The 72,089-nt window shown below is 41.6% G+C and overlaps 1 protein-coding gene across 1 annotated transcript; it reads right to left on the bottom strand.

The window, feature by feature from the left end:
• Positions 1–1,334: 1,334 nt before the first annotated feature.
• Positions 1,335–49,396, bottom strand: LOC124787899 (BTB/POZ domain-containing protein KCTD9). Its single transcript, XM_047254880.1, has 8 exons — positions 49,236–49,396; positions 49,040–49,161; positions 48,584–48,805; positions 41,716–41,873; positions 41,289–41,512; positions 18,577–18,772; positions 18,298–18,431; positions 1,335–2,521 (listed from the first exon to the last, which is right to left on the bottom strand). The coding sequence occupies exons 1-8, from the start codon at positions 49,281–49,283 to the stop codon at positions 2,405–2,407; spliced, it is 1,221 nt and encodes a 406-aa protein (XP_047110836.1). The 5' UTR covers positions 49,284–49,396; the 3' UTR covers positions 1,335–2,404.
• Positions 49,397–72,089: the final 22,693 nt, after the last annotated feature.

The raw sequence follows: 72,089 nt of genomic DNA on the forward strand, positions 1-72,089 counted from the left end.
ACAAAAAATTGTAGCAGATTTCAGATGTTCATGGCTTAACCAAAAAAACTGTCATCCAAAATTACTTCCCCCCCTCCCCCCTCTCCCAACCAGCAGTTTAGTTAAACAACGTTGTAATGTAGTGTATACCTAAATGGATCTACTTGTGGTGGTTCATTTTCTATTGTTGTATTTTCTGCAACTGTTAGGAATTATTCATTTAATTTAATACCCAATTATTTGAATTTAAGGCCACATGTCTCATCAGTCACCAGGGAGATGAATATAAGGTTTTTTTCCTGACAGACTGCATTTATATAATGTCTAATAACGCTCCAAACAGCATATACTTTGCTCTTCAATTTTTTATAGGCGTAGTACACAATTTTTTCCTTTTTTATAATTCAGAAGACTTTTGCAGCACTTTTAGCAGTGTATTTAAGTCTTGACTAGAGCTAGTCTTCTCTCTTCCTGCCAAAAGATACTTTCAATCTGGGCATTGGAAACCCTCTCTCAGTTTCAACTGTACAATATTTGAGTATCCACAGCACTTTTACCTCTTGCTATCTTACTTCTCTGTCTTTATCTTGTATCCCCTAATATCGTAACAGATGGGTCCCCCCCTCATCCTGGGGTCCAAGTGACCTCCCTTCTACTCCAGCCTTTGCCAATTCATCACTCTTTCCTTCCTGAGGAAGGAGATAATTGTTTCAAAAGGTAGAAATTTTTTCCCCCTAGCTTTGTGTTTGGCCATCATCAGTACCCTATATTTTGCCCTTTAAAGTTAAGTTACTGGCGAACCATTTGTTTCATAACTTTAGTTTCCTCAAGAGAGTTTTCCTTTTTGTGATACAAACTTGAGTTATGGAAGAGAGTGTACCGACTAACAACTGACCGATGAAGAAAAGGGAGCACATGACCCACAGTCAAAAGTGGGCCTATTATTATACTATAAAAAACTGAAAGCAGTGAAAGAATTCCCGTTCAAATACTTATGGTGAAGAATGTCAGGAAAGGTGCTACCAACAAAGATTTGTCCACATGGCAAATGACATTTATTTGCTCTATCAAACATAACTAAACATAACTACTTCACCTAAATTGCAGTCCTGATGTACTGAATCATGTATATATTAACACTGTGGCATAGGAACAGATATGTCACGTACAAATGAGGGGCTCAGTCACGTAGATCTTCAGCAGTTAGCCTGATATTTTGACCAAATTCACTTGCAAACAAATTACTGAGTAAAATATAAACAAGAGGAACTCTTGTTTTTAAATATGCACCAAATTATACCGCTGCCACTTACGAAAATTGTTTAACAAGGTTTGTGTTATTAAAAACAGCCTACTGAAAGAACAATCTCAGTATTGTTATATTTGCAACAAAACATATGCACAGAATTTTCTATTGACATTTTTGAAAAGCAGGCGCCATTAATCTTACATCAGGGATTTCAGATTAGTCTTCAAAGTCCTATTTTCGTTAACAGAATCTGGATGTCAACTATTGAGGGATGCATAGTCACACTCATTTCACACGCATACCTAATAAGATTCTGATATGCTACGAAGTATCTTTCAATATTTTTCCTACTTTGAAGCTGTTATTACAATAGTTATTTAGATGGCTTTGGCTTTTAAACAGTAATAATTTAATCAAAATACAAAAATCAGATTCTGTAAGATATACACTATATTGCACTGAACATATATAAGAAAGCATATACAAAACAGCATATTCAGAAGACGGAAACAACTGGAGTATTCAGTGTGACAGTATTAAAAATAAGTGACTGGGGATTATTAAGATACCATAATTGTGTCACTTATTCACAGCCACCAGTATAATCAGACCCGCAAAACTATCACATTAGATAGGGAAGAATTAACTGTAAGTAACTGCATATTTGTATATGCTTCTTACATAATGAGATCATGCTCTTATTAGCATGATATATGAACACATGTTTCAGTATATAACAAGAAATCAAATTCCTTGTATATTCAGACTCTAAAAATAATATTATATATCAGCTTGTACTATTTAATAATGCATTTGCAGTTAGTTGTAAAAATGGTAACAAAATTTGGTGACACTTCCTTCATAATGCATACTCTGCATTACAGTTACACTGTACAATTTTCTTTCACTCTGAGGCCACTAAATATTAAAATATTTACAAATAAATATCTCCAGTGATAACATTAAAATGTTTCTGCTGTACAAAGGTTGCAATTTCAAAAGTAAATACACACCATCTATTAACATCTTTCAACAAATATACAATTATACCAAAAAAAAACTTAACAAAGATGCTCATGCCTCTGGAAAAGTAATCATATTATACAACTGACTGCACACTTGTTTCCACTGTTACACGTTAATATTTTTCCACTACAATAGCAGCACAGTGATGCTCTAGCGTATAGTTTGTGACATATGTAATGGTGTTAACATAAGCTCAAAGGCTGCATCCTTCAAATTTGCTCCCCGCAAATTAGCTTCATGGAGATCACTTCCAGAGAGGTCACAGTTCTGTATGGACAAAGAAAAACAATGTTTACAACATTTTCATACCCTTGAATACTCAAACTGCATAAAGAATGTGTACTCAGTGTACACATTCATCGGAAACTCTCTACAATATGCAATGAGTGTCAGAAAATATGAACTTCCAAGAACCATTTATTGCAGTCCTTTCAAAGGGTTAAGGTACATTGGACTGTCATGTTTTATTTGTAAGTAGATGGTGGGAGGACTAAATGATCATCTGTTCACAATAAAAATCATTAAATTTTAACTATTGGCAGCCACCTGAAGTGAAGTTTTAATTGTAACTGTCTGATGTTAGGATGAGTGGGCTTATCACAGATGACTACATGAACTATGGTTCTTAACATTACAATAATATTCAGCATTTGCAGTTACTCACCACGTTTGTTCAGACTCTCTGGTAAACAAAAACAAACTGTTCTACATTTTCTACAAAGCAACACTAGTTTTTTTTTCCCTACTTCATACAAATGACCATGCCCTTTAACTTACTACTAGTCTATTTCCCCCCAAATAGTGACATACTATTGAATGAGAATTTCCTCCTTGCTTTGTTTCTCTGTAATAAGACAAATATCCTGATTTTTAATTCTATTTTCTCTTCATTTTTTCACCACACACATGATAAACTACTGATGTAACTCTTCTTCCAACTCCACTAACCTATCTTTGAATCTTAAAGATTTGTAACTTACTATGTCCAAATAAGAAGTAGTGGAGGTAGTTGAGATTCTAAAAACAAATTACTTCACGTAGTAGGGAGGTGTAGGTTCAGAAACAACTGTGCACCACCACCGCCCTAATCGCAGCACCCAAATTACCCTAGCCCACAACTATCAATATTCTTTCACCTAAGCCTGATTAATGATTTTCAGGAACTCTCATATGTCAGTAGGGACCCTGACCGCCCTACTCTCAATTTATTAGCCTGCCACAGTTCTATTGTTTTAAGAGAAAATTTCTAGTCTCATTAGAATAAATAAAAGCTACTTATTCTACTTCCAATAAACTGTATTTACTGATTACCAGGAGCCTATGCAAAACTTTCACACTTTTATAGTTTTAAATGACAGTATTTGGAATAAGTGTGGTAGTTGAGATAAGGGTAGTTGTGTGAATGAGAACATCTTTGAAAATGACCGTAGTATTTACACCAACCTGTTGTTGATAAAAGTTGACAATTAATGAGCATATAAAAAAACAAAATGAAAGAATTAAAGAAATATAATTTACTGCTTATGACAATATTTGACTGTCTTCAATTGCTTGTAATTTCTAACTTTTGATGATAACATTTACATTTACATGTTGCTGAAGAGAAGTTTAATGAGAAATACAAATAAGTAAATAGATGTGAAATGTATTGGTTAGAACGTAGTGTTCAGTTTTTACATGGTGTATCACCACGACCACAATAACCTCTAATTATTTTGAGTTTTTAATTACACTTCGTATCTGTTATATGCACATTAGGCCTTAGTCGCAATAGGTAAATCATAATTCAAGGCAACAGTGATCAATGAGTGTCATTCTGGAAAACATTCATTTAGGAAGGTTAACTTGTACAATGGGCAGAGATAATGGGCTACTGCAAGTGGTCAAGGTTATCTACGACAATGCTGTATACAAATTATCCAGTTAATAAGTACTTTAAATATAAAAATGGTATATGTAATAAGATAATATGAAAAGGGAGCCTCTTATTCGTGATTAATAAGGTAGTAACACACAGGTATGAAGTTGAGCATTTATGATGCCCTCTTGCCTGTGACAGTTAAAAGTATCTTATGAAAAATTTTTCCACAAATAGTAAGTTTTGGCGCAAAGTCGGTATGCAATGTCAAAAGCTTGTTTAAAAACCTTTCTAAAGATACATCACACATCCCCATATTATTAGCGTGTGTTGAGAAAAAGGTATGTTGACTTGAGAAATTACATATGTAACTTTTGTGACTGATTTCAAAGTACAAAACTTCATCGTCAGGCAAATAGCATGGTAACTGATATTTTATACATTTGTTTGTGTATTAAGTCATCAAAATGTAGCATAATCTGGTACGGCTAAAAATGTAGTGTAATGTTGTGCAGCCACACCACACATCAACACAGTCCTACCCCTGTGCGATATCAACTCTCTCATCCTACTTCTGCATTGAAATCTCTTAGTCAGATTTTAATACGTCACGCAGATGTTTGATATCATTTTGCTGAACAGCTTCCCAAGGTTTTCCATTTCTTCTCTACCCTTTCAGTTTTTATCAATGCATATGTTTTGTTCTTTTTTTGTTTTATGAAGCCGTCACACTAACAGTCTGAGGTGAAGTCCACTACTGAATCTACTATGTTATTATGGACGAGGAATACCATTCTGAATTAAGAGATAATCTTCATTACTCTTTTTCCAGGAAGTATTTTGCAATGACAATGTCCTCCTAATTCAACTGGAACCAGATGAGTATTCTAAAGTTCTTGAAAAGCTGTTATTAAGATTTTATTTAAGGTTTTTCCTTGATCTGAAGTGGCTAAGGTATAAACTGAGGGTGGTAACTAATAAACTGAAATTGATAGCTCAAGAAACTGCTCCTATCAAACAGAGAAGAAACATGCCTCGTGGCACCAAGATTGTGTGTCAAGGCAATTGAAACAATGCACAAAGCAGGGTTAAATGATGAACAGAGGAAAATGGAAAAATCCAGCGAATAACTAACAAATAGCAGCCAAACAAATAAGAATTAGATGGAATCAACAACATCAAATTCTCATATGGGCAGCTGTATGACACCATCCTATGCCAACCAATTCATGGGACATCTATAAGAATCTTGCCAAAACACCCAGAACCCTAAAACCCTCACCTGGTTCAGATTCACTGATGACACCTTTGCAATCTGCATCGATGGTGAGGACACCCTATCTACAATCCTCCAGAACATCAACAACTTCTCCCCCATTTGCTTCACCTGTTCCTACTCAACCCAACAAGCCACCTTCCTAGATGCTGACCACCACGTCAAAGATGGCTACATCAGTACCTCTGTCCATATCAAACCTACTAACCACCAGCGATACCTCCACTTCGACAGCTACCACCCATTCCATACCAAGAAGTCCTTTCCATACAGCATAGCCACCCATCATCATCGCATCTGCAGTGTTGAGTGGTCCCTCTTGAAATATACCTAGGGTCTCACTGAAGCCTTCACAGACCATAATTATCCTCCCAACCTTGTACAAAAAGAAATCTCCTGTGTCTTATTTTTTCAGTTTCCCACCACCTCCCAAAGTCTCACCGTACAGCCACAGGAGCATCCCCTCGTAACTCAGTACCATCCAACTGGACCAACTGAATTACGTTCTCCGCAGGGATTCGACTACCTTTCCAGCCCACTACCCTTCCCATCCCTCCCACAGTGGAATTCTGCCATCCGCCAAACCTACACACCATCCACCAAACCTACACAAAATACTTGTCCATCCTTACGCAACCCCTGCTCCCAAACCCTTACCTCATGGCCGATACACATGTAATAGACCTAGATGCAAGACCTGTCCTATACATCCTCCCACCATCACCTACTCTAGTCCAGTTACAATCATCACCTATCCCATCAAAGGCAGGGCTACCTGTGAAACCAGTCATGATCTAAAAGTTAAGGTGAAACCACTGTGCTGCATTCCTGTGGGCATGACAACCAGCAAACTGTGTAACCGCCTAAATGGCCACCGACAAACTGTGTCCAAAAAAACAAGTAGAGCACCCTGTTGCTGAGCACACTGCCCAACAAGACATCGTTCATTTCAATAACTGTTTCACAGCTTGTACCATATGGATCCTTCCCACCAACACCAGCTTTTCTGAATTGTGCAGATGGGAACTTGGCCTGCAATATATGCTACATTTCCGTAACCCTCCTGGCTTCAACCTTCGTTAGTATTTGTCCTCACCCATCCAGCCCCTTCCCTGTTCTCATTCTAGCCCTACACAGCCCTCATTCCACCATTGTACCAAGTCTTTTTAGTTCTTTCAACTAATTCACACCCCACCACCCCCTCCCCACCTCTCTCTTGCCCTCCATCTAACCTGCAGCACTTCACTGTCTGCCCCTCCCCCCCCCCCCCCCTACCCTACTATCCCACCCCCTCCCTGCCCCATCCTCCTCCTTAACCACACCCAGTCGCCACTCCCAAACGTGCACTAGTGCTGTGGATCACAGTGTGGCCTTAGTTGCCCGAGATGACAGTCATGTTGTGTGTGTGTGTGTGTGTGTGTGTGTGTGTGTGTGTGTGTGTGTGTGTGTGTGTCGCCTATTTTTGACGAAGGTCTTATTGGCCAAAAGCTTTATTTGTGACAGTCTTTTTGCTGTGCCTATCTGCAACCCAGCATCTCCGCTATATGCTGAGCAGCAATTTTCCTTTTCATAACTTTGTTACACTCCATCCTAGATTTTCCATTGTCAAATTCTCATAGTTTTAGACTAAGCACTGAATCAGCATAAAACAAGAGACTATCACAAAAATTTACATATTATAAGTCTCAAACTCCATCTATGCCTGTGATGAGAAGTGAAAATTGCTAAATGCTTCAAAATATTACTCAACTGCAAACAGTATCTACAGTCTGACCCTAAGCCAAGAAACGAAGACACCACTATACACTAGTCTCACTAATCCAGCCATTCCTTGTACACATGGGTGCCAGATTATTAAGTGTCTGAATATGTTTTAAACACAGGGGATATACTTTATTAAATTGAAAGATACATGACACCCATTTGTGTTACAACACACCAATAATGTTACATGCTGTTTCTGTTGCTTGTACCCACAAGCTCCCTTCTCATTTTGGCAGCTAGTGTTTCTGAAGGCAGCACCTTGTCTGGTTTCATCAGCATTGTACAAAACATCAGCAGTTCAATCTTGTGTCTGTATTATCTTCTGGACCTTGTTCACAAAATCACCTGCATCTTTTTCAGTAACTGGGTTACATTCCCCAGTAACTGTCAGTTGCTGAACATCATATTGTCTTTTCCATTTTGACAGCCAAGCCTTGCTCGTTGAAACACATTACTACTGCTAAATGCAGCTGCTTTTTTTTCCTTTATGGCTGGGCCACTGATTGCAATTGCTTTACTGCTTTGTTGTATCAACCATCTCAAAACAACTATGTCTAGTTCTTCATCTTCACTCCTTCCCATAACCTTTCCATCATTATCCATTTGGGTTGCATTTTATCTGACATCGTCTTTCTTTTATGTGTCATAAATAGTTACTTGTCGAACACTGTACTTGGCAGTAATGACTTTCTGTGAAGAAGACATGATACTGAACTGTAAAGAATTTCCACAATTTCAAATATGTATAGCATTGTTTAACCCTTTCCACTCCAATGTCGAGTGCTACTCCACATCGCGAAATTTGTTTTCCGCTCCGATGTCGAGCCTCATTCGACGCGACTTTTCGAAGGTCTCAGACGTAATTTGAGTCTACTAGGCGTTATTGCTGCAGTGTGCTGCCATCTAGGAGAACCAGTGTTAACTCAGTGTCGAACAGTGGCAGCTGTGTTAAGTCAAAGATTGTAATTATTACATTCAAGTCCATGTGCTCGAAATGGCTAGTTCTTCACGTACAGTCCTGTCTGAGGAAGAGATTTTAGATCTTTTAGAACAATCTCTAAGTGAAAACGAGAGTGAAAATGATTTTGATTATGATAGTGATTCATTTCAAAACAATTCGAGTGACAATGATGAAGAAAACAGTGACAATGTGCATGTTTCTGGTGATTCAGCAGAGGATTCGTGGCGAATGTGGAACAACACGGACACTGACTTTACAGATTTTCCTTTTGACGAATCAAAGTGTGGTGTTATAACAGAAAGTAGTTCTGTTCCATCATCGCCCGTCGGATTCTTTCAATTAATTTTTACAGATAACCTATTTCAACAAACAACAGATGAAACGAATAGGTATGCTACATCAAAAATACGTAAAGTGACACCACTTCCACAACATTCTGCATTCCCCCCCCAAGAGAAGGGTTACAATCATCCAACTTCTTTCCAGACTGTTCTAGTCGCCGACGATTTATGCAAATTTTCTGGGCACTTCATGTTTCTAATCCGACAAGTGCTACACATGTCAACAGTCACGTCTGAGTAAAGTGACAAATGTACTGAATTACTTGTCTGGCACATTTCTCGAAATTTATCGACCATATCGGTATTTAGCTGCTGATGAATCTACAGTATCGTTCAAGGGTTGTATATTATTCAAAATGTACAATCCTCAAACACCAACAAAATGGAGACTCAGAGTTTATGTAATTTTGGATTCATCTAATGGTTATTCTGCAGTTTGATACCCTATTTTGGCGCTGTAACAACTGAGTCATTGATTTGTCCACACTTGAATTTTTCTGAAAGAATAGTTCTTCAGCTGCTAGCTAATATCATAAATGCGACAGGGTAATCAGGGTATCGTTTGTATACTGACCGTTTTTATACAAGTGTTGCATTAGCTGATGAGCTGTTGAAGCAGAACATGCATCTCACAGGAACGATTCAGGCCAATCGCAAAAACCTTCCAGCTGCGTTCAAGAAAGGAGCTCTGCGTCTAAGGAAGCATGAAATAAAATGCCTCCACAACAACAAAATGATGGTTCTGGCATGGCAAGATAAACAAACGGTTCTCATGCTTTCTACAAAAGCCAATAACTCAGTGTCACTTATAGAAAGGAGAAACAGAAAGGAAGGGAAGAAATAAAGAAACCAAATGTGATTATTGATTATACTTCAAAGATGGGTGGAGTTGATCGATCTGACCGTTTTATTTCCAGTTACGGTTTTCTAATGAAAAGTCTCAAGTGGTGGCGAAAACTATATTTCTGGCTGTTGGAGGTAGGACTTGTAAACAGCTATTTACTACACAAGAACCACTGTGAGAAAAACAACTTGACAATGCTGTCTCACAAAGCATTCCGTAAAAGTGTTATAAGAGTATTAGTTGCCGAAGAAAGAACTCAAGGACAGAAACGAGGACGTCGTTCAACTTCTGATGACGAGGTACACTTGAATGGAAAGTTGCACATTATCAACAAGCTTCCTGAGAACAAGCATAAGGATTGAGCAGTGTGCTCAGACAGAAAAAAAGAAAGGTGGCAAGCGTGAAACTGTGTATTACTGCGAAACATGCTAGTGATACCCAGCTCTCCACCCTGAAGAGTGTTTCAAAAAATACCACACAATGGAATGTAAAAGCTTACATAAATATATGAATGAAAGCACAAATTTTGTTTTAATGTATACCCCAATTGTTTCCACAAAGAGATCCGTGCAAATCTCTGCAGTGCACTGCCGTCCAGGCGGCAGCAATTTGAATAAGAGCGCGCGGAGCCGCCCTGTGTCTGCCTTACAGAGTGCAAAGGGTTAATACTGTAATTCTCTAAAAACATATTTGCACATGATAAATGCTCATTGAATGCCATTTCGGATGTAGGTCAGTTTTTTGGGAGGTCAGACTACTGAAGGCTGGAATGAGTTTAGTGTATATAATAACACTAACATCAATTTACAATAAAGTAATCAAAGCAGTTCACTTGCTCACTGATCGGATCCAAATAATTATCAGAGGCTATCCCTACATTCTATCTGATCCAATGTTATTCACAGAATTCAGGAACAAATTTATCTGGATCAGTACTGTTTCAGAATAACAAGAGTGGGTTTCATCAACTTGCATCAAATTTTCTGTCTTCACAATCACGAAATACCAGAGTTCAAAACAAGCACCTAGTAATAAGTTTTGTTGATTTCAAAAAAGCATTTGGCAGTACCAATGGGAATCATTACTGAAAGCCCTTCAGGAGTTTGGTGTGTACGAAAAACCTGTAAATCTCATTGGAATCACACCGAAGATTATTATACCAGGAATTAAATTTACAGGTCAATTGTCTGAATCATTTCCTTTCCAAACTGAACTTCATCCGGGCGATGGACAAACGGTTGTACTATGTATTGGAAAAAGACGTGGAGGAATGGAAAAACTTGTCAACCAAACATCAAGATTAGTAGAAGTATAATATATAAGCACCTTGCATTTGCAGATGATTTTGCATTACTTACAAGTAAAGTGGAAGATGCAAATCACTAGACTGAACAACTAGAAAACATAAAAGCACAACTAAGACCCAATTTCTTTCACAAAGATGTAAATGATGCCAACAATGAAGTTTGAAACTTCTGTCATCCGACTAAATAATAAAAAAATCAATGTTATAAGTAAGTTCATCTTTTTCCTTGCCTTGTCTCATATCATCTCTGAGTTGCCATGTTAATCTGGGTTTAGCAACGTTAGTGATAAGTGACTGAATACCCTTCCTTCAGTATGTAAGTAAGTTTAAATGCCTTGGGGAACTCTTGAGTGACCTCAAATGAGATAGCATCAATAAAATTAAGAACAATCAAATCGAAATAATCACAACAAATCACTTCACCAACATATACAAAGAAATCTCTTGATGCAATTTATGCTAGTGTAAAACTAAAGTGAATATCAAAGCAGTAACAGGTAAACTGCAGAAACTAGACAGAAGAATTATCAATAACAATTATGAAACAGATGTACTCTACAATAGTTGCCTAACACAGTTAACTACTGAGTAAATGAATCATAACACACACAATGTATTATCAGAATCCAGACTACTCAAATAGCAACTCCGTTACTTCGTAAAAATAAAATCAAGGACAACTGGTTCAAAGTAGTCCATGAAGACTGAAAATAGTTAAACATGACAATGCAACAAATCAAAGACAAAAGGGGATTCCAAAGAGCAAAAATGAGAGACAAGTTAAAGTGGTTTTAACAAAATCAATACTCCACTACAGATAAAGAAATGACAGCTAGGTAAGAAAGAATGAGAAAGTTTTGAGAACAGGGTACATGCAGACAAAATAAGCAAATCTAGAAGACAGGGTGTATCAAAAGGTATGTTACCAGGCATGGTAGCTGCTATATAGATTGTTACAGTGTGGGCAGATTGTGCTAATGGACTTACATACTAAAAACATTTCATTTGCATGTTACCACCTCAAAGCAGAGGAGGCAATAGGTAGTTTGGACGACACAAGCTGTGCAAGGAGTAAAGGAGACAATGTTCATAAATTAAACTCTAATGGTGTCAATGTCCAGTGAGCAAGCAGGTCATGCTATTGGAACCCCACATCTGATCAATCTGTTGTCAAAGGTGTCACTGAAGTGGCCACATTTTCTAAGTTTATTGGAGCCATTTAAATTTCCTTCTTTATTCCTTGCCTAAATTGTTTTGTTAGGACTGCCTACATCCTCTCCCATATTTCAGATACGCTAGCACGCAAACGTAACATTTTCAAATATATGTATATTAGCAGAATATGTGCACACGGTACTTATCTATCAGTCATCACACCTTGCAACGTACCTTTTGATATATTCTGTGTATGTAGAGATTAAAGTGCTCCACTGTAACTATACTATACAAATAGCAAGGCTAAAATAATTTATCAACAACACATTGAAAAGAAAATTAGCAGTATTAACAGCAAATACATAGCATCAGTTGGGTTTTTGTTAAGTAAGTTAGTAGAATACACTGACTGGATGGACAGTATAATAAACAAAAGAATCAAAAGATCTAAAATGCTTTTGGAAAACTTGTATATCTGCCTAATATTGTGTAGGGCCCCTGCGAGCACCATTAGTGCCGCAACACGATATGACATGGACTCTACAAATGTATGGAGTAGTGCTGGAGGGAATTAACACCACAAATCCTGCAGGGCTGTCCATAAATCCCTAAGCATATGAGGGGGTGGTGATCCCTTCTGAACAGCACACTGCAAGGCATCCCAGATATGCTCTATTATGTTCATGGCTGGGGAGTTTGGTGGCCAGAGGAAGTGTTTAAACTCAAAATAGTGTTCTCGGAACAACTCTGTAGCAATTCTGGATGTTTGGAGTGACGCATTGTCCTGCTGGAATTGCCGAAGTCCATCTAAATGCACAATGGACATGAATGGATGCAGGTGACCAGACAGGGTACTTATGCATGTATCACCTGTCAGAGTCATTTCTAGATGTATCAGGGGTCCCATATCACTCCAACTGCACACCACTACACCATTACGGAGCCCCCACCAGCTAGAGTGGTCCCCTGCTGACATGCACGGTTCACTTTTCATAAGGTTGTGACTCCACACCCATACACATCCATCCGATTGATACAATCTGAAACGGCACTCATCCAACCAGGCAACATGTTTCCAGTCATCAACAGTCCATGTAAGTGTTGAAGGGCCCAGATGAGATGTGAAGCTTCATGCCGTGCAGTAATCATGGGTACACAAGTGGGCCTTAGGCTTCGAAAGCCCATATAGATGATGTACCATTAAATGGTTTGCATGCTGACACTTGTTGATGGCCTAGCACTGAAATTAGCAGCAATTTGCAGAAGGGTTGCACTTCTGTCTTGTTGAACTATTCTCTTCACACGTCGTCAGTCCCATTCTTGCAGGATCTTTTTCCGGCCACAGTGATTTTGGCGATTTGATGTTTTACCAGACTCCTGATAACGCTCATGCACCGACTTTAAAACCATGTTTAAACTCACTTAAATCTTGATAACCTGCCATTACAGCACCAGTAACTGATCTAACAAATGCGTCAAACTCGTATTCTTAAATTGGCATTGCCGACCGCATTGCTGTATTCTGCCTGTTTACATATCTTTGTATTTGACACTTCAGTGTATATATCTTCAAAAGGAAGTCAAAGCAACTTACATGCAAAACAAATTTAAAGAGTTTGAAGTGTCCCTGAACTACTATATGTGTTAAGTGGGGTAAATCACTTTTTAATGTATTTTGTGAGCAGGGAAGCAGTTCTGGAAAGCAACAGTGCTTAATTAATACTAGCTATGGAAAGCTGCTTAAAGCCCAAAACACGGCAATTACATTTTCGCGATAATCTAAGTGTATACCAAAATGATTGGCTATGGGAAATGGTGGGAGATATTTGTCACAATAGGTAAGAAACACAAAATTACCAAGATATGTGAAATAAGGAAAATGCAACCATTCGCCTAAAGCAGACATATGTGGAGCACAGAAACACGTAAAAGAAAACTGTACTCACTCTAGCTTTAGACTTCTTGCTCTCTTTCTATATAAGCACAAGGTGTGACAAAGTAACGAGACCGATGAGAAAAAAAATGTTGCTTACCGTTTTAGTTAAGTTTAGTGTTTTCTCCTTCAAAGTAGTTCCCTTCTGACTGCACACACTTTTTCCAGCACTTCTGCCACTGATGGAAACATTTCTGGAACTCATCTTCTGTAATATCCTCCAAGACCCTCGTCACAGTTTTTTGAACATCTTGTGTTGTTTGAAAATGGTGTCATTTGACTGCCGTTTTGACTCTTGGGAATAGAAAAAAGTCTCACGAAGCGATATCTGATGAATAAGGTGCATGTGGTAGTACTGAAATTTGTTTTGAGGTTAAAAATTGCTGTACTGACAGCAGTATGGGATGGTGCACTATCGTGATGCAGAATCCAATTATCAGCAATGTTGACATGAACCCGAAGAACTCTTTTACGAAGTCTTTCTAAAATTTCTTTGTAGTAATATTGGTTAACTGTTTGTCCAGGAGGCACCCACTCTTTATGAACAATTCCCTTGGAGTCAAAGAAACACACAAGCGTGCATTTCACTTTTGACTTTGACATCCGAGCTTTTTATGGTCTGGGTGATCCCTTTGAGTGCCATTGTGAACTTTGGCGTTTTCTCTGGATTGTACTGAAAAAACCAACTTTCATCACCAGTGATAACACGGCTCAACAACTCTGGAATGATTTCCGTTTGCTCTAGCAGATAAGCTGCCATATTTTTCCATGTTTCTCGTTGTTGTTGTGCGAGATTTTTGGGGACCATTTTTGCGCAAATCTTTCTCATACCAAGATCTTCAGTTTCTTGATTGATGCTCAGTTCTTCTGCAATCATTTTCACAGATAATCTTCGATCAGATCATATGAGTTCACGCAAACTGTCCAAGTTGACATCCGTCCATGAGGTTAATGGTCGTCCACTGCCGTCTTCATCTTCAACATTCGTTCTGCCTTCACTAAACATTTTATGCCAACGAAAAACTTGAGCTCTTGACATAACCTCCTCTCCAAAAGCCTTCTGAAGCTAACCATAAGTTGTCGTCGTGTTTTCACCCGATTTAATGCAAAAAGAAATGGCATACTGTTGTGCAATATTATGCAGTTCCATTTCCGTGACGAGAGACACAAACATGTGTTAACTTATTACAGCACAACTCATGACTGAGCAGTTGCATCAATGTGCCGCTTGGACTAGAAGCAGCTTCTAGACCAAGGTCAAAGATATTGGGCCTACGCAAGCCTGCAGGGTTGCCACATCTTGCAAAGAAAATCACTCATTACTTTATTGTTGCACCTCGTATACACAACACCACACACACCTGAAAGCTCATTCCCACACTCCAGCTGATTTTCAATTATTGAAAGTGGTTGCTTGGGCTGATGGTGATGGGGAGGGGGAGGGCAGGAGAGACAAAGCAAGGTGGGGGTAGCTGAATAGGGTGAGGCTGATCTTTCAACAGATGCATAGCGAGACAAAAGGAGTTCAGACAATAGAGCATATAAAGGGTATACGGACAGGGGGAGAGAGGGAGGGGAGTGAGGGGGTAAAGAAGAGGAAGGGGAGATGATGGTGACTGGGAGGGGGAGAAAAAGAGAGAATAGTGAAGAAATGGGAGGGGGGAGAGATTTGCCCACTTGGGAGGGCAGGGGGGGGGGGGGGGGGGTGTAGATGATGAGTGGTGGGAAAAGGAGGCATACAATTTGTACAGGGACATTGTACAAAAGAGGGAAGGGAACCGGCATGATAAGGCAGTGGGAAACAGGTTAGCGGAAGTTCAGGCCAGGGGGTTGTGAGGGCACACAGATTATACTGGAAAGTCAATGTCCACCTGTGTAGTTCAGAGAAACTATTGCTGGAGGGGAGTATCCAAATGACTTGCATAGTGAAAAAGCTGTTGCAGTCATCAATGCTGTTATGCAGAGCAGGTTCAGCAACTGGATGGTCAAGTTTGCGGTCTGCCACTGTTTGGCAGTGGCCAATCATGTGAGGAGACAGTTGTTTATCATGCCCACACAGGATGCTGCACAGTAACTTTTGTTAATTGGTATATCACATGGCTGCTTTCACGAATGATCCTGCCTTTTGTGCGGTAGGAAATGCCTGTCACTGGATGGTTGTAGGAGGTGGTGGGTGTGTATATGGGACAAGTACCTGGGCCAACTGCAAGAGAGTGAATGACTCATGGAATGCATGATTGGAAAAGGGATGGACAAGGATACTCTGAAGCTGGGTGGGAGGTGAAACACTACTTCAGGTGATGGGGGTCAGATTCTAGGTACAATTTCCCTCATCTCAGGTCACAACAAGAGGTAATTGAAGCTCTGATGGAGGATATGTTTGAGCTTTTCAAGGCCAGGGTAATAATACTTTCTGATCGGAGAAGGTTTACTGGTATCAGAGGAGGAGATAGCATGGGTGATATGTTTATGAATGAGCTGAATATATAATGTCTGTCAAATAGGATGTCAGTCAAATGCCTTGGTAAGGTTATTGGTATATTTCAACACCACCTGCTTTCCACTGCAGATGCGGCATCCACAAGTGGCAATGCTGTAAAGGTGAAACTTTTTGGCATGGAATGGGTGACAACTGTCAAAGTGGAAGTCCTGTCAGTGCCTGGTGTGTTTGATATCAACACTCTATCCACGAAACCACCTGAAAGGTGGAGATCAGAATCTAGGAAGTGCTGCTGATTGAGCTTGTTGAGTTAAGAAGGGCCAGATGAAGTGGATTTGGGATTAAGTGTTGAGATTATGGAGGAAAAAGCAAAGATTGTCCTTGCCATGAATACAGATCTTGAAAATGTCAACAATGAATCTGAACCCAACAAGAGGTTTTAGCTGTTGACTGGACAGGTAGGATTTCTCCAAACGGCTCGTAATTAAGTTTGGCTAGGATGATGCCATGTGGGTACTCATATAGTGTTCTACCATCCATCTTATCTGATGTCCAACCATATTCTACTGTTCACTCACATGAACATCCATTGCCAAACTGAAAACTGCACAAACTGACAAACTGCAATTTGACTATTATGCTGAGCACCACAACATTAATGAGTTCTAACAGCAGCTTCACTACGTGAGCCATTTGGATACTCCCTTCCAGCAACAGTTTCTCTGAACTACACAGGCGGGACTTTTCTTTCAACATATCCTGTGGTCCCACAATCTCCCTTGCCTAAACCTCTGTTAACCCGTTTCCTACTGCCTCATTTGAGCTATTCCCTTTTCTCCTCTGTCCGCAGTGCTCCTTCCTGCGAGATCGTGTGCTGCCTTCTCACAAAATTCTAACTCACACCCCTCTCCAAGCCTCCCCCCCCCTCCTCATGTGAGCGCTCTCCCCCCCCCCCCTCTCTCTCTCTCTCTCTCTCTCTCTCTCTCTCTCTCTCTCTCTCTCTCTCTCTTTCTTTCTCTGTCTGTCTCTGTATACAACCCCCTTCTCTCTCACACCCCCCATCTCCCTCTATCTCCTCCTGGTCTTCCCCTCGAGCCCTTCTCTCTATTTCTCTTGTATGGTCTACCCTCTGAACTCCTTTCATCTTGCTGTGCAGCTGCTGAGTCATCAGTTGAAAGACATGCCTCACTCTATCCAACTACTCCTTCCTTACCTCATGCAGCCATCCATATCCCCTTCACACCTCCATCAGCCCAACCAACAACTTTCAATAATCAATCAGTCAGTCTCACCAAAGCCATCAGCATGGAAGTTTGGGTGTATGTGATTGTGTGTGTGAATGTGCATACTTCTACTAGAGAAAGAGCAAGAATTCGAAAGCTAGTGTGAATGTTTTCTGTGCTCCACATGTCAGTATGTTGTGAGAGTGGTTGCCTTTCACTTACATTATGCATTATTATGGCCAGGAATTTTATTGATCTGCCAACACACACACACACACACACACACACACACACACACACAAATCTTCTATTGACCACCTTATTGAATCCCTGTCATATTCTAGAGAAGTTGCACCTGAGTTACCTCCTCCCTTAATCATCATACACAAGAGATTCTAAAAAAATAAAAAAAGGTGGCTAGTGTATAGTGCCATACATCTTCAAAAGGTTAGTAAAAGTGAGTCACGAAACTACCATACCATATCATTGATATATGTGGAATCTCAAAACATATTCTGCACTCAAATATAATTAGGCATTTTGGAAATAATGACCTCTGACATTCCAACCACAATGGATTTCAGAAATCAGTTGTGCAAAGCCCAGCAAACTCTCATTTTTCTCACACAACATCCTGAAAACTTTTGTCCAATGCAATCACTTGAACTCAGTATTTCTTGCCATTTTTATTTTATATTAGCAACTCGTTACAGCTTAGCACAGGTAGCACTGCGTAGCTACAGCTGGGTGCTACAGCTTTCTCATGAATCAGTCTAGCTACCAGTGAAAACCACATCAAAATCCCTACAGTAGTTCCTTAAATTGGCCTGAACACAGAGACAGGAACTGTGGTGGGGGCTTCGATTTGTGTGTGTATATTACTGTGTGTGCATACATGTGCCAAAGTGACGGTGCATATCATAATGTCTATTGTGTACCAACCTCTAGATCAGCTCCAGCAAGCACAGCAGCTCGTAAGTCACAGTTTTGTAGATTGGCATTTTTTAAGGTGGCCACTCTCAGGTTTACACCAGCCATATTACTACCCTCTAGGATGGCTCCTTTTAGATTGACTCCTGGAAAGATTGAAAAAATGAAGAAAACAAAATATATCAATTACCTCAGCAGAAAGATGGTGTGTCACTAATTGTCAAAGTTATGTTGCTGTGATTAAAGGAAACTGGAATTTATATTCATAGGCAATATGTGAACATGACTTGCCCTCCATGTTGGCTCTGCTTCCAGCAGGGTCCTCAAAATTACATCCACGAAGACTTGCTCCCTCCAAATGGGCACACAGCATTTTGACACCAAGCAACTGAGCACCATCTAACTGAGCATGGCTGAGGTCTGCCCTCTCCATGCTACACCAGCTCAAATTTGCACCCAGCATCCGACAACCATGGAGGCATGCATACTATGGATGTAAAAACATTAAAATTACACTGATTATAAACATTTCTTTAAATAAGCTATAGGAATGATTAAAGTCTTCGGAAACACTTTTCCTTTCCCAGACAAAGTATTTTAACTACGAAGCCATCGATCACACTTCGCAAATTTAGAAAGTCACATGCCAACAACATTTGGCATTGTGCTATTATAGACTTTCCCCAACTCTCATTTACAACTTTTAAGTTTCTATTGATCTTATAGCTACATGCTATTCTGATAATATATATTCTAACAACAACCAAATAAATTAACTCATTTCTTAAAATTCTGTGAAGATATAATATTACAGCACAAAAATGTTCAGGATTATTTTATTATGACAATTACTATGTAAACATCTCTATTCATTATTATGTAAACATCTTTTTTCATTATGTAAGTCCATATTCTCACTCAGTTTCGTGCACTGCTGCGATTGAGCAATTGAAAGCATTAGATGTCCTTTTCCTAGCTCTTTTTTCAATTATCTCGTTAACAAAATTATTCAATCTGGGAACTGGTATACATGAATTTCATGCTTTCCTGTAGTTTCTTTCATAAAAAGTTAATTCCAACAGCAGCAAGGCAAAATCAATAATTTTAGTGCCCATCTGAACACATACTAATCTAGTTTCATCATGCAAAGTCTCAGCTGGTGATAAACTCTGTTACAAAGAACACATCATCAGCTCAAGTTTGCACACACAAATACAACTGAAAAAGTACCACTTCTAATGATAGTGGATGATGTTCCAAAAGGCAACAACGCTGTAGTCACAAAACATGCATGCAGCACTTACATCACATCCCTGTAGTATAGGGCGCAGTAATAATCTACACAGTAGAATCCAAAACTTACTCTCATTTGTTTTCTTTCTCTGTCATTTATGCTTCCTGTATATGCATTACTCACACAGTGCTGTACAATTTAAAGTTCTGCTGTCTCGACAACCAAACACGCTAAAGTCACTTACGTATGATGAATGAAAATGTCAATAGTTCGAAGTGCCATTCTTACACAAAATACATTTTCAGTGTTATTGTGTTCTGGTGCTCTGTTTCATGTCTATAGACTTGTTCCATCTGTCAGATCACAAAGAACATTTTTAAAACATTCACTGTCAGAGTGCACATGCTCTTTGTGCCCAGTAGCAAGTTCCAAGAGTTATATGTTAAGGTCTCCTACGTTTAGTTTTGGGGTAATCAGAAAGCATGTATGCTTTTGTTTGTATCAACGAAACATCTTTGAAATGGAAACAGAAAATTTGAGAAGCACAAACAATAAAGAAGTTGGAGAAGTTAAATGAGAAAACAACGTGAGTCTGGAAAATATTATAAAAGACAGTTCTTCCTCAACAGTATAGGGAGTCCTGCTGTAAATTTTTCAACATCTGATCCGAAGAATGGAATGACATCCACAATCCCAACAGGTGACGCCGGAAGTACAGCGGGACGACATATGGCTGAACTTCCAGCACTTATAGCACCACATCAGGGAAGGGATATGGCTTTACATCGCAGCAGTAGACCATCACCTTGACCTTCTCGGGTAGTGTGTCACCCTCAAAGGCCAAGATGAAGGCACCGGTGGCAACCTGATTATCTCTCAGAACATGGTGGACGCGCCAGATGAAATGGACACCTCGCCGCTCTAAACTGGCGCACAGCTCATCGTCAGACTGCAAAAAAAGGTCCCTGTGAATATGATACCCTGGATCATATTTAAGCTCTTATGGGGTGTGATGGAAACAAGAAACATCCCCAGCTTGTCACAGCAAGTAGTGCCTGTGTCTGGGCAAAGGCTGCTGTTTTGATCAAGAGTGACCCTGACCACATTTTGGACATACCCTCCACCTCCTCAAACTTGTCCTCTGAATGCTCCACAAAAAACTGAGGTTTCATTGACAAGAAAGATTCCCCATCAACTCTTGTACATACGAGGTACCGAGGTGAATAAGCTTCGCTGCCATCCTTAGCCTGGCGTTCCTCCCATGGTGTGGCCAGGGGGAGAATGATTTGGGGTCGTATTTCTTAGCATTGAAGTTAGACCTTGACTGCTTAGAGACTGCTGGTGTTTGACAACCAGCAAGAGATGACGTACTACATTTCATGGCATGTCATCCGCCCTGATGCCACCCACTCCGACCAGGGGCCCTCCACACAGGTGCCACCCTGCTGCAGCAAAGGCCACCTGGCAGGATGACCATTGCCTGGAGGTTGGTTGGTTGTTTGAGGTTAAAGGGACCAAACAGCAAGGTCATCAGTCCCTTGTTTCAAACAGACTCCATTCTGCTAACGGGACATCTCAGAAAAGTCAGAACAATAAAACGGAAAAAGGGGAAACGTAAAAGGGCAGTCACGTTGTCAATAGGAAAAACAAATGAGGGAAGTTGGCAAGAGAACGAACCCAACACTATGCTGAAGCAGCATAGGCAAGACCACCTGTGACTTAAAAGGTACAACTGCTATAATGCAGAAAGTACGTATGGGAATAGAAAAACTAACCAAGCCTTAAAAAGAAGAGGTAAAAACAGAGTAAAAGGGAAAGAAAAGAGGATTCCGGTCAGGGAGGTGAATCGGGAATCTCTGAACACTGCCTACAGTGGGAGACACCCAAACACTCACCGCCCTGCCCCAACACCAGAGGGAGATTAAAAACTTTAAAACTGAGAATAAAAACCACTCTCCCGGAGGAAACCTAGAACCAGAGAGACCATCCGGGAATCGTCAGCCAACATCAAAGGTAAAGTGTGGGGGAGTCTGTACTTAGCACGCAGAGCCAAAAGAAGGGGGCATTCAACCAAAATGTGGGCCACTGACTGGAAGGCTCCACAACCACATAGCGGGGGTGGCTCATCACGCAAAAGGAAACCATGGGTCAGCCTGGTATGGCCAATGCGGAGGCGACACAGTGTGGTCGAGTCCTTGCGGGAGAGGCGAAAGGAAGAATGCCATGGGCCTGGATTCACCTTAATGGCACGAAGTTTATTAGACAGTGGAGTAGCCTCCCAAGAATTGGCCCATGACTGTGCAAAGTGGGATTTGATGTGAAGCCGTAAATCCGCTGCAGGAGGGGTTACAGAAAACGGGGGGTAAGTAACTGCTCCCCCAGCCAAACGATCAGCGAGCTCATTACCCGGGATACCCACATGGCCCGGGACCCATAGGAAGTCAATGGAACAAGCAGCACGGTGAAGATCAGCGAGATGGTCATGGATGGCAGAGACCAAGGGGTGGCGCGAAAAACACCGGTCAATAGCAAGAAGGCCACTCATCGAGTCCGTACATAACAAAACGCGGTTTTGTTGGGATTGTTTAATAAAGGTAAGGGCCCGGGAAATTGCCATCAATTCCGCAGTAAACACCCCACATGAGGGTGGCAGTAGATGATTTTCCGTTCCAACAAAGGACGTGAAGGCATACCCAACATGATCAGCAGATTTAGAGCCATCAGTGTAAAAAACAACAGCATCCCGAAACTCCCATAAAATTTGGCAGAAAAAGGAACGGAACACCACCAGGGGGATGGAATCTTTCGGACCGCGGCGGAGATCCATCCGAATTCGAGGCCGAGGAACTAACCAAGGAGGGGTGGAGGGGAGGGAGCGAGGAAGACAGGACAAAGAAGGAAGCCGAAAATCACGGTTAAGAGACGCAAGGCGCAGTCCAACTGGTAAACCCGCCCGAGGGCGGGAGTCAGGCGGGCGACGTCCATGGTCTGGGAATAGGATAGAATAGGAAGGATGAGCGGGAGAAGAACGGATAGTAAGGGCATAAGACACCAGAAGCTGGGACCGCCGAACAGAAAGGGGGGGGATCCCAGCTTCAACCAGGAGACTATCAACAGGGCTAGTAGGGAAGGCACCGGTGGCCAAACGGATACCACGATGGTGGACCGGATCCAGCACGTGCAGCGTGGAAGGAGCAGCTGAACCATAAACTTGACAACCATAGTCCAAACGTGACAGAACTAGAGCACGATAAAGACGGAGGAGGAGGGAACGGTCCGCACCCCAAGAGGAGTGGGCAAGGAAGCAAAGGACATTGAGTTTACGGAAACATCCTACCTTCAGGAGTCTGATATGGGGCAGCCAAGTGAGCTTGTTGTCGAAAAGAAGACCTAGGAAACGAAACTGTGGAACCACAGGTAATCTTTGTGCAGCGAGATAGAGCTCTGGATCAGGGTGGACCGTAGTACGGCGACAGAAGTGGACCACCCGCGATTTTAAAGGAGAGAATTGAAACCCGTGTGAGAGGGTCCATGCAGAGGCACGCCGTATAGCCACCTGGAGCTGCCGTTCTGCAGATGGCATCGAGGAGGAACTAACCCAAATGCAGAAATCATCCACATACAGGGCAGGGGCGACCAAGGGACCGACAGAGGCCACAAGTCCATCGATAGCAATGAGGAAAAGAAGGACACTCAAGACAGAACCCTGTGGGATGCCCGTCTCCTGGGTCCGTGGAGAACTAAAAGCAGTACCAACTCGAACTCTGAATGACCGATGGATCAGGAACTGGCGGATAAAAATCGGGAGTGGGCCCCGAAGACCCCACTGATGAAGGGTTAGTAAGATGTGATGGCGCCAGGCCGTGTCATAGGCCTTGCGAAGGTCAAAAAACACTGCAACCAAATGGCGGCGCTGGGAAAAAGCCTGCCGAACTGCGGATTCCAAGCGAAGTAAATGATCGATTGGAGACCGTCCCTCTCGAAAGCCACACTGGTAAGGGGACAATAGATCCCGAGATTCAAGGACCCAAGTGAGCCGACGGGCTACCAGCCGTTCAAGTAACTTACAACCAACATTGGTCAAACTAATTGGCCGATAGCTGTCAACAGATAGGGGGTTCTGACCAGGCTTAAGGACAGGAACCACAATGCTATCCCTCCACTGAGAAGGGAAGTCACCCTGGAGCCAGATACGGTTGAACACCCGAAGAAGATGGTGCCGTTGTGGAGCACTGAGATGTTGAAGCAGCTGGTTATGAATGGAATCTGGGCCAGGGGCTGTATCGTGAGAAGAAGATAGAGCAGAAAGAAATTCCCATTCAGTGAAAGGTTTGTTGTAAGATTCTGACTCACAAGTGGTGAAACATAAGGTGACAGCTTCAGCCTGCTGTTTTTGATGAAGGAAAGCAGCTGGATAGGAGGCCGACGCTGATGCCACTGCAAAATGGGTCGCAAGATGTTCTGCGAGAACTAATGGGTCCGTACAAATGCCATCTGGGAGGTGAAGGCCTGGGAGGGTGGACTGCCGATGGCAACCTTGGAGAGAGCGAAGTGTAGCCCATACCCGTGACAGAGGGACAGTGGAACCAAGGGAAGAAACGAATCGTTCCCAACATATCCGCTTGCTCTGTTTGATTAAATAACGGGCTTTAGCGCGAAGGCGCTTAAAGGTAGAAAGGCTGGCTACAGATGGGTGCCTCTTAAAGTGTTGCAAAGCTCGACGGCGATCACGGATGGCAATGGCAATGGCCGTACTCCACCACGGGACTTGCCGACGACAAAATTGTCCAGATGAGCGCGGGACAGCAAGGTTAGCAGCGCGAACAATCGCGTCAGACACGTTACGTAGGACGTCATCAATACAACCCGACAAAGAGGGAGAAAACTCGACCTGTGCAGTATATAGAGGCCAATCGGCGCGGTGGAAAGACCAACGAGGTAACCTCTCCATCGGGGAGCTGGAAGGGAGCGTGATAATCAACGGGAAATGGTCACTATCACAAAGGTCGTCATGTGGCGACCAGTGTAATGAAGGGAGGAGAGAGGGAGAAGAAAGAGAAAGATCAATGGCAGAAAAGGTACCATGACCAGCACTGAAATGAGTAGGGGAGCCATCATTAAGAAGGCACAGGTCGTGGTCTGCAATAAATTGGTCTATAAGAAGACCTCGTCTAGATGGAAAGGCACTGCCCCACAAAAGATGATGAGCATTAAAATCCCCAAGGAGGAGGAAGGGAGGAGGAAGTTGCTGAAGAAGGGTGGTTAAGGCAGCAGGTGTAAGAGTCTTGTCAGGAGGGAGATAAAGATTGCATACTGTGACTGCAGAGTCTAAGTGGACCCTAACAGCAACCGCTTCCAATGTAGTTTGGAGAGGAATCCACGTGCTAGCAATGTCTGTACGGACCAACGTACAAACGCCACCAGAAGCCCGCAAGGGTCCGACCCGATTTCGACAGAAAACACGGAACCCACGGAGGGTCGGTGAGTGAGCATCAGTAAAATGAGATTCCTGGAGAACCACACAAGCTGCTGAGTAGGACGAAAGAAGGGATTTCAATTCCGGAAGGTGACGATAGTAGCCATTACAATTCCATTGGAGAACCACAGAACGATGGTTTAAATGAGGGCTGAACACGCTAAATCCAGTCATACCGCCGGGTCCCCACCCGTCACCGACAAGGAGGGGGCGACATCCATAAACGACAGGTCAGAATCCGGTTGTGAAGTCGGGGAAGGGACCTCCGGTGACACCAGAGGCTCTTTGTCCCGGGACTTATGTTTCTTCTTCTTTTCAGGCTGAGATCGAGGAGGGCTGTGTGGCATAATGGAGCCAGCTGCAGCAAGATCAGGAACAGAAAGAGACCGGGCGACCTGGGGGCCGATAGACCGCGGCTCTCGCAGTCGCCGCGCTGCAGCAGACCTTTGACCTGGAAGGTGCCGGGAAGGGGCATCCCGGGAGAGGCGCCCTTGACCGGCAGACGCCGAAGGAGTGGGACACTTCTCCGGCTGGGGAGGGGGAGCAGCGCCCAGAGGAGAAGGTGTGGGGGCCGCAGGGGAGGGGGGAAGGAGAGGGGTCCGGGATGGGGGTAAGGAAGGGGGAGGAAGGGATGAAGATGTAACCAAGGCATAACTAGATGTCATGGACACAGGGTGCAATCGTGCATATTTCTTACGGGCCTCTGTGTAGCTTAAACGATCAAGGGACTTATACTCCTGTATCTTTTTTTCTTTCTTATAGACTGGGCAATCTGCTGAACGTGGAGAATGACTACCATGACAATTTACACATACAGGAGGGGGAACACAGGGACTCCCCTCATGGAGTGGACGTCCACAGTCACCACAGAGAGGGTCCTGGGAACAGCGAGAAGACATGTGGCCAAAACGCAAGCACTTAAAACACCGCATAGGAGGTGGGATGTACGGCTTCACATCACAGCGATAGACCATAATCTTAACTTTCTCAGGAAGGGTATCCCCTTCAAAGGCCAGGATAAAGGCACCAGTATCAATACGATTATCTTTAGGACCCTTCTGAACACGCCGAACAAAGTGAACACCCCGCCGTCCGAGATTGTCCCGAAGTTCCTCATCAGTTTGAAGGATGAGGTCTCTGTGAAAAATCACACCTTGTACCATATTTAGAGACTGGTGAGGGGTAATGGACACGGGTATTGTGCCAAGATGGGTACAGGCACGAAGGGCCGCAGATTGGGCAGCCGAAGCAGTTTTTATCAGCAACGAACCTGACCGCATCTTGCTCAGGGAGTCCACTTCGCCGAACTTGTCTTCAATGTGTCCCACAAAGAATAAAGGTTTGACACTGGTGAAAGTATCTCCATCAGTCCTGGTGCAAACTAGATAACGGGGGAAAGGTTTTGCCCCTAGACGACGGGCCTGACCCTCCTCCCAGGGGGTAGCCACGGAAGGGAAGGCCGAAGGGGCAAGAGAAGCAGCACTTGAGGAATCAGTACCACGCAGAGAGACGGCCGCAGAAGAGCGGCCAGAGTTTTGGACCCGTATGCGTTTCATCTGCATAGCGTCCGCCCTGATACCACCCACTCCGATCAGGGGCTCTCCTCACGGGCGCCACCCAGCCACAGCAAGGGCCGTCTGGCACGGCGGCCATTGCCGGGAGTTCCGATGCTCCAGGATGACGAGCAACCACTCTAAGGCATGCATGAGGAGGTCACAGCTCAGGTATCAGAAGTGTGATCCCTGTGTGTTCAGGGGGCTCAACCAAAAGGGTACATAGCGACCCCACCACACGGGCTGGCTACCGTGCTGGCTATGCACCCTAGCATCAGACAACGACGTAAAAGAAAAGGTGGAATGTACTAGGAGGGCACACGTCAGAGACACTAGGTAAGGTGCTCTTCCCCAAATGGCTCACACTACGGAAGAGAAATTTTGGAATGGAGGTCAAACCCCAGAGGGGACCAAGGAATGCCAAAAGGAGGAGATGATTACGCAACAAAGCCGGAGTGTAAAACCAACAGAACCAGGAGGATAGCGGGGGCCAACATAAGCAAGGACACCAATAGAGGGAGAGGAGAGGGCGAGGGGAAAGGGGTATGGAGGGGAAAGGAGGGGAAGGGAAAGGAAATGCAGCCCGGGAGAGAAAGAAGGCTGCAATGGCTCGGGGCCCCGTGCTCGCCACGCACGTATCCACAAAAGAGTTGTGGACCCCCTGGGGGGCATTGCCTGGAGGCCCGATGCCCCAGGGTGACAGCCATCTTCTCCTCGGCATACGTGGGGAGTTAATGGCACAAGCGTCAGCAGAGCAATCTGTATGTGGTCATGGGGTACAACCAACAGGGTACATGGCGGCCTCACCACAATGGACTGGCTACCGTACTGGATATCAGGTGCAAACAAGCTAAGAAGTCCATTATCATTGCCAGCATGAAAGCGATACTGCACAGAGGGAGGAGGAAAAGGCACCCAGGAGAGTGACATTGCCCAACAGCTGGAGAATAAGCAGAAGTGCAGATCCACGTCGACAAAGGATGCGAGAGGTCTCAGCGCATGATGGACACTATGCACCATGTAAGGCACCCTTCCCCAATTGCCTCACTCTTCAGGAAAATTTTGAAAAATGGAGGTCAAACCCTACAGGGGATCATCACATTAAGGCTGAAATGCTGAAATGTGTGAGACACCTTTTAGTGGCCTCTTACAACAAGCGGGAATACCTCGGGCCTATTCTAACACCCAGACCCAAAGAGGACAACTGTATAAGAAACGGAAGCAAATACTGAATATTTTTTCCTTGAATTAAATTTTATTTTCACTAGTAAAGATTTAGAAGAGATGAGAAACTGTTTTGCAAAAATAAAAATTAGTGTCTCAGTATTAATGGCACTTAAAATGAAAGTTCTCTTATTGGCATTAGAACCCGTCACTTCCCTGGTGAGGCACATAGAATGTTTTTAACAAATTATTTATTTTCTAGGTAGTCTCATTAAGAGTTATGAAATGACCAGTATAATTCTGTCATATCAGAATGCTTTCTCAATTATTTTTTTTGGAAACAAGTAAGTTATGTACAGACACACTGTTATCTTGATTCTCATGACGTGTGTGAGATTTTAAGTACTTTAGGATTCAAGGAGACCACTCACTGAAATGCAGACCTGTTTTTGTCATCAATAGGCACACAAGGAGGCGGCTTTCAGAGTTATCCATTAACAAGCTAGAGTAAAATGTGTGCGCAGTCATGCTCCTGCCCCAACGTGGTGCCTGCTAGACCAACAATGCCATCGATATTTTGCAGGAAGTGGACTGATTGTGGTGGGAGTAGTGTCAGACGGGATGGACAGGGGGAGGGGGAGGCAGGGAAAGTGAACAGGGCATGGGTGGCTCAGAGGGAGGGGAGGTGGTCCGTTTGCCTTCTACAAATGCAGGAGGGAGCGGTGGCAGGTATACAGGTTGATACAATTGCAGCAGCCAGTGGGACGTGGCACACGCTGAAGGCGATGAAAATTGGAAGGGGGTGACAGAACAAAGGAAGAGCAAATTGTTGGGTGGAGGATGCGGGACAGTGGGTTACCTGAGACTGAGGCGAGGACGACTATGGGAGCCGAGTGTACGTTGTAAGAACAACTTCCATCTGCGTAGTTCAGAAGAGCTGGTGGTGGTCCTGGGTTGTGAAGCAGCCTTTGAAATTGAACATGTTGTGCTCAGCTGCATGTTGTGTCACCAAGTGGTCAACTTTGTTCTTGACAACAGTTTGGCAGTGGTCATGCCATCCTGGTGCACAGCTGATTGGTAACCTACGCCAACCAAAATAAAGGCTGTGCAGTGGTTGCAGCAGTGTTGGTATATGACATAGCTGCTTACGCAGGTGGCCTGGCCTCTGTTGGGGTAGGATAAACCTGTGATACGACTGGACTAGGAGGTGCTGGGTTGGTGGATTGGGGAGTCTTGCACCTTGGTCTGCCACAGGGATCATATCCCTGTGGCAAGGGGTTGATTGGTTGGTTTTGGGGTTGATGGGGGCTAAACATTAAGGTCATCAGTCCCCAGTTCCAAACAGGCATACTTGTAAAAGGCCTATACAGTAAAAGCGTAGCCTCTGCACCCAGAGGGAGGGAACACCAAGGGGTACAGAGCTAAAATGAACACCGCAGTAACACAAAATAGAGGACACTTAAAAGGAGCAGAGCAAATAGTTGACTTGAGTAAAACAGACTACAGTGGTTGATGGATCAGGTAAACGGTCAACCTCTCAACTACAAATGCAGAACCTCCAGCTGGAAAGCACTGATAGAGGTACCAACACAACTTGTTACCATAAAAGACACTATTTTGGTAGCCATGTCACAATTAAAAGTCGCTGGAGTGGGTGTAGCCTGAGAAATCATGTGAGAGCACCCACACTAGAGCAAGTGATAAAACCCAGCTGCACGGATAAAACGTAAAACTGAGTCAGCTATAGAGGCATCATCACCTAGAATTAAAGGAAGTGCAGCTGGTAAATTAAAGGACTGCTGCAAGGGGCCTAAAAGAGGGCAGTCCATCAGAAGATGGACCACTGTCAGCCCTGCATCACAGAGACACTGGGGCGGGTTCTCACTACAAAGGAGATAGCTGTGGTCAACCGCATATGTCGAATTTGGAGACGGCAGAGAACAACTGAGTCCCTATGCGTGCCCCTCAAGGATGAGTTCCATACGGTCGTGGACGACTTGACCATGCGGAGCTTATTTGGCATGTTCAAGACAGACCATTCAGAGCTCCAAACATCGCGGACCTTGCAATGTAGGGCTGACTGGAGGTCTCTTTCCACGAGATCAAGCTCCAAGGGTAGCGAAGTGGTGGCCTACTTGGCCAACCGATCGACACGTTCGTTTCCTGGAATGCCGATGTGGCCCGGGGTCCACACAAACGCTGCTGAACAACCACACTCGGCGAGAGCAAACACAGCATCTTGAATGCTGTGCACCAAAGAGTCCTGAGAAAAACACTGGTCGAGTGCTTGCAGTCCACTCAGGGAGTCACTGCATATGACAAATGACTCCTCAGGGCAGGAGGAAAGGTGAGCGAGTGCACGATAAAGAGCAACCAGCTCCGCAGTGAAAACACTGCTCCCGCAAGGCAGGGAATGCTGCTCAATGTAGTCGCCGTGCATGAAAGCAAACCCAGTGCGTCCATCGACCACAGAACCATCGGTGTAGACTACATCTGCATCACAAAACGAGGCAAGAAGAGCCAGGAATTGTTGACTTGATGAAGACTGGCAGGTGGAACGGAGGACTGGGGTTGCAGGACAAATCCAAGCAAAGCCGCAAGCGAGGGAGGGACCAAGGAGGGGTAGAAGAAGAAGGCCGGAAGGATGGAGGAATGGGAAAGGACTCGAGTGACGAGAGAAGGGAACGAATGTGGACCGCGATCAGGAGACCCGACCTAGGCCGCCGTCGTGGGAAGGTAAGTGCAGAAGATGGAAAAATAAGCCTGCGATTTGGGTGGTCGGGCGAGACATGGACGCGGGCAATATAGGACACAAGCAGCTGTTGTCTTTGGAATCTTAGGGGAGGGATTCCAGCTTCTACTAGAAGGCTAGTCACTGGACTAGTGCAGAAGGCACCTGTCGCCAGTCTGACACCACAGTGGAGAATCAGGTCGAGGATCTGCAATGTTGAAGGTGCTGCTGAGTCGTACACCACGCTCCCATAGTCGAGACGGGACTGAACTAAGGCCTTATAGAGCTGTAGGAGGGTTGTTCGTACAGCCCCCAAACGATGTGGCTGAGGCAGCGAAGGATGTTGAGGTGCCGCCAGCACCGTTGTTTAAGCTCGCGAAGCTGAGGTGTCCAAGTGAGCTGAGCATCAAACAGCATGCCAAGGAAGCAATGCGTCTCCGCAATAAGAAGGAGTTCATTGGTAAGGTAGAGCTCTGGATGGAGGTGGACCGTGCGACACCGACAGAAATGCATCACTCGGGTCTTGGAGGCTGAGAACTGAAAACCATGGTTGGATGCCCAAAAATGTGCCTTACAGATAGCTCCCTGCAGCTGCCGTTCAGTAACAATGATGCTTGGGGAACTGTAATAAAGACAAAAGTCACTGGCATATAGAGAGGAACAGACCAAGCCGCAGCCGCAAGACCATTAATCGCCACCAAAAAGAGGGGAACACTGAGAACCGAGCCCTGCGGGACACCGTTCTCCTGAATATGAGCAGAGCTAAAATATGTGCCAACTCGAAACCGAAAGGAGTGATTCGAGAGAAAATTCCGTAGAAAAATCGGAAGTGGACCCCATAAGCCCCATTCATGCAACGTAGCAAGGATATGATGGCACCAGGTGGTATCGTACACCTTCCGAAGATCAAAGAAAACAGCAACTAGACGTTCTCGCTGAGTGAAAGCTGTACGAACAGCCGACTCTAGCGAGACTAAATTGTCGATCACTGAGCGGTCCTGACGGAAGCGCCCCTGTTGCTGGGCTAGGAGGCCCCGAGCTTCGAGGATCCACATGAGCCGCCGACTTACCACCCGTTCCAGGAGTTTGCACATAACGTTGGTAAGGCAGATAGGGTGATAGCTATCAACCACCAGCAGATCTGCACCACGTTGCAGCACCGGAATGGTAACGCTATCCTGCCAACAAGTTGGGGAAACGCCCTCCGTCCAGATGCGGTTGAACAGGACGAGTAATGCACCCTGACAGTGTGCCGAGAGATGGTGAAGAAACTGGTTGTGAATTCGGTCTGGAACTGGAAAGGTATCAGGGAAGCTGTATGGGCACTTTGGAACTCCCAATCACTAAATGGGGCGTTGTATCGTTCCCAACGGTGCGTGCGAAACGACAACTACGTACGCTCAGTCTGCTCTTTAATGGCACGGAATTCTGTGCTGTAGCCTGCTGTCGCTGAAATACGAGCGAAGTACTCTGCCAGATGTTCGGCGATGGCGATTGGGTCAGTACAAAGTGTACCCTGAAGAGAAAGGCAAGGGACAGACGCATGAGGGCGAAAGCCAAAGATGCGCAGAACCCGTGACCACACCTGAGATGGGGAGGTGCGAGAACCTATGGTGGCAACATATCATTCCCAGCAGTCCTGTTTGCTCCGCCGGATTAACCATCGAGCCTGGGCCCACAGCCATTTAAAGGCAACCAGATTCTTTAGGGAAGGATGACACCGGTGTCGTTGCAGGGCTCGCCGGCGGTCCCAGGTAGCTTCTGCAATCTCTGGTGTCCACCAAGGGACTGACTTACTCCTTAGGGTATTAGGGTACTTGAAGAGCAGGGGACAGTTGCCTCAGCAACAGAAACAATAGCCATAGTGATCTTGTCCAATGCCAAATCAATGTCACCAGGAAGCGAAGCAATGGCCATAGAAGCTGAGGTGTAGGCTGCCCAGTCAGCTCCACGAAGAGACCATCGTGGCAGCTGGTCAGGGGGTTGGGATTGAAGAAGAAAAACCAGGATAGGAAAGTGGTCGCTACCACAGAGGTCGTCGTGGACCCTCCAACTGAGGTATGGAAGAAGACCTGGGCTACTAAGAGAGAGGTCAATAGCCGAGTATGTGCCATGAGTCAAGCTAAAATATGTGGGAGCACCAGTGTTAAGGAGGCAAATATCCTGCTGTGCCAAGAGAGCCTCAATGCTCCTACCCTGGCCAGAGATCTGGGCCCCACCCCATAAAGGGTGGTGGGCATTAAAGTTCCCAAAAGGAGAAATGGCAGGGGAGCTGGGTAAACAAGGCAGCTAGGTCAGCAAGAGGGACAACCTCATCTGGGGAAAGGTAGAGGGAGCAGATGGTAAGCTCCATTCCTGCCTGGATTCTAACAGCCGCAGCCTCGAGAGCCGTGTGAAGTGGCACCGGGGCACTAGGAACAGTAACAAGAACATAAACACAGACACCGCCAGACACCCTGTCGTATTCTATGCGGTTCTTATAGTAACCCTGGTAGTCACAGAGGGAGGGGGTCCGCCGAACAGGAAACCAGGTTTCCTGTAGTGCCAGACAAGTGGCAGGGAAGCAGCACAAAAGCTGTTTCAACTCAGTAAGGTGGTGGAAAAAACCATGGCAATTCCATTGAAGGATAATGGCATCTGGCTGTGAAGACATGAAAGAACTTGGGGGGGGGGGGGGGGGGGGATAGGTTATGCCTCACAAGCGCTCGCCGCCACCGATAGCAAAGTAGCCTGATCGACTTCCATAGGAGCTGCGGGTCGAGCAACATCTAGCTCCTGAGGGGACGCTAGATGCTCCACATCTTCAGGTGCAGTGGTGAACTCCTTTTCTGTCTCTATGTCCTTCTCCTTTTGCTTTTTCTTCTTTTTGGTAGGGTCTCATTTGCTCATCGGTTTATCAGGCTGGATGGGCTTTTCCAATCCAGCCTCATGGACCGAGGAAGACCTGGAAGCCCTACGGCCCTCAGGTGGTGGCTTTTTCAGCCACTGGCTGACACATGGAGGGGCAGTAACCGTGGAAGGGAGGGCACCAAGCGATCCCTTCTGAACAAGGGGAGCTGGAGGAGGTGGGCACTTCTCCGCCGCAGAGGAGGGGACTGAAGTCCCCAAAGAAGGAGGGGTTGTTACTCCCGATGTTGATAACAGGGGAGCAAAGGAAGAGGGTGTTCCACCAACTACCTGGGGCGCAGGAATAGACGACTGGGCTGGAGGGCCCACAAGAAGCGGCTGAGCTTGGGGACTCATCGCCAGGGATGGCAACATCGAAGCTGCTGCAGCAAACGTTGATGAAATGCGCACAGGGTGAAGTCGGACATACTTGCGTTTAGCCTCTGTGTAAGTGAGCCTGTCCAAGGTCTTATACTCCATAATCTTCCGTTCTTTTTGATAAACCGCACAGTCTGACGAGCAAGGTGAATGTATCTGTCCGCAGTTGACACAAACACGGGGTGACAAACATGGGATGTTGGGGTGGAAAGCACGTCCGCAATCCCGACAGGTAGGGTTGGCGTCACATCTCGATGACATATGCCCAAACCTCCAGCACTTGAAGCAGCGTATGGGAGGAGGGACGTAAGGCTTAACATCACATCGATATATCACCACCTTGACCTTCTCGGGCAGGGTGTCTCCCTCGAAGGCCAAGATGAAGGAGCCGGTGGCGACCCTGCTATCTTTAGGTCCCCTGAAGATATATCGTACAAAGTGGACACTGTGGAGTTCCAGATTTGCACAAACCTCGTCGTCAGACTGCAACAACAGGTCATGATGAAAAATAAGTCCCTGAACCATATTGAGGCTCTTATGAGGCGTAATGGAGACTGCAACATCACCGAGCTTGTCACAAGCAAGCAATGCCCGTGACTGTGCTGGGGATGCTGTCTGTATGAGGACTGCTCCAGACCTCATTTTACACAGGCCCTCAACTTCTCCGAACTTGTCCTCTAAATTTTCGACAAAAAACTGAGGCTTTGTGGTCAGAAATGAGTCCCCATCTGTTCGGCTGCAAACCAGAAATTGAGGAGGATAAGTCTCACCAGGTAATTTAGACCGCCATTCCTCCCCTGGTGTGGACAGGTAAGGGAACGATTGGGAGTCATACTGTAAAGCATTGAACTTCCCTTTCTTGGAGACTCGTGCTTGCGCACTATTCGTATTTTGTTTCATGGTGGCCCCACGAGCAGCTAAGGGAAGGAATGTCCACCCAGACGGAGCCCCGCTTGCCTGGATAAGCCTAATACAACCGGGAGGCGGCAGGTTCCCCAGAGGTCGCCCGCTAGCAACTGTTCTACCTCAACAGCCATGCGTCTCCTCAGTGCGCAACGCACCTTGAGATTGAGGTGTTTTTATAGAGTTATAGAGGTTTATACCATCCTTGTAACCCAGGCAGTTAAGCCAAGATCCCTGGGCTCTGTACCGTACAGTGTTCCACTGTCACGCCTTACGGTGGTTGTTGAAGCACGCTCAGAGCTTATGGTATTGAGGACTGGTGGCGCTTCCCAGTCCCCAGCTCAGGGACCCTGGGGTCGCCAAGCCCGTACCCAGCAACTAAATGCTGAGTCCCCTGAGGGGGGACAAGGGGTTGGGAGTGGTATACGGATCATACCTCTGTGGCTGCCCAATCCAGCAGCTCCTTCTCCAGTCCTGTCACAGACTTATCCTGCCCTATCAGAGACCAGGCCACCTGCTGCAAGCATTGCACAGCCTTTTTTGTTGGTATGACAAGCAACCAGCTTTCCAGCAGATTGAACTGCCACCATCAAACTGTTGTCGATAACAATGTTGACCACCGGGTGGCACAATATGCAGCTGAGCACAACATGCTCAATTTCAAAGTCTGCTTTACAACCCAAGCCTTCTAGATCCTTCCCTCACCACCAGCTTTTCTAAACTATCCAGGTGGGAGTTACCCTTACAATACAGAGATGTGAAAATTATTAGACTCAAGGGTTTTTTGAACACATTTACAGTTTATAAGCATTTATTCATCAAATGAGAATACAATAGTATTTTGTGTGCATGCCTTTATTATTTATCAGAAATTCAACATGTCTTGGCAGTGTTTCTATGAAACCTAAGCATGAATTTTTGACATCTTCAGCATTACGCCATATTTGGATTAGTTTCTCGATGAGTTGCAACCTTGTTGTAATGCTGATCTTCCTCAACTTCTGCCTAACAATTGCCTACAAATTCTCTACAGGATTCTTGTCTGGACTATTTCCAGGCCATGGCAAAGTTTTTACATTGTTTGCAGCTAAGCACTGTGCTCCTGACTTAGCTTTATGGCAAGTGCACCACTGTGCGTGAACACAGTCACTGTTGGAAAACCATTCCTTCGTCTGAGGTAAAAGCCTTTTTTTCCAGGACTTTCCTATATCAAGTTTGATTCACAGTGCCTTCCACAATGTAATGGCAGCCAGTACCCTTTGCTGACATGACACAAAGCACCATAACAAACAGAGCACGTTTTATGGTTTGCGCTATACAGAACTCGTAGAACTCTTCAACTGTTCTTCGGACACACTTTTTTCTTCACATTTGGACAACACAGACTCATGAGAAAAGCAAATCTGAAAGGAAGCATGATTTCCGATGTTATATGCTGACTCGAAAAGAAAATAAAGAAGAAAATTTCTCCATGTCTCTTTTCTATATTTTGTTAATAACAAATATTCATTTTTCAAAATAAATTTTCACATACAGATTCTCATTTGGTTTATTTAAAGTTTATTTACCTTTCTCCAGTCCTCCCCAAACTGATTTCTAACTTCACAAGCCCTTTTAAGTCTCTTTGCTCTTATTGCAGGGGTAAGTTTTGCTTTCTTGTATGGATGATGAGCTGCACTAATAAGCTTTCTGTGGACTGTAAAGGTACAAACAACAACTTCAAAGTTCTCCAGAGCCTTTTTCAACTACTGACTGGTAGCTGTTTTTCGTCATCTGGACAAGTTTGTGTTGGGTTCTGGGGGATGTTTTATTCTTGCGTCCACATTTCTCTCAACGTGCAGGACTGACAGTAGGGGCATCTTTTGCTGTCTGGCAAATGCGGCTTACACATTTTTGGAAATTTGTAACCTGTTTCCCATTTCCCACTGTAAATATTGTCCTCCTTCGAATAACAGTTTTATAGAAGCAAGGTTTGTTGGCAACGGATCACTTTTCTGACCCACAATCAACATATATCTGACACCTAAAATAATTATTGATAATAATGAAAGTATTTATGTTCTGACTACAATGTAAGTAGAGATACTTAAAAAAATAACTGTTTAATGTTACATTAAACATAAAATGCACCTTAGGTATGTTCCAGCTGAATCAAACTGTCTACAAAATGGCTGCAGCCGTGCAATCTCTGCCTCGATAATAACAATTGACTGCTTACGGAGAGCTGCCAACATTGCAATTGGCACTGTACTCCCAATAGCAAAGGTAAATGTTGCGTATAGAGGTAACTGAGTGATATCACATGACTGAATAATTCCAGAGCAAGAGAAACTAGAAAATATCAAACTATTCATCTAAATTTTCACACTTTTGTACATCCCTTGCTCCCATAATCACCCTGGCCTCATTCTCAGGTAACCCACTGCCCTCATCCCCCACCCAACAGTTTCTTCTCCCTCTGTCCTCACAATTCATGTCCTCTTTGGCTTGTGCCACTTCCCACTGGCTGTTACAATCATGGTAGCCCATATACCTGCCACCCCTCCCTCCCACGTTTGTAGCAGGCAAAACAGCGGCCTCCCTCTGAGTGACCCAACCCCTGCTCTCTCTCTCTCTCTCTCTCTCTCTCTCTCTCTCTCTCTCTCTCTCTCTATCTATCTATCTAGCTATATCTACCCACCCACCTCGCACTATTGTGTGTGTGTGTGTGTGTGTGTGTGTGTGTGTGTGTGTGTGTTTTACTCTAGCTCATCACTGAAAGCTAGCAAGCTTTTTCTTTCTTTTGTGTGTACCTATCGACAACTCAATGCTTCCGCTTTTCGGTGGTCGCCTTTAATCCCAAAGTATATTCTCTTTCTACAAGAGCACTCCTAAAACATTTAAATGTGAGACTGGGCATTTAGAATGTCTGACATTTTAAGGATTTATGTGTAATGTGTCCAATATGTAATTTTTTTTAAAAAAAAAAAAAACAACCTTCTGTTCATAAAATCTACCTGAATTCATTAATCTTAGATTTATATGTCAAAGTGCAACCTCTTAGACTGAATCAAATCACTTCTTTTGAGTGGCAAAATTATGAACATATTACTCTTGTTTGCATAGGACATTCTATCTCTGGGAAATGGGTCACAGCAGCATACAAAGCAATGTACGTCATCCTCCTCCCATGAATTATGTGAACTGTCTCATGACATTATAGGATGTCAAGCATAAACTGTCTTGCATTTAGGGATCAAAGGCAACCGGAAGCTGAAGGGTATGTTGCCCTGAAATACACAAAACGTAAAAATGCATAGAAACTAAGTTCCACATCATCTTTATACTCAACTGCGAAAAAGGCTGTACAAAAATCACTGTGTCCATGCACAGGCAAAGAGCATCAATGCATCATCTCAAATATGCACATGTAGATACATATAGTTAAGTACGCTCACAAATCCCCCTCATTCCAAATCAATGGCAGCAGTTATTACAGTGACTTTAGTTTCTAAATAATGTAGAGATCTGGAGAAAACTGCATTCAAACTTTGTGTGTCACTATGCAGAAGTACAATTCCTTACTCACTAAAGCAAAACCCTATGGGAAATTTAACAAAGGAAAAATGTTCTTAAGGCCGGCATTACACTATCAAATTTCTTTGTCCAATATCTTTGTCAAAGATATTTGATGGTGTAATAGGGACTTTGTCAAATGTCGTCCAATATTTGATCAAATCTAGGCCCTCACTGTAGATTTGATCAAAGAAATCGCTTGTCTTCTGTTCACTGCAATGTGACATGTTACCACATGGAGCGCTAGCATCGCTGCAGCGTTCTGTCGTCTGTAGTGTTTTTATAAACATTGCCGGTAAATACAATTGGTGTGTGTCGACAACTACAAAATTAATAGAGATGTCTGAAGCTGATGAGGCGCTTTGCAACGTGAGGCACCCTGAATACAAAAACAGATTAAGAAGATTGGAGACCTGACCTGACCTGACCTGACCTGACCTGACCTGACCTAACATAACCCTCTCCTGTAGCAAGGAATCGGAGTGTTACAGTGATCCTGTCTTCTGAAGATGTAGCAGTTCTTAAGTGAATATTGTGCTTTGTGATATGAGGATACACTTAACTGACCACATACAGAAATGTATACTCATCCATTCTTAAGTAATTGATGTACGACTTGACGTCTTCCACTGTAAGCTCACGCAACAAGTTTTGTTGAATGCTTTTATCGTGTCGCCGTAAAACCCATGGCTTCACCCAGATTAGATTAGTTTTTCGTTCCATAAATCCGTGCTGAGGAGATCCTCGTGGATGTGGAACATGTCAATTTTTTTTTAAGCTGAAATAACAATACTAATAGTATGAATAAATACATCATTTGTTTCTATTAAAAATTTCGTCAGTGGAGTAGGAGTTGGCCACTATTAAGTCTTTCAGGCTCCTTTTAAACTGATCTTTATTTTAACTAAATTTTTTATGTTTGCTGGCAAATTATTGAGGACGAGTGTACCTGAGCAGTGGACCCCTTTTTGAACTAAAGTAAGTGCTTTTAAGTCCTTGTGCAGATCATTTTTGTTCCTGGTATTGTATGTATGAACTGAGTTGTTTGTTGGAAAAAGAGATATATTATTTAGGACAAATGTCATTAGGAGTAAATATACTGAGAGGCAGTAGTTAGTATACCCAGTTCTTTGAAGAGGTTTCTGCCAGACGTCCGTGAATTTAGTCCACAAATAATACGTATTACACGCTTTTGGACTCTGAAAACTTTTGTTTGACTTGAAGATTACCCCAAAATATTATCCCATATGACATTATGGAATGAAAGTAGGCAAAGTATGCAAGCTTTTTCATTTTTATGTTGCCTATGTCTGCTAAAACTCGAATTGCAAATACAGATTTGTTAAGGCGTTTCTGCAGTTCTGTGGTGTGCTTCTCCCAACTGAATTTATTATCAAGTTGTAATCCCAGGAATTTAAGACTGTCAACCTCGTATTTATGGTTACTTTTTTTCCCCCACTTCTTTTCTGCATGTGCACACAATGCAATTGCGGTACGTGCGACTGCTGTGGTTAATAACAAGTTGTTGTCAGCCATCTTGAACTTTGACGAAAAATTTGATGACAGTGTAATACCCCTTCTAGCGCTACGTCAAAGATCTTTGTCAAATATATTTGACGGGATATTTGATCACATCTTTGATCAAATCTTTGACAAAGAAATTTGATAGTGTAATACCGGCCTAAGCAAATACCAGGTAATCAAAAGGTCAGTATAAATTTGAAAACTGAATAAATCACGGAATAATGTAGATAGAGAGGTACAAATTGACACACATGCTTGGAATGACATGGGGTTTTATTAGAACCAAAAAAATACAAAAGTTCAAAAAATGTCCGACAGATGGCGCTTCATCTGATCAGAATAGCAATAATTAGCATAACAAAGTAAGACAAAGCGAAGATGATGTTCTTTACAGGAAATGCTCAATATGTCCACCATGATTCCTCAACAATAGCTGTACTCGAGGAATAATGTTGTGAACAGCACTGTAAATCATGTCCGGAGTTATGGTGAGGCACTGGCGTCTGATGTTGTCTTTCAGCATCCCTAGAGATGTCGGTCGATCACGATACACTTGCGACTTCAGGTAACCCCAAAGCCAATAATCGCACGGACTGAGGTCTAGGGACCTGGGACGCCAAGCATGACTAAAGTGGCAGCTGAGCACACGATCATCACCAAACTACACGCGCAAGAGATCTTTCACGCGTCTAGCAATACTTTTTTTTTGTTCTAATAAAACCCCATGTCTTCCAAGCATGTCTGTCAATTTTTTGCCTCTCTATTTACATTATTCCATGGTTTATTAAGTTTTCAAATTTATACTGACTTTTTGATCACCCGGTAGATAGCAACTTTGTTTCTACCTGACTGGCAATGCAACCATGAATGTTTATTTCTGTCAAAAAATGAAACAGTCATTCACCAGCTTCCAAACTAGTGCAGGCTCCGCAAATAATGATAGGAAGACAACTTATCATTAAATGACTCCCTCACTGTAGTGGAATACAACGTGTGCAGGATGACGGGAGGTCTGAGAGACTTTCCCATTTGTCTGCAAAGAGAGTCATTTTAAAGAATGACATATTATGGAAAGGGTAGTTTCTACTCACCATATAGTGAGGATGTTGAGTCAGACAGGTAGAACAAAAAGACTGACGCTCGCTCGCTCATGCTCGCGCACACACACACAATCAAATGCTACTCATACATTCATGACCACAGTCTCTTGCTACTAAGGCCACATTGGCCTTTTTGGTCAAAAGCTTACTTGTTTGACAGTCTTTTTGTTGTGCCTATTTGTGACTTGGCATCTCCACTATATGATGAGTGGCAACTATCCCTTTCATAACATTGTCATTATTCCGTCCTGGATTTCCCACTGTTTCACTTTAAAGAATTATTGATCTATCAACACCAAATCATAGCCTCCACAAAAAACCATGACCATGAAGAGAGGTGAGACTAACAATTGGTCAATTGTCATTTACACCACTAAAATGTTTCGCATACTGACCAATAACACACTGTATTTTTTAAACAAGCCACTTCTGAACAATACGTAGATGTATAAAACTGAAATTATTGTATCTGGTATCTACACCAATAAACTCTCCATACCTTGAAATTGATGTAGCGTAAATCTAAGCGGGATAAGTCTGCACCAGCTAAATTAACCCCCTGGAAACGCAGTTCAGCGGTGAATGGTGTGACAATGATGGCATTAACAACATCACGCCGAGTAAGAGGAGCATTATCTCTAGAACGTTGACCAGCTTGTATTAATGATTCCAACTGAGGAATCAATGATTCAATGCCAAAGAAGCGTGCCTCCTCCAATATTCCTGAACATAATCAGAAACACACATAAATGAGGCATACAAACAAATTACTTCATTGTGATATAAAATATTTACTACATTAGATTGATGCAAATCAACTTGTCAGATGACAAATTACATACACCGTCATAAAATACCGTGTGAACTAGCAGAAGAAGAAACAGAAATAAAAAGATCAAAGAATAACTACAGGACTGGATAAATACCTTCTGGATTCACATTATTATCAAAAATTAGTTGTCCATTTCGCAGGTAGTTGAGAAGTGGTTCAAAGTATGTTGGACTTCTATCAATAAGATAAGCACCATTTTTGTCGACATTGCTAGGAGTCATTAAAAATCCATTGTCCCCCTCTGCAAACATTCTGTAATAAATCATATAACAAAACATCAAAAAGGCTCTTAATGTCTCTATAGAATAGAATTGGGGAGAAGAGGAGTTTGTGGCACAACTTGACAAGAAGAAGGGACTGGTTGGTAGGACATGTTCAGAGGCATCAAGGGATCACAAATTTAGCATTGGAGGGCAGCATGGAGGGTAAAAATCGCAGAGGGAGACCAAGAGATAAATACACTAAGCAGATTCAGAAGGATGTAGGTTGCAGTGCTGGGAGATGAAGAAGCTTGCACAGGATAGAATGGCATGGAGAGCTGCATCAAACCGGTCTCTGGACTGAAAACAACAACAACAACATCTCAACTGATTTGCAATATTAAAGATGACAGAGTAAAAAATATACGTAATATTCGTATCTACAACATGCTTTTGATCACAACTTTATTGCACTGGAAAACAATACAAAATCTCCAACATACGAAACTAATGCAACAGAACAGGCAAACCTTATTGATGTTCTGGATGACCATGCCAGTAGCTACAGTACCGCCGGTATAGCTCTCAACTTCATTGAGGCATGCAAACCCTCCCGCCCGGCACTGAAGGTGCCTACGATAAAGTTGTGCCCCTGGGAGGGGCTGCGCAATCTGGAGGCCTCAAAAAGCCTGTCCTCTTAGTATGGGACCAGTTTCGTTCTTGCACAACACTAGACGTTAAAAATAGACTGAATCGACTGAAGACTCAGTTTGCTGTAATTTCAGGTGGGCCAACTAGTTTACTTGAACCAATTGCCTTTATATATCAACAGACCACTTATGGGATTTATGAAGGAAAGGTTGAAAAATACAGATGCAATCTACATATTTTGAAACAACATTGTCAGGAAATAGAAGATACCTAGCAGTTCTCAGGTTTGCGAGTTAGTCAAAGCTCCATGGGGCTCTATAAAAATTGAAACAGGTGATTCAATCATTTAAGTGCGAAATCAGGAATGCACTGGTCAGTACCAAGGATAGTTTATTGTATGGGAATTCAGATTCTGACACAGTGGCTTCAAATGTTTCTTCCTTCTACTCTGAGGATGAAAATTAAAAGTTGAGCTCTCTTTCCTGCATCGTCTACATATTTGATGTATGAATGGCTCTGAGCACTATGGGACTTAACATCTATGGTCATCTGTCGATGTATGAATATATATATGTTATAACTGTTTTGTAGTAGATGCATTAAGTGAGAAATTGTTTTTCTATAAACAGGTCTTAAGCAGTGGAGTGCCTCTTGTATACCAGTGCACCTTAAAACCGCCAAATATGGTTAAGTGGAAGACACTCCCATCAGAAAGTACTACTGAGCTCATGATGTGACTGTGTTCTCTGAGCAGCATTAACAGTCTGGCAAACACTGCCCCCCCCCCCCCCCTTATAGTGATTGCTGGTAGTTGCAAGCAAGAACATGCAAATGTAAAAAAAATTATAGTGTTTCTGTAACCTTTGGAGAGTGTGCTGTTCAGGTCAGCTCATATTCTCCACTAACAATAAGTACTGAAGTACAACATGAATCAATTTTGTTTGCATATGTGGAATGGTCCATAGTAATACTCCTACCCACATTCAGACAATAGCAAATTGGTGTTTCCTTCATTCTCGTTTCATATAGTTTCCCATGCTAGTTCATGTATTGCTTGGAGCCAATCTTGTATTCTGAAAATGGATGACATTAAATGAAGACTTACAAAGAATTCACGGCCCTACAATGTCTGTCTGACACAGAAGATGGGTTATATTTTGAAGAATTGGATGAAGATCCCACTGTAACTTTAAATGATATGGAATCTGCAAATAATGGTAGTGAGCCTGATACTGTAGTGACAGTGATGATAATGAACTTGATGCTGATATATCCAGCACAACAAGCTTCTGGAAACATCTAAAGAGACAGAGAAATCAAATCATTTGGAAAAATACAAAGTGCTCCATTTATATATAAAGTGACATTTTTAGATCCAAAGAAAATAGTGCACTGCCACAATCAATACAACAGCTGACTACACCATATCAGTCTTCTAAGTATTTTATTACTGACAAATTAATGGAAAAAATTTTAGATGAAATTAATCTTTGCAGCACACACAAAAACCCAAACAAAACATTTAATTTCAATGTTACTGGAATTATGATATTCATGTTGAGCTAGTAAAACAGAATGTCTCAGAGATACTTTTAAAGTCTGATGACAACTTTGCATTTCAAAGACAATATGAAGCTATCAGACCCTGAGAGTCGAGATCATGACAAACTGTACAAGTGCTATAATTGATCACGTGAATAAAAAATGTCCTTCGGTGGCAATGATTGAGAAGCTGTCACTAACCAAAGCAAGGCACCACATGAGCTGTATATGAAAGAAACTGAATAAATGGGGGTACTTTTAATTCTGTATGGCGAAATGGGGTTGGCACACGAAACTGAAATACACGGCAATCAAGAAAATAAGTCAAAATTCACATTAAAAAATGAAACAGATATTGGAGCATCTTGAAACATTATGATTGGTCTCTTAAGGCAAACTGCATGGGACCAGACCTACAAGATCTACTTTGACAGATATTGTACCTCTACAGATCTACTTTTCAATAGAACCACTAACTCTATTGTAACTGTTGTTCATTTGGTGTTTAAAACTATGTCTTTATACTTAACAAATGTTTATTAATGATGCAAATTTCACACAGTTTTGCATAATTGCAAAGCATAAAAACATTTTTACCCATAATTAAGAATGTACTTTTTTTCCCTTCAACATTTTTCCTGACATCCTTGAACATGTATGTTCTACTACGTTTTGTACAGCATATCTCCATTTATCAAGTATTTTGCTAGTTTGTCCAGTTTCTTTATAATGAGTGACCACCTGTCCTATCCTTACAGAGCATACCTAAGTATTTTGTGTACATCTATATTTTTAGCTATTCATGATCCCTGGATGAAATAAATAATAAGGGCAGTCTGGTCTAATACATAATGAGTCATCAATAAATTCCTGGAAGTGTGACATACGTTAAGGAGACAGCATCTCTCATGTTTCAGCTATATATGTCAGTCACATGTTTTATCAAAAATGTGTCATTTATTGTGCGTGGTAGCTTACACTGTATTGTTTACTAGATTTACATAGCTCTAGTGGGGCTGAGGGAAAAAAATGTTTTGTTCTGTGTATGTACTTTTTTTATATGATGTTGCAGCAACAAACTGCAGTGAAGTTTAACTCAAGATCTATGTTAAGTTGGAAAGTGACAGTTTCATTGCTAGTTGATGAAGCCAATGAATGTGCCATGACACTTTATTTTGTACTACATCCTGTTTTCCCAATGTGGTCAGATGTTTTCAATTTCTTAATATGCGTGAAGACATTAATAACAAGAACATTCTCAGTCCACAATCCACTATTGCTATGGAGGACCTGTTGGTTTGTCATACATCATTGTTTTGAAGTGATGAAAACCACAACATCTGTATCAAAATGATTAACTATCACGACTAGTTTCATGACACTGTAGTCACATCTTCAAGTAACGAACTACTGACCTAATGAAGACACAAAAATTGTAATTAGACTGTAAAACAGGAATTACCGAATTATTATAATGTTGATTAGCAAGTGAGGTAAATAGACCTTTCAATACGTGACGTGTAAAAAAACTTCCGTAAGAGTAAATAACAGAAGTCTCGTACATTCCTTCTTTTTTAAACAAGCCACTTCTGAACAATACGTAGATGTATAAAACTGTCATAAAGCATGCAACCGTCACAAACAAGATAACTAATGGAACTTGAGAGAAAGATAACTCTAAAAACAAAAATTGCTGAGTAAGAAACAGCATCATACAACATGGCAGAGAAACCCAAACCTAAATGAGCGCACTGAACATATTGAACCCCGACAAACAGTGACAACTGAAAAATACGATACTTGAAAAAACTTTACTTAAAGAATTAATTCTATAAAATTTACATTGAGATAGTATAAGCTGCCCTTATATTTCAAGTAATTATTGTTGGCAGTAAATTCCACTATATTTTTCATGTGTGTTGGGGCACTTCACTCATCTTTTCCAGTGACAATCTAAAGATGCCACTTTTTTAACTTGTGTCACTTTTCTTGCCGGGATGCAATATGTAGTATATCTTCTCAGGTAGAGTGGTCAATACAACTAGTACAAACGAGACTGAATCAGCATGATCCATCTTAAGAATAATGCACAGCAGCACATACACAGAACCTGGGGAATCGACATGGCAGACCAGAGGTTTAATTTATATTATGGAGAATTTATGGATATTATATGCTGAAAAGTGCACATCCCTTAACATTTTAATAAGTTGGCACTTTAGATTCTGGTACTGTAGTTTCTGTTTTAAGATATAATTACAATTTGGTATCTTTAGGTCAACAGTTTGTTACCTGATGATCTCACCATGTCATGAACGTAGTCGTGATTAATAAATCCCTGTAAGACAGATGATGTGCTTTCATAATTTGAAATTCATTGTCAGGGTTTAGTTGTCACTCATACTAAGTAACTTATATCTCATATTATTAATGTTTTTATTTGTTAGTGACAACAACTGTTTCTTATTTCATAAGACTTTCATATCACCTACTTCAATAACTGTACAAATGCATTATCACATTATCCCAGTTACTCTTACAGTTTTCCGTTATTTATGCTTCAGTCATTTCATTAATTTATCATCAAAATTATTAATAGGGGATAAAATGGTTCTTTTTCTGTCTACCTTCTTAATAGCCACTACTACACTATAAAACTTTTCCTGCATCTGTCCAATTCCTAGTCACATATCTTTGCCTTGAAAATCAATATTTTATAACGAAACACAGTTTCTCCAATACTTCACTTCGTTATGCAGTCCTGGGAAACCACAAGAGCAGATAGGAATGTTCCACAACAGCACAAGATTTCAAGTTTTTACTGAAAAGAATAATGAGCACATGTCCCAAAAACACTACCCATTTCTCCTAAAATATCCTGGTTGTAGTGCACCAACAGAACAATTCTTTAACTACATTTAATAAGACAACAGAATATTTCCGAATAAAAGCATCTGAGTACTCATATAAAACACTGGAAACTCTGTGTACGAGTATCAACAATTTAGGGAAAGACAGATTGGCAATTACTGTAAAGAAGACATGCTAAGTTGTAGACAGGCACAATTAAAAGACACTCACACAAAACTTTCGCTCACAGCCTTCAAAAGACAAACAACAGTCATACATACAAGCAAGCAAGCACATGACCGCCACCTCCAGTAGCCTGAGCCACAATGCCCTTCTGTGTGCAACTTAAAGTGTCTTCTTTACAGTAGGTGGTCAATGGAAGTGTGATTCCACCAGTCTGCTTTGACCTGTAATGTAATGGTGTTTTGGTGTGTGACATCAGTACAGTGCAGAATTTTGAGTTGGTCGTGTTTGCAGATGTAGTATTTGTTCATGCCCTCTGATGGTGGATGTGGACATGCTGAGTTTAACATGTGCTATTGGCTTCATTTGAGTTTTGGTTGTCATTGTGCTAATGTGGTTTCAAATTTGGTAGTTCGTGTAGTAACATGGGTTGTGGAAGGGTTTTCAATGAGTTATTAAGGCTGTTTTTTGTTGTTTATGTACCTGGTGTTTTTGTCAGGTCCAATTAGTTTTGTTTTTGTTGAGCACAAAGAAGTCTAATTTTTTAATTGCTTTTTTGTTACGTACATATATGACAGTGAAATTCACAAGAATTCTGAGATGAATGACGATCTGCAGATGTATTTTGAATATGTTGTGCATCATGTTTGTGGTGACAGCACGAGGTTGGGTTTGGTGAACAACCTAGGTGGTGGTATTGATGGAGGCTTTTGTTGGTAAGCAACTTTTGTTTTGGATTTATCCTATAGTAACTGCGATATTTTGTGTGTTGTACATTTATGGTATGTCAGTTGTGTTTTAACTGATGTAGTAAATGTGGGATATTTGGATTTTGAGTTCTACTTTTCTGAGCTTTAGGTACTAGTCTTTTGGTATCGATAGCTGCGGCTGAGCTATATAGGTCTCAGGAAATTTCTGATTCCTGTGGTGGGTTTGTTGGTGTAGCAGAATGTTTTAACTTAATTTCTTTTTTATATTATATGTTTTGCGATGATATGGTGGTTTTTTTTTTTATTGTTGTATATTCAGCTTGCCCCACCCTAAACCCCCAACTTTCTGCAGTTGTCCTGTTAGTTTCATTTTATTTTTGGAGTGAGAAGTTATTGTGTCATTTTTATTTATTTTTGTTCATGTCTGTTCTCATGAGTGGGTAGCGACATTGTTGCCATTTTGTATGCACTGGAAGTAGTCGTTTCTGTCATGGTTCGAAGCAGACATGTGGAATTGGACACTTCTGTAATGTCATGGTAAGTATTAACTCACATATTTCCTCAGTAATTCTGTGTGTTTAGAGTGCTTACACTACCCCTGTTCAGGGAAAACTTTACTCACATGCTTACTCTGGTTTATTTTTAACTGCATGAAATTATTCTTTTGAAGAAATTACCAAAAAAAAATTGTCACCTGTACACCTGTATGTGTTTACTATAAGATAATAAATTTGTTACCCTGATATTGAGGGCATGTTTCAATACATAACCAATTTCAATATGTCGCGTAATAACTATTATTACACACATCTTAAGAGATTCTTACCTTGCTAGCATGCTCATGGGTTCCTTTGTTACCAATGTGCTCCTTGACGTGGTGAAGTATTTTCCACCTACATTTAATGTCACCCACTCTGTGTTTGACTTGCTGCATGACGGCGTTTCAGTTCCAGAACTAACAGGAACGACCTGACTTGTTGCTGAAGTAGTGGCTGGTTTCACAGGAATAAAACCTTCCTCTTCAGAAACGTATAATATATCATCATCTCTGTAACAGAATAACATTATCCAGAAAAAAGATTAATCAGCATGTAGAGGTTTTCCAAGTTTAAGCTAGTTGGCTTAATCGTACAAACTAGTCCACAACAAAAGTCACCCACGCTCCTTGCACAGATATTTAAACAGTATACATCTACAATGGTTGTTAAGTTAGTGACATTTGTTTATTTTTCTGTGGGAACAAGACACAAGAAAATTCTCTGCACGTTATTCAGGCACTTACCTAATAAGCTTAAGATCATCAATTTCGCCACCCTGAGATGTGAACAATCGTTTAGCTGTTAATCCAAATTTCTGACTCGCTGCTGTCAGCAGTTCGTCCAGCGAATGTGTCACTAAAAAGACCTTAAAATAGAAAAAAATATTTTAAAACACTTTACGTAAGACAAAAATATACGCAAATACAACAATATGCTGACCTTTCCGTCTACATCTGTTCCGTTTTTGAACAATATTACTCTCTTCATGCTTTTCTATCGACAATTTTTTGTAACTGTACCTGTCAAATTTCTCGGCATAGAAGCTTGCAAAGATCATACATCTCGCGAGCACAGAGAGATCCGCCAGAACCATGACCAGAACCAAGTCACGATAGTCTGTGTTGCTAAATTTGTTATCGTTAAGGCCCGTACACACGCAACGATTTGTCTGCGCAAATGTCTGCGCACAACACATCTGCGCAGACATATCGTAGCAGGTGGACAGAAGATTTGCACCAACCTGAGGTGTGTGCAAACATGGAAGTCGGAGTTGGAGGTTTGAGCGAAACCTCTCAAATTTGTGGGTTCAAACCACATCTGCGCAAAGTTGGAGCGTGTGGACAGGAGATCGCTGCAAATCTGGCGCGAAACAGCTGTTTGCTCAGTCAAGTGTTTGTATATGTGCGCACAGGGCATTAAAATGGCGGATACTCGTCAGTGTTTTCGAGAGTTTGTAAGTGAATTCATTGAAATATATAGAAACCACCCATGTTTGTGGAAGATTAACAGTAAAAAATATAGTGACAGAGGCAAAAAGACATCAGCATACAATGCTCTAATTGAAAAATTGCGGGCAGTTGACGACTCGGCAAACAGAGAAACGTTAATAAAAAAAATAATTTCGTTGCGAACTGGTGAACTTATTTACGGATGGATGTCGAAACTTATAATTATCTCTTAAAGCTTGTAACCCCTCATATTATGAGAAAAAATCTTGTATGAGAAGGGCAATTTCTCCTCATGAACGGCTGGCGGTAACATTAAGATTCCTAGCAACAGGAAGGAGCCCCAAGGATTTGGAATTTTCAACTGCAATATCGAAACAAGCGTTGAGTGAAATAATACCCAACACATGTGAAGCTATTTACGCTGTCTTCAAGGATGAGTTCATGGAGGCAAGTCAAGTAAATTAAGTCTGTCAGCGAACTGTTTACCGAAAAGAATTATCCAAAGTTCAGAAATCTAGAAGATCTGGTGTAGGAGTAGATCAAGTATACCAACCAACTTTATGTTATTTTGATCTGCTTGGCTTTCTTAGTGATCAAGAAACGCCAAGACCAAGCAGGAGTACAACTGAAGATGAAATTGGAGTGTCAATGTGCGAGGAAATGGAACACGAGGTAATGTAAAACAAAACAGGTTCGCCCTGCAACTCTCAAAGTAAATTTACATGAGAAAACAGCTTTCGCTTTAGCAGCCACTGTCTACACTATTTTTACCGCTTTCTCTGTTTCCTGCGGTTGCTCTGAATGTTTTTTGCAACACAAGTTGCGAACACAGACCACAACAGAACTTCCTCCATTTCTATACTTCAAAATAACTGATTTAAATTTTTGACGTTTACGAGGAGCGTAGTCGCTTGCCACTGATATTTCATTTCTACACCGACAGATGGCGAGCGAGTAGTAGATTGAGGTTTGTGTCGTGTGAACACATCACATTTGCAGCGATCTATTGCATGTACAGACATCTGCGCCGATGTCTGCGCAGACAGATCGTTGCGTGTGGACCGGGCTTTAGACAGCTGGAGCGAAACTAGCGCTCCAAGCGGCGAGAAAGCGGATAGTCACATGTGTCGTAAGGACATTGTTTGTCTTAACTACTCTCTAAATAGTTACCGAAATGGTTGTAATACTTTTGTGTTCCATGCGTCAGTAAATTACAAAGAGACATGAATTATTTTGAAATACATGTAAACACAGCCGAATCGCACCGATTCAATGACATAAGCTACAACTTATTCGTGAAGAAATACTTTTGAATATATTGATATTTGCAGCTTACCCCTCTGAAAGCAAGAGAATTTAAACACATTTTTCAATAAAAACACATATTTCATGAATGACAGCATATATTTCTGCCCTCTGATGTTATTATCATAGGCACTTTCCTTGATACTTAAAGAAAATTTTATGGAGTCTCATGACAATCTTGCACTTCACTCAACTTTCTAATACATAGTATTTTTGTTAACGTAATTACTTTTTCTCCGAAAACAAATGTCTTGAATATTCTTGCCATTTGCAGCTCAGATTTAGCAACAATTGTGGCATTGGTTTCCTCTGTGCTGGGAAAGAGTTTTATTGCTTTGGACGATTTATTATCATGCCTGTGCGATTTTGCGTTAAGCGAGAAGTGTAGTCGCTAATTTCGTACAGTGAGTAATGTGGGTACTACATTCCATATAGGTTTCCTATGATCCACATTCACTGATTCGTATGAAAGTGTAGTGAACAAAACCCCGCTTTGTTGGGTAGATACACAATGCCTTTCTGCAAAAGCTCAGGTCTTCTGCTATTTACTAGCAATTTTCTGTTATCAAAGAAAAACAGCGGTATTCAGTAGATACATGTACGCTACAAGAGAATAATAAATAAACTATCCTGTAATGTTAAACTTTTAAACTTGGCTGTGTGGTCAGCGACCATTTGCAAAGTAAAATTAAAGCAGTAACAGCCCTCAGTCGCGAAGGGCTGTTATTGCTTTAATTTTATACTGTAATGTACTGTCTTATACATTTGAGGATCCTTAGGAAACTAAAGAATGATAAATGTGATCTCATTTTTTAGTTATTGTAGATTTTTATGGCACTATATACACTCCCTATTGTAAAAACCAAGTTAAAATCGATATAAACGTTAGCATTCACACTCATCCGATATTGTAGTCCGAAGTGTCGCTGCTTGGAATGCTGCTATCACTGTGGATAACAAAAACGAGACGGAGTGTAGCGACTGTTACGTTAGACTGTGGATCCGCTCAGAATTAAAATCAAAAACGTTGAGCTACGAGCAACAAATTTGAAAGCGATATGAGCAAAAAGTAATCGCTGTGTCGTTGCATCGCCTCACAATCGGTAAATGAACCTACACACCTGGACACGCCCGTGAACTAGGGATTCCTATCTACAGTTATTATTAAGACCAGTTCACACTATCCGTAACAGCACAGTAACGTCATGACACCACCATGTCAAGGGCTATTCACACTGTCCCTCACGTCATGGGGCGTCAAGTAAATTCAAGTCACGTGATCTCAACTAGCATGGCTGTAATTAGATGGTTTTTTTTCGCGGGAATTGCGGCATTCGCAAGATGATTTTCTACTGTTTGTACACTCAAAGTGCACATACACAGCGTGGTAGCTTTTATGTACATGGATATCTGAGTCCACGTTTGTATGAAAATCATATTTATTGGACTCAAATGGTCTGCAGCGTGAAGGAATAGCTTGAATATTACAGAAAAAAGATAGAAGTGCAAGACTACACAAAAAAGACCGTGGATCCGAAAAATAGGGCATTTCAGACACTATACAAGGAGTTCAAGGAAGAGGAATTTTCATTTTATATTTTAGAAAGCCGAAGCATCAGTTTTTTTATTTGTTATATCAAACTGCACCCAGAATTACTAAAACAAACGCAGTGTTACGAGCTGCCATCACATCCCATGAAAAATTGGTTTCTTTAAGCTTAAGTTTCATTATGAGGCCAGTGCAAATTTTTTTGCAATAGTCATATCTCCCTCAATACCTTTCCCTTCAAAATATATATATATATATATATATATATATATATATATATATATATATACACAGGGCGGTCCATCGATCGTGACTTGGCCAAATATCTCACGAAATAAGCGTCAAACGAAAAAACTATAAAGAACGAAACTTGTCTAGCTTGAAGGAGGAAACCAGATGGCACTATGGTTGGCCCGCTAGATGGCGCTGCCATAGGTCAAACGGATATCAACTGCGTTTTTTAAATAGGAACCCCCATTTTTATTACATATTCATGTAGTTTTTTGCTTTGTGATAGATGGCGCTGTAATAGTCACAAACATTGCTCACAATTATAGACAAACAGTTGGTAACAGGTAGGTTTTTTAAATTAAAACACGGAACATAGGTACGTTTGAACATTTTATTTCGGTTGTTCCAGTGTGATACATGTACCTTTGTGAACTTATCATTTCTGAGAAGGCATATTGTTACAGCGTGTGAAAGGGTACAGTACCGCCCGACACTGCAAATAGGTACAACATACTTCATTATTTTGTCAGAACAACACATTTTTTTCTAAAAATAACTCAATTTCAATTAATACAGCGAAGCCGGATACCAGAAAGAATGACAATTTATTTATTTAATTGATCACATGTGCACTCCCACAAAATAAATCCCTACATCGAGTTTGGTGAGATCTGTGAAATGAATGAATGTATGGTCGTCTGCTAACCGCAGATAGTGAATGTGAATATATGATCATCTTTGAGACGATCCTTTGGCCACCTTTGGTGGGACCAAAGAGATGAAATTTACCTGAGCTTTGAGCGCCTGAAATGTGGTTGACCAATACGGTAGCAAGGTGCTCCCCCACTTCGGCAGAGGTGCAAGAGGACCTGAAGAACGGCCATGTTTCGGCACTCTGCCGCTGGATCTAGTGTTGGTAAGACCTGTCTTAGGTGTGCTGCGTAAGGACGAAAGAGTGGAGACATGGTATGCATGTGAAATACTTAAGAGTAGTTTAGAATAATAATTTCTCTATTTCAGAAACTATTGTGGGGAGAATTAAATGTCAGGCAGGTAATATTAAGGGGACCATAGTAATCTTTGGAAGTGACCAATGGTCACAATGAAACCACATGTAGCAATAAGTTGAAATACTTCCGAGTGCTTAAGTTATGCTGAATTACTAGCGTGTGTACTATAAGTTGGAAATATTTAGGAAATGGCGTGTGCAGGACTTGAAATTAGAGACGAGTACTTCCACGTGGTGAGTACTGTGTGAGTCTCAATCTGTGTATGAGACAAAGGGTAAAGAGAAGTACTCGTCCATGGTATCAGTTGAGGACTCGTGTGTGTGATGAATATGTTCTTAATATTACTTTGCGTGTTATGCTTCCGTGTGACGCTTGATTCAAACTATAATACTCTGAGAGAGAAGCAAGGTGAGTCAGCCGTCTATCCAGCAACGCCGCTAGGCTTGCATTGCACAGGAAGACGTGCATATATCGTCCAGAGTTCGTAGTAGGAAAGAAAAGTTACGAAGTGGGGCAGTGTCGTGTGAATCTGGGATGAATTTTAACTGAAGTGGGAAAGCTGAAGGTGATGGGATTATAATGTTGTGACTATTCCTTGTTTTGTATTGTATGTTGCCGGTGTGATGCATTTCATGAAATTTAAGTATGTGTGGTTTGCATGGGAGAGTAGCAAGTTAGTTTCAGAGGTAGTGGGTTATGCACCTTCCTATTGTACTGCTCGGTCTGAGGAAAGTTTCGTGATGATGGTTGTGAGAGTCGAAGTGTGAGATATAGCAAAAGATCCACCATCCTATCCAGAAAGTGCACTGTAGCGTTAAATAATTACGAGACCATAAGATAGAGAATCACCAATGTAAAGCCATGCCCACTGGGCGGAATTTCTCATGTGTTATTGTTGTAGGTTATAGAATTTGTGTGTTTAGGTTATAGAATTTATCGGAATAAATAAGATAGTGAAAAGAAAAAGATTGGCGGCCTTTTCCTTCGAATTGTATGTTGTCATGATATCCAGAATTTATAATGTGTGCGCCATTCATATTCAGTGCAATGGCCACGTGTTGATCAAAGCCGTTAAATAAGAAAGAAAATGTGGTATTGCCAGTGCGTAGTGAACAGTCAGAGTTCTGTAAATTACTAATAGTCAGGTATGCGTTTCCATTGCGTAATATTCATACAGGAGAATAATTTGTAACTTAATTGTGAGTACTAGAGTTCATGTTACTCGACAAATAAGAATGAATCCACTCGCTTGGCAGACCACTCATCTTGCAGGCCTGACTGCTTGATGCCACAGCATGAGCCAAATTGTAACAAAGGTGGTATAAGAGATCCAGTGGCGTGCTATCTGGAAATGCTGAGATGGAATAGGTATTTGGAGGTGTCATACGAACCTGGGGTGCTCATTAGGACCTGTATAACGAAGTTGCCAGTGAAACTGCGCAGAGATATACCGATAGCAGGCAGAGGCTTAGACGATTATTCGTCCTTTCAGCACTTGTTACAGGAACTTGGTAATGAGAGCAACATCGTAAATGGAGATACGGCTCATAGGTCAGACAGAATCAAGGATAGGAACAGCAGAAACTATCAGAACGGCAGGAGAGCATGGAATCCTGGCATTTCTTTCTTTTCGTAATAGATTGATGGATCCAACATATCAGCCCTTAGCATGTTGCCTTAAAACACTTGCCACTGGCACTGAAAATTGTCTATGTAGCAGACATACTCTACTGATATGTAGGAGTGTAAAAAACCATACTTCTGATCACAGAATAAAAATACCAGTAATGGCATCTATTAGGCTGATCTCTCAGAGCAAAATTTGCAAATTTTGATTTGGAACACTAAAGTAAAAGGACTGTTTCCTCAAAAAAAAAAACAGTTGCTAATAATGTTATGTAATAATGCCAATGAGTCCAGTTTAATTACTGCAATTTGACTATTGCAGGTACTTAACACATAATGTAAAAAGTCAACGTTGTGATCTGTATGGCATGGGGTGCATTTACATTGCTGTTACAGATAACACCAGCAATGTGATCGAAGTTTTTAAATTAGATGCCATCTGATCTATAGTATGTCATTGACGTGGTGACAGTTATAATGAGGTGCTGCGTGTGGTTGTTCGGAATCTGGTGTTAGGGAAAGAGGCCACTAGCACCAAAGTTTCTAACACTTGTGCTGTACCATTTCTCCCAGCTTGTATATTCTCCGCACACATTTAATTTTCATGTAAGCACAGATTCCTAACTAGCAAATTCTTTACTGTGTATAGTGAACCATTCAGAGTGAGGCGGATTGTCCATGAAAATGCTGTACTGATTGAGGCGATCAAGGGAAAACGATCGCGTGGGCTTCATCACATTTCTAACATCAAATTATGGAAAAGTTAAGGATAGATCGAAAGTAGGCAAGTTATGGTAGATAGTCAGTGTATTTATATGTGGTGTGTAACGCCGTGCAGGGTCAAATCGAACATAATAATTTTCAGGCGGGATGTCAGGAAGTATGACGGAATAGACTGGTCAAATGAGTCATGAACAGGAGTCGACAGAGTGGTGTATGTACGTATTTTTTGTCATATGAATAAGGATCAAGCAGAAACGACGTGATGATTAATGAGTGGATAAAGATGGTGGATAGAGAGAGAAGAGACGTGATAAATAGTAGTGGATAAAGGTGATATTTCAGGAGAGAAGCGACGTGAAGCAGTGTGATTAATAAAGAGAGATTCGACGTGATGAAACAGTGGTAAATGAAGGTGAGTAGAATTAATAATGTGGAGATGTCTTAGATGTATGTTACAGAGAGGCCTGTGTATGCTGCAATTGAGATTGATGCGAATGGCGAAGGAAGACCAGGGAATGATGGAGTAATGGATGGGCGGAGAGCCGAAATACGAATGAAGAGATGAGGATAACTGCACAACGTGAAAGGACATAAAGGGAGTATGAGATCCAGATGGTGAACGTTGTGGAATACTGACGCAAGATGTAATATAAGTGCAAATCTAATTCTTACCATAACATTTGCAATATGAAAAAAATAATTTTTGTTGTTGTTGAAGCCTGGTACCAGTATAACTAATCAAAACGGTACGAAGAAAAGTGTACAGTTATTTTACGGGATGAATGATTTGTGTATTTTTTGTTCTTAGAATAAATGTCGCAATTCTAAAGTGATATTTAGCAGGATGAATAATCGGTAAAGTGAATGCAGAGGTAAGCCAATGGAGAGAGGTGCCAGAGTGAAAGGACGAATTCGGAGACTGGAATGCTATCCCTGAAACAGCTTCATGTGTTATGTGGTTGAGTATAAGGGAGCAAAGGTATGGTATGTTGTCATGAGTGTGGTGGTGTTAAGGTTAGCTGACTTCTAGACCTATTCTGTTAGTGTATTAAAGGATTGAATGAGAAGGAAAATGTGATGTCTGGTGAGTGAGAGTCGTAGAGTAGTGTGATCAATGCCCACACTCCTGTAAAGGGGATGCTACCGATCCATAACTAAAACATTATTGTGCTTTATTGTTTGATTTGGATGATCCTCGATGGCAGGTCAGGATCTGACATCATGTAGATGGTACATACAAGTCCTAGAAATGTTATATATAATAAAAAGGTAAAATATATAAAGAGATACTAATTTCAGTCTGTCACAAGCACAAAGTTGCATTGTATGTTGTAGATTTAGAGTCATCAGTTTCTAAAATGTTTATTGTGTTAGGATGTTAAAGTAGTTTACTATTTAACTACATGTGGTAGGTAATTGTGAGCTGTGTAGATTATTTCTTATTTTTTTGTTAGAACTCTTTCAAGGGGTATTAATTTCAGTCTGTCACAAGCACAAAGGTTCATTGTATATTGTAGTTTTAGAATCAACAGTTTCTAACATTTTCACTGTGATATGATGTTAGAGTAGTTCACTATTTGATATTGTAACTATGAGCTGTATAGATTGTTTCTTATTCCTTTTTTTTTTTTGACGCGTTCATGTTTTGTATGAAGGACGACAGGTACAATCAATAGCACAAGTGTGGGCTGTATATAGAAAAGGGATAAATGTTGATGTTGTATGTGTAGAAAACTAGGGTGTACGATTTTATGTTTTTTAGAACAAAGATTCTTTTATTACCAATGTATCTAATAGATCATACATGTCATCAATGAGTAGTTAAATACTGTAAGAATATCCTTTTGTCTGTAATGTTGCGAGATGCACGGAAGGGTCTGACTGATTGGGTGTCGTAGTGCTGAGGGGCTACACAGAACGCGCCCATACCACGTAAGCCAAGCTGACGTTGGCATGGGAGAGGCAACAGAGCCGGTGCGCTCCCCACTCCACTGCCGGTCGAGGTACACTCCACGCGCCCACTACAGCAGGTCAACGGCCTGGGGTGACCCGCATGTACCACTGGCCATTCATAAGTTCCACCACCCTTACAATTGGAGTCAGTATCCCGCGGAGGCAACAGCGGATGGTTTTTTCTACTCAACGGCTCGCGCGGGGGCGGAGCGACGGCAGAATGAACGAGGCGCGGCAGAGTCCGGCGGGCATTTTTTAACAGCAACTATTAACTAGTACTGGACTGTGGAGCCGTGAAACAAGATGACTGCTCGTATGTCTCCCTAAGGTGGAAAGTGAAGGACTGGTGTTTCCACATTGTGAGTGGTGGAAAAGATTTTGTCTTTAGCAGACAGGACGGTTGTTTTGTTTTGTCTTGATTACTGAATGGTGGGATCCATAAACTTTTGGTAGTGACTTGTTAAGTGTGCTTTGTAAATTGCATGTGGGACGCTTGTTATACTTAAAGAGGACAGTTGTCGTATGGTGACTAATTATTGTCTGAACGCAAGAAACTAAAGTGGGACATTGACATTTGCATTTGCAGTAGGAGACATTTCTTTAATTGGTGTGGGAATAAGTGCTGTTTGTTGGAACTTACGACTTTTAATTACGCCATGAACTGAAAGGACAGAACCGTGGGTAATAGTAGTTGTAGGGCCATTTCTGGACGACCAGATTCGTGTGGATGGTACTCTGAGAGTGACTATCACATTTGTGTTTAATGTGTTCAAAATGCCGATTTGAGTGACTTAAAGACTTCCGTCCAGGTAACCATGGGAGAGCTTTGACACCGAGACAGTGTTTCTAGGGAACCTGTCAGCAACTTTTTTGACCCTAAGAAAATCACAGAATGAAATGATTCCGTGAGACTCGCAAGATAGGGAATAATGTATTTGTACTTGTAATTGTGTAAATTTTTTTATACGTTTCATTCCTGAAGGGACAGCAAGTGTAATTGTATTTCATTAACATTTGTGTTTAGAATAGTTAGTGTTTTTTTGTTTGTTCTGGGTTATCAAGTTCACGTAACATGACATGTTTATTAGAATATTTGGTACAACGATGCTTTAATTATTAGCCAGTGGCATAATATTAACATAGCGGCTCTTGTTGCATTGGTCAGTAAGGTTGTCACAGGGGACAAGAGTTTGCATTGCACAACAAATAACGGAATTAACTGATGCATTTGATGTCATGGACATTAATGATCTTGTTGGTGTGTTGACTGAAGCCACTTATTTGCATTATCACAGTGGTGATATTTCACATTAAAGTGTAACGAAGGCTAGTCGAAATGCAAGTTCTTGTCGTCTAAATGTGTAACAACAGAGAAATGAGCAGTAGAGTAAGATACGAGAGCTACTGGTGGATTCTAGCACTTATTACTAATTATTTACTGCGTGTATTGATCAAAGATGATGGACTGACTAGCTCAGCAGCAGATATTTGTACTGGTCGACAAGGATAAGGTTAAACTCACAGTCGAGTAGTGGGTGGCAATTGCTTAAGTGATGATAGTTAATGAGGTATGACATAATGTATTAGATTGACTATATTACATAACCAGTATGTAACTTGTGATATATATTTCATTGCTTCTTTCTCAGTTTAATTTCTCTGTAGGTTTGATGTACATTTTAGGGTAATGGTATGGAGCCTGACATTCTACAAGTAACTAGTGTACGAAACTTTTTTCTTTTGTTGATTTTGTTTTGTATTTAGACATTGCCGTGTAAAGATTATTACAACACAATTTATGAATGTCAGATTACTTGTTCTGTGTTTGGACGGTGAGCTATTTAAAATTTTATGAGTACAATTAGTATTTTTTTATTTGTTTTAGAATTATTGAAGTTTGGATTACTCCTAAAAATAACGGAGATCCCGGTAACTAAGCAAATTTTTATCTGACCATTATTTTTTATTTGTATGATGTAATGTTTTATTTGTCATTTGGATTGATGTAAATTTGTATGTGTACATTACTCCGGATTGTGGAGAGAACAACAATGCAACAACTGTGTCAGTAATTTGGTAAAGTAACAGCATTTGGTCGTCTATTTGAGGTCACCAGGGGCTAAGGTCTCCTCCTTGTTATTATGATGACTTGCTACGTTTGTTCTAATACAGCTTTCTTAAAAAAATGTTCAGAACTACCCTCGCATTGCAAGGATAGTACCGTGCCATTATTTTCTGCATGGGTAGCCGGTGTTGAAAGGGTACAGTACCACCCAACATTGAAAATAGGTACAACATACTTCATTATTTTGTCAGAACAACACATTTTTTCTAAAAATAACTCAGTTTCAATTAATACAGCGAAGCCTGATACCAGTGTGGGAAAAAAGTGACATTTATTTATTTAATTGACCACTTGTGCACTCCCACAAAATAAATCCCTACATCGAGTTTGGTGAGATCTGTGAAATGAATGAATGTATGGTCGTCTGCTAACCGCAGATAGTGAATGTGAATATATGATCATCTTTGAGACGATCCTTTGGCCACCTTTGGTGGGACCAAAGAGATGAAATTTACCTGAGCTTTGAGCGCCTGAAATGTGGTTGACCAATACGGTAGCAAGGTGCTCCCCCACTTTGGAAGAGGTGCAAGAGGACCTGAAGAACGGCCATGTTTCGGCACTCTGCCGCTGGATCTAGTGTTGGTGAGACCTGTCTTAGGCGTGCTCCGTAAGGACGAAAGAGTGGAGACATGGTATGCATGTGAAATACTTAAGAGTAGTTTAGAATAATAATTTCTCTATTTCAGGAACTATTGTGGGGAGAATTAAATGTCAGGCAGGTAATATTAAGGGGACCATAGTAATCTTTGGAAGTGACCAATGGTCACAATGAAACCACATGTAGCAATAAGTTGAAATACTTCCGAGTGCTTAAGTTATGCTGAATTACTAGCGTGTGTACTATAAGTTGGAAATATTTAAGAAATGACGTGTGCAGGACTTGAAATTATAGACGAGTACTTCCACGTGGTGAGTACTGTATGAGTCTCAATCTGTGTATGAGACAAAGGATAAAGAGAAGTACTCGTCCATGGTATCAGTTGAGGACTCGTGTGTGTGATGAATATGTTCTTAATATTACTTTGCGTGTTATGCTTCCGTGTGACGCTTGATTCAAACTATAATACTCTGAGAGAGAAGCAAGGTGAGTCAGCCGTCTATCCAGCAACGCCACTTGGCTTGCATTGCACAGGAAGACGTGCATATATCGTCCAGAGTTCGTAGTAGGAAAGAAAAGTTACGAAGTGGGGCAGTGTCGTGTGAATCTGGGATGAATTTTAACTGAAGTGGGAAAGCTGAAGGTGATGGGATTATAATGTTGTGACTATTCCTTGTTTTGTATTGTATGTTGCCGGTGTGATGCATTTCATGAAATTTAAGTATGTGTGGTTTGTATGGGAGAGTAGCAAGTTAGTTTCAGAGGTAGTGGGTTATGCACCTTCCTTTTGTACCTCTCAGTCTTGAGGAAAGTTTCGTGATGATGTTTGTGAGAGTCGAAGTGTGTGATATAGCAAAAGATCCACCATCCTATCCAGAAAGTGCACTGTAGCGTTAAATAATTACGAGACTGTAAGATAGAGAATCACCAATGTAAAGCCATGCCCACTGGGCGGAATTTCTCATGTGTTATTGTTGTAGGTTATAGAATTTGTGTGTTTAGGTTATAGAATTTATCGGAATAAATAAGATAGACATGATATCCAGAATTTATAATGTGTGTGCCATTCATATTCAGTGCGATGGCCACGTGTTGATCAAAGCCGTTAAATAAGAAAGAAAATGTGGTATTGCCAGTGCATAGTGAACAGTCAGAGTTCTGTAAATTACTAATAGTCAGAAGTGCGTTTCCATTGCGTAATATTCATACAGGAGAATAATTTGTAACTTAATTGTGAGTACTAGAGTTCATGTTACTCGACAAATAAGAATGAATCCACTCGCTTGGCAGACCACTCATCTTGCAGGCCTGACTGCTTGATGCCACAGTATGAGCCAGGCATGTGGGTGCCTCTCATAATTTCGACCCTGCCAGGATTGTGCTGTTAGGGTTTGCTGTTAAGATTTTTTTGATGAGATTTGTTAATATTTTTTTCGTATATTGTGATAGCGCTAAGAAGTAATATTTTTTGTTTGTAATTTCTTTCTGGATTGGTGAGGATCTTTTATTTTTTTATGTAATTAATTGCTATATCGTCCAAGGCTGGAAGATCGTTGTATAATTTTTTTTTGCGTAATGTCCGTAGTAACTAGGTCGCAGTCGAAAAGTGTAGTCACCATGTAGGAGAGTGATTCTGGGGTGAACGTAGCAGTGCAGCAGGAAGTAGGTGTCGACCTTGGGTTAATGAATGAGAATGGCAAACACCCGGAAGGGGCTGAATTGGTCAGCGGACCGCGCCGAGGTGATCCTTCAAGCGGCGTGCTTTGTCCACAAGTGAAACATCTTGTAGTAACATCGGTAGAACATTATGTAGGAAATCAGTGTATAGTGCACCATTTAGATAGCCATCGGTTAAATGGGGTCCAATTATTCTTCCTCTGATAATGCTGCGCCATACATTAACCCGCCAGGGTCGCTGATGTTCCACTTGTCGGAGCCATCGTGGATAATCCGGTGCCAAGTAGTGCATATTATGCCGGTTTACGTTACCGCTGTTGGCGAATGACGCTTCGTTGCTAAATAGAACTCGTGAAAAAAATCTGTCATTGTCCCGTAAATTCTCTTGTGCCCAGTGGCAGAACTGTACACGACATTCAAAGTCGTCGCCATGCATTTCCTGGTGCATAGAAATATGGTACGGGTGCAATCGATGTTGATGTAGCATTCTCAACACCGACATTTTTGAGATTCCCGATTCTCGCACAATTTGTCTGCTACTGATGTGCGGATTAGCCGCAACAGCAGCTAAAACACCTACTTGAGCATCATCATTTGTTGCAGGTCGTGATTGACGTTTCATACGTGGCTGAACACTTCCTGTTTCTTTAAATAACGTAACTATCCGGCGAACGGTCCAAACACTTGGCTGATGTTGTCCAGGATACCGAGCAGCATACATAGTACACGCTTGTTGGGCATTTTGATGACAATAACCATACATCAACACGATATCGATCTTTTCCGCAATTGGTAAACGGTCCATTTTAACACGGGTAATGTATCACGAAGCTAATACCGTCCGCACTGGCGGAATGTTGCGTGATACCATGTACTTATACGTTTGCGACTATTACAGCGCCATCTATCACAAAGCGAAAAAAGTGGTCCAACTAAAACATTGATATTTCTTTAGGTACTACACGAATATGTAATAAAAATGGGGGGTTCCTATTTTTAAAAAACGCAGTTGATATCCGTTTGACCTATGGCAGTGCCATCTAGCAGGCCAACCATAGCGCCATCTGGTTTCCCCCTTCATGCTAAACGAGTTTCGTTTTTTGTAGTTTTTTCGTTTGATGCTTATTTCGTGAGATATTTGGCCTGGTCACTATCAATATATATATATATATATATATCAGAGAATGTAAACATTATTAGCTTGTGATTACTTGTGGTAGCTCCATTATGCATTAGGCAGTTCTTAACATTGTCCACTATACCAGGTGATGCCAAAGTGATGTCAGTGTTGGAGCCTTCACCATCTCGACCATTGTAGGTGGGGGTATTACCTGGTCTGTTGACCACCACAAGTTGCAGGGCCATGCTTGCTTGTTCCACCCTGCCTCCATTGGCATCTCGAGTGCCACTGAACCAAAGTGGGAACTTCACATTGATGCCCGCCGCTACAGTGACTTTCTGCACACGCAATGCTATGGTCACGCTAGTAAGATGGTCTAGGTACTCCTCAAAAGTGCCTCCATACTGAAAGTAAATGTTAGCTATGCAGAGCGTTCCTAGTGTACACTGAAGCTCTATGACGTTGCAGTGGCTATTTGACAACTGTGAAATAATTGTAGTTGTTTGCACTTTGTTGGTGGCACATAGTGCAGCTTTTAGCTCGTCACCAAAGCTTATAACCTGACATATGGCGGCTGTGAAAGCGATCTATCCAGCAAGGGAGTATGGCTCCTGCAGACAGAGCAAATTCAGTCTCGTCTCCTCCACCACCTTACACAGCTCTTGCATTACGAGTTTACTATTGTGTGTGTTTAGTTGCCTTACACTTACGTCCATCTTGGGGAAAGTAAGTGTGGACATTACAGTCAGGGCACATCTTCTTCTAATCGAGCGCTATGCGCTCATTGGCTAGTGTTCACTGTGCGTAGATCTCATCCAAGTCGAAGGTTTCTTTTCGTCTTTCAAATACTTTCTTAACAAGATCTCTCAAGGCACCAAAGTCAGTGGGGAGATTCGTTGACTTCAACTGTATTCCCTCAACCCACAGTGTGGGACTGAGGATGGTCAGGCCAGATGCACTGGTATGCTGAGTCAAGGGGGCTTGGCATAGGTCAGGGCAGAGTATGAAAATGGCAGATTAGGTTAAGGAGGGTGTTAGGTATGAGTAATATGTAAGCATTTTGAGTGACTAAAAGATTATTTACCGATTAATCCCATTTCACTCACAACAATGAAATATAAAAATCAAACCAATAAAAATGAATATAAAAATTTACGTTTATTTGAAGACAGGGATTTTAAATCGCTATTTTGAAAACCCCATTAAATTTTTAATCTATATAAATATGACTAATATGTAGGAAGAATTTAAACTTGACTTTTTTGTTGATAGAAATAATAAACCAAGAGAGAAACAATTTGTACGTAATATTTTCAAAGGATATTTTAAACCATCTTTAATTATAGAATGTTTCAGAAGTTAGGACCGTACTGACAGTATTAATGTATTGAAGCACATTTATAAAGAAGAAGAATTCAAAATGAGATTTAATAGTTATGATGAAACTGATATACACTACTGGTCATTAAAATTGCTACGCCAAGGAGAAATGCAGATGATAAACGGGTATTCATTGGACAAATATATTATACTAGAACTGACATGTGATTACATTTTCACGCAATTTGGGTGCATAGATCCTGAGAAATCAATACCCAGAACAACCACCTCTGGCCATAATTACGGCCTTGATTCGCCTGGGCATTGGGTCAAACACAGCTTGGATGGCATGTACAGGTACAGCTGCCCATGCACCTTCAACACGATACCACAGTTCATCAAGAGCAGTGACTGGATCTTGTGACGAGCCAGTTCCTCAGCCACCATTCACCAGACGTTTACAATTGGTGAGAGATCTGGAGAATGTGCTGGCCAGGGCAGCAGTCGAACATTTTCTGTATCCAGAAAGGCCCATACAGGACCTGCAACATGCGGTCGTGCATTATCCAACTTAAATGTAGGGTTTCGCATGAATCAAATGAAGGGTAGAGCCACAAGTCGTAACACATCTGAAATGTAATGTCCACTGTTCAAAGTGCCGTCAATTCGAACAAGAGATGACCGAGTCGTGTAATCAGTGGCACCCCATACCACACGCCGGGTCATACACCAGTATGGCGATGACGAATTCATGCTTCCAATGTGCGGTCACAATGTGACCATCATGATGCTGTAAACAGAACCTGGACTCATTCGAAAAAATTACGTTTTGCCATTCGTGCACCCAGGTTCGTCGTTGAGTACACCATCGCAGGCGCTCCTGTCTGTGACGCAGCGTCAAGGGTAATCGCACCCACGGTCTCCGAGTTGATACTCCATGCTGCTGCAAACGTCATCGAACTGTTCGTGCAGATGGTTGTTGTCTTGCAAACGTACCCATCTGTTGACTCAGGGATCGAGACATGGCTGCACGATCCATTACAGCCATTTGGATAAGATACCAGTCATCTCGACTTCTAGTGATACGAGGCCATTGGGATCCAGCGCAGCGTTCCGTATTACCCTCCTGAACCCACCGATTCTATATTCTGCTAATAGTCATTGGATCTCGACTAACGCGAGCAGCAATGTCGCGATACGATAAACCGCAATCGCGATGGGCTACAATCTGACCTTTATCAATGTCAGAAACGTGATGGTATGCATTTATCCTCCTTACACGAGGCATCACAACAACGTTTCACCAGGCAACGCCGGTCAACTGCTGTTTGTGTATGAGTAATCGGATGGAAACTTTCATCATGTCAGCACGTTGTAGGTGTCGCCACCGGCGCCAACCTTGTGTGAATGCTCTGATAATCATTTGCATATCATAGCATCTTCTTCCTGTCGGTTAAATTTCGCGTCCATAGCACGTGGTGTAGAAATTTTAATGGTCAGTAGTGTAGAAATATGCGAAGTAATACAAAACTCAGATTCTCTTTTCTTATGACTGTAAAAAAACGTTACGAATTATAATTTACCATTAAATAATTTACCAAAATTAATACATAATTATAATAAAGCCTATTCATTATTTTTAATAATTTCTCTTTCTATAATTAGAGATTTAGAAGATAGGGAATGCAATAAAAATCAACTAATAAATCTATATCACTGGTACAACAAATGTGGTATGAATCTTATTCCTACATCAGAAAAGATAGAAAAATTGTTTTAATCTTATTAAATTTATTAAATAATAAATAATTTTTAATATGCATAAGGCCTGTAACACAATTTTATAGAACTACTCTTTTATCATACTGATATCAGAATTCTTACTTAAACTGCTTGTTGACTAGATTTTTAGTATCGACATCTAATGTTATCTGATTAACTGTACCTTTTCTTTCACTTCACTCTCAATTAATCTTATCACAGATTCGCCATTCAGATTTTGAATACTTTTGTAGTTTAAAGTGAAGATGTTTACCTTCATCAATGTGCTTTTATCATTTTTCTCAGTATAACTTTTAGGTCCAGTCGAAGCCTAACTTGTTATCCATTTACTATCTCCTAACTCATATGTCCATTCACCCACATACAACCTTTTCCTTAATTGACTTTGCCATCATCAACATATACTACAGAATCGGTATCAAAAAGTATAACTTTTTCATAGTTTATCTCGTCTATCATACAACGTAAGCCTAGCTTTCGATGTAGTGAAAGCTGCTTTAAAAATATTTGTAACTGTATTACTTTCCACAAAATAATCCTTGAAACTGAACTTCATCTGAAACATATTGTCATTAATAAAACTGATATCTATACCATCTAATCGAGCATCCAGTAATATCTCATAAAATCGCTGTAAATCTGTTACATATTCTATTTGACCCATATTTTCCATGTGCCCAAATTTCCCCCATAATGAATTAAGACATATCTTAGAAACAGCTTGTTTCCCTGGATTTTCCATTATTCTGTCAGGATCTAAGTCAATATCTAATTTCTCTCTAACTGTTTGGTACATTCTTCATCAGTTACAAAGTCATGTGGACTGATTTCTAATTTTATTTTAATAAAATCTTTCACATAATTTTTAAGCAACATGCTGTTTTTATTTCTAAAATCCCTTACTTCATAGACATCTAAAATTTTATATCCCATTTCTACAGCCACCTTTACTTCATCAGCTACTAAGTTCCAATAAAAGTCTTTATTCGTCATTGTGATTATATGTACTTATTCTTTTCTTCTGCTACTACTTTACATTTTATTAAACCATACAAATTTTTAGAATAATACCTTGGTCTATATATTTTTCTGTGGTGTTGCTCAGCATAATAATAGTAATATTGTAAAACTGGATAACGACTGTGTACATCATTATATCTTATTTTTGTGCAAACTACATCTGCTTTAGCTCTTACTTTTATTGCATTTGTTCGACCATCATATAAAGCATCTCTTTTGAATTCAGTGGTTCAACAATTTCAAGTAACTGTTTTAATTTCTTAAGCTTTTTATACTCTGCTGAGTTAAGCCAATCACATTCCCACATCTCCACTGAATTATATCCCGCATTTCGTATGTCTGCAATTCCAGTTAAAGTCTTTTTGTAAAGGTCATCTATTGTTTCTTTATTTCTATTGTTGATCGTCTCAGTTTTAGAACATTTTTTCACCCATGCCAAAAACAACAGTGGTATTGATGAACAGCATCAGTTTCTTTATCAAATTCATCTACTTTTTCCCCATCTATTTTTACTTCTTCGCCATTAAGAGTGTGCATGATATTGTGATTGTTTAAACTGTTTAACCAGTCTATGGATTCCCTACTGTAATTTTCTTTTTGTTCTTTATCCAATACAGGGATTGTATTTTCAGGTAAATGTTTAGATCTCTAAATGGATATACAAACACCTGCAACAGTTAATGACATAATGGATCAATATTAGCTTTCTCTAGAAATTATTTTCTTAATTCCAGAGAACCTCCTTTGGTCACTACTTTGTGTACAGACTCTGCAACAGTCTTTAGTCTCATAGAGCTTTCTAACTAGCGCCTGTTGCCCTCAAACAAGTGCTTTATTCTCCTCATCAAACTTCTTATTAGTCTCATTAAGTTCCACATTGTCCTGCACTAAGAACCTGACTCTACTAATCGGATTTCTTACACTGCTCATCGTATTTACGCAACTATAACCGCACCAAGCACCTGTTGGGATAGCATCTTCCGGCACTATCTATTCTCACTTCACTCTCTTGTAGATAAACACACCTCAGCTTCTTACTTCTTTGGCGGTCTCGGTTGTGAAAAATCTGGCGTTTCTACTATCTCCTTGGAATGCAGACGAAACTTTCCCTTATCGTTCTCATACTTCTCTATCTCAGCATGACCCAGAGGCAACTGCTTTGGCGCCATCACTCTCGCAGGCTGCAACACTTCCGTGGACTATGGCTGATTGCGACTCGTTCATGTTCGACAGCCTAGGTTTTGCTGTAGTAATAATTACACAGCTGCTACAGTCTTTGTCACGACTTGCAATTATTCAAATTCAGCGAACCAGAGATGGAAAGGGAAAATTCATAATGCGAGGGCCGTTCAATGAAGAGTAATCATAATTTTTTGTTGACAACATACCGTTACTCATCCTCATAATTTTCATGGTCCTTCTCAAAGTAGTCTCCTATGAATATGATGCACTTGTTGCAGCGTTTCTGCCAGTCTTCAAATACATGTTGGAAATCATTTTTTGAGAGGTCCTTCAAAATCGCCTCTGTAGCCTTCATCAATGCTTATGATGATTGATAATGCTTCCCACGAAGGCTTTTCTTAATGTTAGGGAATAGAAAAAAAGTCACATGGGGCTAAATCCTGACTATAGGGAGGGTGAGGGATGCACTTCACGTTGATTTTTGCACGATATTCAGCAACAACATTGGCAATAGGCGGCCGCACGTTATCGTGCTGCAGCATCCAGCCTGCTGCACGGAAATATGGACTTGCAATGTTTTCAGGACACCCTGTAGCGTTGTCCAGTTACTGATGTGTGTGCAGGTACAACATGCTGATAAACCATTCCATGAATATCAAAGAATGAGATGACCATAACTTTCCCTGCAGAAGCAACCACTTTTGCTTTTTTGGGAGTGGGTGATGAAGGAGATTTCCACACTGAGCTTTGCGGTTTGCTCTCAGGATCAAAATGATGTAGCCAGGTTTCTGCAGCAGTGATTACATTTAGAAAAAACTTCGGATCTTCCTCTAACATCAGCTTTAACTGCTTGCAGACCTGCATGTGAATGTCCTTTTGTTCGGTAATCAACAGTCTTGGAACCCATTGCACACAAACACGTGTCATATCTAATTTTTTTGTCACCAACGTGTGGGTGGCACCCAATGAAATGCTCAGTATTTCAGAAAGTGATCTAAGATAATTCGTCATTCCTCTCTCACAATGACAGCAGCAGTGTTGATGTTTCGTTCCGTAAGAGCAGTAACTGGAGCACTGGTTCCACCTTCCTTTGAAATTGATTGTGTCCCTTCTTTAAACATTTTAAACCGCCTTCGGGCTGTGCTGTAGGAAAGAACATACTCTCGATAGGCCTCCTGTAACATTGTATAGGCCTCAGCTGAAGATTTGTTAGGATGAAAGCATAATTTCAAAGATGTATAATGTTCCTTGCGTGTTACCTCCATTACAGCAGCATGCAATACTGAACATGTGTGACCTTGCCTGCCTCTCACAGGTGGGAATCAGGAGTCCCAACAATGAAACTACTACGGCGTGTTTGTTGCACATTAAGATAACAGAATATCATAAGGTTAAATTCTAGCGCGAGAATTATGACAATAAAAATATGAACATTCCTCATTGAACAGCCGGCCGATGTGGCCGAGCAGTTCAAGACGCTTCAGTCTGGAACCACATGACCCCTAAGGTCGCAGGTTCGGATCCTGCCTCGGGCATGGATGTGTGTGATATCCTTAGATTAGTTAGGTTTAAGTAGTTCTAAGTTCTACGGGATTGATGACCTCAGACGTTAAGTCCCATAGTGCTCAGAGCCATTTGAACCATTTGAACCTTACTGGACAGTAGTCGTATTAATAACCATTAACCAAGCATCAAACGACACATACACCAATCATTAAGTAAGAAATCTTCAAATATCCCATGAAACAATGGTATACCACTGTTACCAACCCAGGGTTGATTGACAGTCAGAAAGTGTCTCCCACAAAGTAATTTACATATTATTACACATCCTAGAAAATCCTACTGTTTTGCTAAAGACTCCATCGAAGTTGACATCCTTAGCAGGAGTCAGAAAGCCTACTGTTCTATCTTCAGTCTCCGTCATAGCAGAAAAACTAAAGGGGAAATACTTTTGTGAAGCAACTAATGTGCTTAAAACAGTTTCTGATGTGATAACCTGAATGGAATACTAACTTCTGCATGCTCCTCCAGCTCAGTTTACTTCCCTGCTGCTTAAGAAATTAGGATTAGCGATTAAGTCGCAGTCTAGATAGTAAACATCGAAACTACGCACGGCAGATACGTCTATTCGCCTGCAGGTGACAGAAGATGCCTTGGAGGAGACTGTCGGATTGTTTTAGCATCACAACCTGTTTCTTATTTACAAGTTAACTTAATTGACAACTCATGAACAACACCATGACAGGATCAGGAATTATCGGGGAACCATTATACAGCAAGTTGTGGACCCCCTCACATATTAACTCTGTAAATATATGGGACTGCACTGAAGTGGAGAGAAATGGCGAGAGGATTCGTATTGGAAGGGGCAACGGTGGTCCTGTCACATATTTTGCTGACTGTCTACCGCTGTACCTGAGTGTTCAACCTGGCTGACTACCCTATGAGGATCCTGGGTTCAATACCCGGCTGGATCAGAGATTTTATCCACTCGGGGCTGGGTGTGTTGTCCTCATCAAAATTTCATCATCATCTACGAGCAAGTCGCCGAAGTGACTTCAAATCAAAAGACTTGCACTAAGTGGCCAAACAACCCCATATGTTATCTCCCAGGCAGTAACGCAATACGATCATTTCATCTCATTTCTTGCAGATACACTCGAGAATCGCGGTTCTCTGGTAATTACCGAATAATAATACTTGAGATACTGGTGACAGAGTGTGAAGGAATACGGCGTGGTGGGAACGAGCATCCAGTTACTCTTCTCTTAAGAATACCCGCACTGTGTTGAAGATTTGACTGAAACAGGTACACAAAACTCGAAAGCGAAAGATCTCGACCTATCATGGTATCAATGCCGACGTCTGGAGAGCCACTGAAGACTTATCCACTCACGAAGGCATACTCCACACAACCATCAGTAGTCCTACTCCGTCCTTCGCCCACCCATTCGTCCGCGCTTCTTGGTCACTGCACACAACATGTAAAGGCCACTTTCCACCGCACTGAGAATTACCCATGTAGGTCAGGTCATTCCGCGATACTTAGGAGTTACGGAAGCAAAATTCGTTGAATTTAAAAGTGACCAATTAAAACCACTGCTACCTGACGTAAGGTTTT

The sequence above is a fragment of the Schistocerca piceifrons genome, chromosome 3 (genome assembly GCF_021461385.2).
Source record: "Schistocerca piceifrons isolate TAMUIC-IGC-003096 chromosome 3, iqSchPice1.1, whole genome shotgun sequence".
In the NCBI taxonomy this organism is placed as follows: domain Eukaryota; kingdom Metazoa; phylum Arthropoda; class Insecta; order Orthoptera; family Acrididae; genus Schistocerca; species Schistocerca piceifrons.

Excerpts from the sequence above, each read along its gene's own strand:
- LOC124787899 (XM_047254880.1), bottom strand. The coding sequence starts at position 49,283 with ATGAAGAGAGTAATATTGTTCAAAAACGGAACAGATGTAGACGGAAAG. Across the intron at positions 48,806-49,039 it reads GATGATCTTAAGCTTATTAG|AGATGATGATATATTATACG; the intron begins GTAAGTGCCTGA and ends ATTCTGTTACAG. Across the intron at positions 18,432-18,576 it reads AAGCAGAGCCAACATGGAGG|GAGTCAATCTAAAAGGAGCC; the intron begins GCAAGTCATGTT and ends CAATCTTTCCAG.